The sequence below is a fragment of the Myotis myotis genome, unplaced genomic scaffold, assembly GCF_014108235.1.
Source record: "Myotis myotis isolate mMyoMyo1 unplaced genomic scaffold, mMyoMyo1.p scaffold_m19_p_11, whole genome shotgun sequence".
Taxonomy (NCBI): Eukaryota; Metazoa; Chordata; class Mammalia; order Chiroptera; family Vespertilionidae; genus Myotis; species Myotis myotis.
Genome location: NW_023416315.1, coordinates 38,143,879 through 38,215,967, shown reverse-complemented (window position 1 = coordinate 38,215,967; position 72,089 = coordinate 38,143,879). Strand labels below are relative to the sequence as shown.

At 40.3% G+C, this 72,089-nt stretch overlaps 2 protein-coding genes across 12 annotated transcripts; both read right to left on the bottom strand.

Moving 5' to 3' along the window:
- Positions 1-12,472: 12,472 nt before the first annotated feature.
- SAMD9 (sterile alpha motif domain containing 9) lies at positions 12,473-29,768 on the bottom strand. 5 transcript variants are annotated; one of them, XM_036328185.1, is made up of 4 exons: positions 29,576-29,768; positions 25,874-25,964; positions 15,123-18,338; positions 12,473-14,876 (listed from the first exon to the last, which is right to left on the bottom strand). In XM_036328185.1, exons 3-4 carry the CDS (start codon positions 18,328-18,330, stop codon positions 13,576-13,578), a joined length of 4,509 nt encoding a protein of 1,502 aa, XP_036184078.1. In that variant the 5' UTR covers positions 18,331-18,338; positions 25,874-25,964; positions 29,576-29,768; the 3' UTR covers positions 12,473-13,575. The 5 variants fall into 5 exon arrangements, with proteins under 5 accessions (XP_036184078.1, XP_036184079.1, XP_036184081.1 ...); XM_036328186.1 differs by having other exon boundaries at positions 12,473-14,873; XM_036328188.1 differs by having other exon boundaries at positions 12,473-15,275; positions 15,885-18,338.
- Positions 29,769-40,529: 10,761 nt separating this feature from the next.
- SAMD9L (sterile alpha motif domain containing 9 like) lies at positions 40,530-62,824 on the bottom strand. Of its 7 annotated transcripts, none has more exons than XM_036328179.1 (5): positions 62,544-62,824; positions 57,412-57,490; positions 53,796-53,926; positions 53,190-53,267; positions 40,530-45,608 (listed from the first exon to the last, which is right to left on the bottom strand). In XM_036328179.1, the coding sequence occupies exon 5, from the start codon at positions 45,585-45,587 to the stop codon at positions 40,821-40,823; it is 4,767 nt and encodes a 1,588-aa protein (XP_036184072.1). In that variant the 5' UTR covers positions 45,588-45,608; positions 53,190-53,267; positions 53,796-53,926; positions 57,412-57,490; positions 62,544-62,824; the 3' UTR covers positions 40,530-40,820. The 7 variants fall into 7 exon arrangements, 5 of the variants coding, with proteins under 5 accessions (XP_036184072.1, XP_036184075.1, XP_036184073.1 ...); XR_004970904.1 differs by lacking the exon at positions 62,544-62,824 and having other exon boundaries at positions 41,356-41,468; positions 45,522-45,608; positions 57,412-57,622; XM_036328182.1 differs by lacking the exon at positions 57,412-57,490.
- Positions 62,825-72,089: the final 9,265 nt, after the last annotated feature.

Here is a 72,089-nt window from a genome sequence, read left to right as displayed (position 1 = left end):
CAGAGGGATGTCTGATTGCCATTTAGGCCCAATCCCCCGGGGAGCGGGCCTAAGCCAGCAGGTGCTCATCCCCTGAGGGGTCCCAGACTGCGAGAGGGCACAGGCCGGGCTAAGGGACCCCCCCCCCCCCGCCAAGTGCACAAATTTTTGTGCACCGGGCCTCTAGTCTAGCATAAAATAGTCTGAAATTTCACTGTTTTCATTTTCTTCTTGAATTCACATTTCCATTCTAATCAACACTTTTATCCTAATGCTGTTTTTGACATTTGAAAATATTTTCTCAATCGCCCTATCATATTTTCCTAAAACTATAAATTTATTAATTTATTTTAAATATATTTTTATTGATTTTGGAGAATAAGATGAGGGAGGGAGAGGTAGAAACATCAATGATGAGAGAGAATCATTGATCGGCTGCCTCCTGTACGCCTCACACTAGGGATTGAGCCCACAACCCGAGCACGCGCCCTGACTGGGAATCGAACCATGGCCTCCTGGTTCATAGGTGGATACTCAACCACTGAGCCATGCCAGCTGGTCTAAATCAAAATTAAAAAAAATTTTCCATGACCAAAGACTCTGAATTTTAAAATTATTTTATTCTGAACTGAGTTATTAGCACTATTAGTAGTAGTACACAATTAGCCAAGGCAATATAATTACTTTGGTGAATAGTTATGTAACATAAACATAAAAGTTTTATTAGCAACATTTGCTAAAATATATTTGAGTGTTTTTTATAGTTTATATATACATGGGAAAATGATAGTTATTAATAGAAAGATATGAGTTAAGCATCAACTCTATTTCTGCTTTCTATTATTATAGCTGAAGCTGCTGAGAATCTTACTCACATTAAAAAGTGGTGGGGGTGGGGGTGAAGGCAGCATGAAGGGTGGTCGGACCTATCGCTGGTCTAAGCAGTGCAGCCTATGGCTTCCAGGGCTAACCCAGGTGAGGTGGAGCCCTATCGCCCTGAATGCCGGGATCCTCAGATTGACAAGGAATATTATCACAAGGGCAGAGCTGACTGAGGAGGAGAAGTCTGAGCAGGAGCGATGAAAACAAGCTCAGTATTTGAAGACCCTTTGATCAGTAACTTCACCAACGTGATGATGAAAGGAGGAAGCAAATTACTGGCTAGATCCCTCATGACGCAGGCTCTGAAAGCTGTGAAAAGGAAGCAGTTTGAGAGGAACAGGTAAACACTGAACGCAACACCTACTCCAACTTCCTCCAAGCACTGAAGATCTGTGAGCCTGGGGTGGGGCTGGTACCTATCCTCAAAGGTGGCCATTTTTTTCTTTTTTCTTTTTTAAATAAATATTTATTGTTCAGATTATTACATTTGTTCCTCTTTTTTCCCCCCATAACTCCCCTCCTCCCAGTTCCTGCCCCACCCTCCGCCCTCACTCCCCACCCACTGTCCTCATCCATAGGTGCACGATTTTTGTCCAGTCTCTTCCCGCATCTCCCACACCCCTTTCCCCCCCAAGAATAGTCAGTCCATTCCCTTTCTATGTCCCTGATTCTATTATAATCACCAGTTCATTCTGTTCATCAGATTATTTATTCACTTGATTCTTAGATTCACTTGTTGATAGATGCATATTTGTTGTTCATAATTTGTATCTTTACCTTTTTCTTCCTCTTGCTCTTCTTAAAGGATACCTTTCAGCATTTCATATAATCCTGGTTTGGTGGTGATGAACTCCTTTAGCTTTTCCTTATCTGTGAAGCTCTTTATCTGACCTTCAGTTCTGAATGATAGCTTTGCTGGATAAAGTAGTCTTGGTTGTAGGTTCTTGGTATTCATCACTTTGAATATTTCTTGCCACTCCCTTCTGGCCTGCAAAGTTTCTGTTAAGAAATCAGCTGACAGTCATATGGGTATTCCCTTGTAGGTAACTGAGTTTCTTTCTCTTGCTGCTTTTAAGATTCTCTCTTTGTCTTTTGCTCTTGGCATTTTAATTATGATGTGTCTTGGTGTGGTCCTCTTTGGATTCCTTTTGTTTGGGGTTCTCCACGCTTCTTGGACCTGTTAGTCCATTTCTTTCACCAGGTGGGGGAAGTTTTCTGTCATTATTTCTTCAAATAGGTTTTCAATATCTTGCTCTCTCTCATCTTCTGGCACCCCTATAATTCTGATGTTGGTACGCTTGAAGCTGTCCCAGAGGCTCCTTACACTATCCTCGCATTTTTGGATTCTTTTTTCATTCCGCCCCTCCAGTTGGGTGTTTTTTGCTTCCTCGCATTTCAAATCATTGACTTGATTCTTGCGCTCCTTTGGTCTGCTGTCGGGAGTCTGTATAATATTCGTTATTTCAGTCCGTGTATGCTTAATTTCTAGTTGGTTCCCCATCATAACATCGAGGGTCTCATTAGTTTTCTTGTAGATCTCATTAAGTTTATCGGCGGCTTCTAAACAGTTCTTGAGAGACCTTAAAAGTGTGGTTCTGAACTCTATATCTTCCATTGACAATTTTGTCCTGTTTCTTTGTCTCTGCATTTTGTTATGCTTCCTTGGTGCACCCCCTAGTGGTCTTTGTGCGCAGTCTTGTAGTTAAGCCTTGATTGTTGTAGCTAATACCAGGGAGGGTTTGACCTCCAGGCCAAGTGGCTGTGAGAATCAGCTGTGTCTGCAGTGAGAGAACTTCTGTCCTGTAGGGAGGTGCTAATCTGGCGTTTGCCTGAGGCTATCCAGCAAATGCCTCTGTGCAGGGCTTGGGCGGGGCGGGTCGCACAGGATCAACAGGGTGGGCCTGAGAGAGCAGTTATGGCGGCTCTCAGTCCTGTCCCCAGGGGCTCTGCCTCTCTGAGTCCCAGCAACTGCTGCAAACCTCGGAGAGAAAGCTGCACTCGCTCTGACTGAAGCCAGACAGTCCCGCTTCTCCCATTTGAGTCTGGGTCCCTAAAGACTCGCCCGTATCTGGAGCTCAGAGTCTGCGACTCCCTCCTGATTGAAAACGCCAACCGCGCCCTCCGCCGCCAGCCCGCTCCGCGCACTCCGCACCTCAGAATTTGACTTCAGCACTGCGCCTCCTCTGAGTGTCCGTATGCGTTTCTTTTTCCTCCTAGTTGTAGGACTTCCACTCAGCTAGCGTTCCTGTGGTTCTGGGTGATGTCCATTCCTTCTTTTAGTTTCACTTTTGAAGTAGTTGTTCAAGGCAGCAAACTCCGGCGTTAACCTATGCCGCCATCTTGGTTCTCCCCCATTTTTTTCCTTTTTTTTAAAAAAAATGTATTTTTGTTGATTTCAGAAAGGAAGGAAGAGGGAGAGAGATAGAAACATCAATGAGAATCATTGATTGGGGATCAAGCCCACAACTTGTGTCTGTGCCCTGACCGGAATTGAACCGTGTGCTCCTGATTCATAGGTTGATGGTTAACCACTGAGCCACTGCAGCCAGGCAAGGGTGGCCATTTCTACCAGGTCCCTGTGCCACTAGCCAACCAGAGGCATCGCTTTCTGGCCATGAAGTGAATGATTACTGAGTGCAGGGAGAAGCTCGGTAGATGCTGTTGCCAGAGAAGCTGTCCTTAGTTGCTGGAGGCATTCCACAGCCAGGGCCCTGAGGTCAAGAGGAAGCATGACAGGCTACAGGAGGCTGAGGCCAACCATGCCCTGGTCCACTACCGCTGGTGGTAGAGGAGGGCAGAGGCTCCAGGAGGAGCCCAGGGTTCTCTGCTGCAAGAAACAATGTGAGCCACTGTTAAATTGAAAAATACCTGCGGTTAAGGACATAGTTCCTGTATAAGGGCAGGGGAAGGCCTCACAGGAAGAATGAAGCAATAGGTTTTTTGCTTGTTAGTCCTTCCTTTGTGGGCTAGAAGTCACTCTCTCAGCCCTATCTTCTTGCAAAGAGGCAACACATGGACTTGGATTTCCCCCAAGAAACTCAGGGCCCATCCAGGCTTCTCTTCCCTCTGCGCAGGGGAGATCTTGGGGTGATATGAAAGGAAGCATTTTAGTATCAGAAAGGTTTATTAGAAAATTCTCACCCTGAACTGTGTAGCTGGTGATGCAGTACTATCACTCCGACTGGAGGATATTAAAAAAAAAAAAAAAGTGGATGGGATGGAATATTTTGCTAAAACTATATCAATTGTTTGAACTTATGTCATACTGAGAAAATAAGGCAATTATCTATCATAACCATTGATCTGTCATCTGACAACTCAATTAGGTCTGCCTTCAATTTTATTGAAAATGAAGATTTGGAAACAGCCTGACTTGGAAAATATTTTGTTTTACAGATATTATAGTCATTACTTTCTCACTTTCTGGGAAATATACCAAGAAGGCTTTAATGGAAAAAACGATTAGTTATATTTGTTGCCCTTTTACTTACAGGCATCTTGTTTAACCAAATATAACCAGAAAGTTTTGGGGGAAATGAATACGGTGTTAATTTCAATATAGCTTTACTAATATAATAATTTTTATAAAATGCAGTACTCTCATGTTTTAAAGATATTTTCATCAATATTGTAGAACTAAGATTTATCTTAATTCATTAACTGAAAATGGCAACCTGAAATTTATTTTGCAAAACTATTAGCCAAATTAAACTCTTAGAGAAAGGGTGACTTCATTTTTAAAAATTCAGATATGTGTTAATACAAATTTTAAGGTATATTCTAAAAACCAATGAGAAACAAAAGTGCCCTCTTCATTCAAAAATAAGTTTTTACACTGGGGCAAGTCACCATACTATAGATTAAAGTGGCCAGGGGCTTGTCTTTATATTAGTCAGGTTAGGTAATTTATGTGCTAGTAACAAACAATCACATTTCAGTGGCTTTAAAAAACTGGGTTTAATTATTTTATTCTACATTCCATCTTGGATTAGCTGGCCTCTACTGTACCTTGTCCCACTGTAGGACCCAGACAGATATAGCCGCCTCCACCTGAGGTGTTGTCAGTTATTGTAGCAAAAGTAAGAGAGTTCTGAAATGGTTTATTTTGGTAATTCAATGATCTGAGGATTGTAAAGTCGGCAGAGTATTTGTAAATGGGTTGAGGAAAAGCACAAAGTATATGAACCTTAGAGTGCATGGAGCAGGTGTTTTTTGTTTTGTTTGTTCTTAGGTATATCACTTTTAGGAAATAATAGATATGAAAATTAAAAGTCTAAAACTGATTTTATTTTCTATACCCTGGTATCCATTGCAATGCTTTCATATACCCTCAAAAAACAAATATTCTGGTTTGAAGATCAACAATTTAAAGGAATATAATCAAAAGTGGAATTGCTGGGTTAGAAAATGTACATCTTCAACTTTATAGAATATTGCTAAATAAATCATATTATATGTATAATATACATAAAGTATATTTTATATCATATATAATTGGTAAGGAAATATTGGCCTTGAACTATACTTTAGGCCAAATGGACATAACAGACATATACAGAATATTCTATCCAACAGCAGCAGAACACATTCCTTCTTATGTTTACATGGAACATTCTTGAGGATAGATCAATATGTTAGGCCACAAAATGAATCTTAGCAAATTTAAGAAGACTGATACTCATGCCAAGTATTGTTCCAACCACAGTGGTAAGAAACTAGAAATCAATAATAGGAGGGAAGTGGGAAAATTCACAAATATGTGGAAATTAAATAACACCCTCAAAGAAGGTCAAAGAAGAAATAAAAATATTTCTTGAGATAAATGAAAATGGAAATAATATACTAAAACTCATTATATGCAGCTAAAACAGTTCTAAGTGGGAAGTTTATAGTGATGAATGTCTATGTCAAGAAAAAAAGATATCAAATAATCTAACTTTATACCTGAGAACTAGAAAAAACTAAGCTCAACGTTAGTGGAAAGAAGGAAATAAAGGTTGGAGCAGAAATAAGCTAGAGATTGGAAGAACATTAGGAAAGATTAATGAAACTAAGAGCTTCTGCTTATTTTGAAAGATAAAGTTGACAAACCTTTAGCTAGATTAAGGAAAAAGAGGAAAACACAAATACTGGTAAATAAAGTCAGAAAGAGGAGACATTACAACTGATACCACAGAAATACAAAGGATCATAATGACTATCATACACACACACACACACACACACGAGTATTATTTAGCCATAAAAAAAGAAGGAAATTCTGCCCTTTGCTACATGGACAGACCTTGAAGACATTCTGCTAAATGAAAAAGTGAGACAGAGAAAGGCATAATACATGTTTTCCGTTATATGTGGAATCTAAAAAAGCCAAAGTTGGCCAGCTGGCATGGCTCAGTGGTTGAATGTCAATCTATGAACGAGGAGGTCACGGTTCGATTCCAGATCAGGTCATATGCCCGGGCTGCAGGTTTGATCCCCGGTGTGGGGCATGCAGGAGGCAGCTGATCAATGATTCTCTCTCATCATTGATGTTTCTATTTTTCTCTCCCTCTCTGAAATCAATAAAAATATATAAAAATAAAAAGGCCAAACTTATAGAAATAGAGAGCAGAATGGTGGTTGCCAGAGGCAGGGGGTAAAGGAAGTGGGGAGATGTTGGTAAAAGGGTATAAACTTCCAGTTCTAGGATGAATAAGGTCTGGGGATCTAATGTATGGCATGGTGACTACAGATAACAGTACCACATTATATACTTGAAAGTTAAGAGAGCAAATCTAAAATGTAATCACCACAAAAGTAAAAAGAATTAGATAAAGATTGACCTAGCAGGCAATTGGGATTTGAAAATTGCCAGAGGCATCCATGTTGACAGAGAAACAGATCATCAGAGCTTTTGAGTGGTTGTTCATAATAAGCAGGTCATTATGAGGCATAATTTGAAGTGCATTGGGCTGGAATAACTAGACTCTAAATCTCTAAACTGTTACCAGTTCTGTTTCTTCCATTACCTGAAATTCTACCATTAGAGGTTTCTTTTTTGAATCTTAGAGTTTGATTTGTCAGTGATTATTTAGTAAAGTGAATTAAACCAGTTGTTAAAAACTTTGTAATTGGTAGAATGAAAATTTTTTTCAAATAAGATTTTATATGGGATGATAGCATATAAATTAAAAAAATTAAAAATGTTCTGGATGAAATGGGTGCTAGAAAGTCCTACCCTTAGGCTGACTTCATTTTTGCTATATTTTTTCCTCCCATAGAACCTCCCAAAGACCCTCCACCAAAATTTTGGGTTTTGCAGGGCGAAGTTTAGAAAACAATCCACAAAATTACCATCAGCAATCAGTTAAGGCAGGGGTATAGGAGTGTCTGACCTAAGGAGAATGAAGGAGAAAAAGGACCATATGAAAATTTTTCCTGGTCCTTTTTTTTTTTTTTTTCATTTTGGTGAGCTCCAGGCTTCCTAGTACCAAGTGTGAGACTTTTTCTACAAAATTTTCATCCCTTCTGGAATTGGCTGAACTCCTTCCTTGTTAATCACATCCAGCTACTAGGCGATGCTTTAGGGCAAAGAACAGAATATACATGCATCAGTCAGATCCCAGAAGGAAACAGATGACACATGCAAATTCAGGTAATTTGAGGAAGATTATTAAAGGAAACATATAAAAGGTGTGAGTGGAGGGAAACCGTAAGCACTGTCCTGGAGTTAGTGGCAGCAGAGCTATTTCCCATGAGGCCTGAAGAAATGAAGACAAAGAGAGATTTTGGAAACCCAAAGGAAAGTGTTGTGAAGCAAGATCCTTAGAAGGAAGCAATTACCTTCACTCAGGAACTCAACCAGAAAGGGGGCTTTGCAAAGAGAAAGGGTAATAAATATCCTTACTGTTCTTACTGAGTCTCCTAATGGCCAACCGCAACTGGAAGCCAGAAGGCAAGAGGGGTCCTATTGATGTAGTCCATATAATGAGCAACTTGGGCAGAAAGGAGGGTGGAAAAGGGAAGAGAGTATAGTTACAGGGTATATGGCAGCTACCAGAACAATGAAAACCTTTGGAGGATAAAATCTACCAACCAGTTGTTTCCAGTGCTGGCTAATGCAAAATAATGTGCTAGATACAGAGTAGTAGAGAAAATGGTACTTCATTTTTCTAAAACCTTCAGCAATTAATTCAGATTAGACAGCTGATGTGACTTTGGGTATTGGACAATGGATTCCAGCTTCTACAACCCTACTATGACTTGAGCATTTTATTTTCTCTCTCCATTGTATCCATAGGGCCTAGCAACTACCAACTAATTCCACAGGCTTAGTAGTTACTATTTTTTCTTATAAATCTCAAATGCCAGATGTATTACATAGGTCAGTGCATCTCCTCCTACTGTACCCCATCCAGATTTACCACTGATGAAAATCTTATTAACTGCGGTGCTATGGCATGCCAGGGGCTATTAACAGTGAAGTTATTTCAAGTCATAGGTATTATTTATACATATGTTTTGTATATATAAGATATTATATATTATACATTTACACAGTATACATTTATTCTTTACTCAAGTTGACCTAAAACTTACAGACAGACTAAAAATGTAAATTTGAAAAATTCCATTACAGTTAAAGAAATCGCATTCATGGTTTTAAACCTTCCTACAAAGACAACTTTGTAAGCCAAATGGTTATATATATAATTTCAGGAATATGTACATGTGTAATACATATGAATAAAATTGTACATATTACATACATGAATTTACTTGTTTTCAAAGTTGGTATAAATTATTGATAGTATTCCTTTAACTTTTTTTTAATTAAAAAACTTTAGAGGGGAAGATTGTAGATTCACAAGCAGTTGTAAAGAATGATACAGACAGATCTAGTGTATCTTTTGGCTAGTTTCCCCCAATGGTAAAATATTGGAAAGCCAAGTATGAAACCACAAGTAGGATATTGACATTGATATAGTCAAGATACAGATAATTCTGTACCTGCAAGGATCACTTCTATTGCCCTTTTATAACGACACCTATTTTTCTCCCTACTTTCCCACACTGGAACTTAACTCCTGGCAACCAATAATCTGTTTTCTATTTATATAACATTCTTGAAATGACAAAATTATACAAACTGAACATTGAAATCAGGTGTTGATTCCTCACTTTATTCTTCTTTTAAAAAATTGTTTTAGCTATTCTACTTCCTTTGCCTTTCCATATAAATTTTACAATACTCTTGTCTGTATCTGCAAAGAATCTTGCAGAATTCTTGATAGAAATTGCACATTAAACTATATATTAAGCTGGGCAGATTGATACTGTATTGCATCTTCTAATTCATGAACATATGTCTCTCCATTTATTTAGATTTTTTATTTTTTAGCACTTTATAATTGTCAGCATAAGAGTTATAAATACATTTTGTTAGACTTACAATTCAATATTTTTTGAGTATACATGGTATTGATATTTTAGTGTTGTGCTCATTGCTCATATGTAGAAAGAAAATTGACTTTTGTATGTTTATTTTATTTTTTATAAATATATTTTATTGATTTTTTACAGAGAGGAAGGGAGAGGAATAGAGAGTTTAAAACATCGATGAGAGAGAAACATTGATCAGCTGCCTCCTGCACACCCCCTAATGGGGATGTGCCTGCAACCAAGGTACATGCCCTTGACTGGAATCGAACTTGGAACACTTCAGTCCACAGGCCAATGCTCTATCCACTAAGCCAAACCCTTTCAGGCTGTAAGTTTATATTTATAATCTTGCTGAACTCACTTATTAGTTCTAGGTGGATTTTTTTTTTTGTAGATGCCATTGGATTTTGTGCTTAGAAAATTATGTCATTTTAAATGAAAAGTTTTATTTCTTCTTTTCTGTTTGTTGTTATTTCCTTTTCTTGCTTTATTGCATTAGCTTGAACTTCCAGTACAATGTTGAATAAGAATATAAAGATCAGGTATCTTTACCTTGTTCTCAATCTTAGGAGAAAAGCACCTAGTCTTTTACCATTAGGTATGTTGCTAACTATAGGGTTGTTTTGTTTGTTTGTTTGTTTGTTTTTGTAGATGCTCCTTATTAAGTTGAGGAAGTCCTCCTTTATTCCTAGTGTCCTATGATACTTTATATCAAATGGATGTTGAGTATTGTCACATGATTTTTTTAATTAGTTGGCATAATCATGTGATTTTTCTACTTTAGCCTTAATATGGTAGTTAATTAATTTTTTGGTAGTTGATTAATTTTTGAGTATTCAGTCAGTTTTGTATCCCTGGTATAAATCCTACCTATACTTTTTAAAATAGTTCTCTTACTAAACTGTCATCAAATGACTCCTTTGGAATGTGCCATTTGCTTCGTGCCAGGACTTACACTTGTAAATCATCATCTTACCCGAAACACTAAAATATGGGCTTAAACTCTATTTCCTCCAACTAGGAAGAGATGATGATGAAATATCATTAAAGGGTAGATTCTGGATTTAAAACTGAACACTTCCCTTTTTCCACTAATGAAAGAAAATGCACTTTTTTACTTATGTGCAAAGTTTTCAGTGGAGATGTAGGACCATCATGCTATTAAGACTGCCTTAAATTTGGAAGCTTGGCTACAATATTTTAGTGGTGTGTATACATATATAAGTTTTAAAAATACAGAAAAGGCCCAGCTAGTGCAGCTCAGTAGTTGAGCATCGTCCCATGCATCAAGAGGTCACTGGTTCTATTCCGTCAGGGCACATGCTCCATGTTGTGGGCTCGATCCCAGTAGGGGATGTGCAGGAGGCAACTGATCAATGCTTCTCTCTCATTGATGTTTCTATCTCTCTCTCTCCCTCTCCCTTCCTCTCTCTCTAAAAAAACAATAAAAACATTTAAAAAATACAGGAAAAAACCAGAATAATAGTATACCTATTTTAACTGGCTCTGCGTTTTTTGCCGATAAAGTGAAAAAAATCTATAAATATTTAAATGCATATGAACTCTTCTCTAGTACGTTCTAAATTGTGCAACAGGCATACCATCAGAAAGGATAGAAAATAATATAAAAAATAACTGAGGAAATAATTTTTAAAGAGAAATCTGTTTAATAACTGATCTTCCCATTGGTATTACTTCCTAAACCACATTCCCATACCTTCTCACACTAGGCTCTACCTGAATAGAATATGCAACTTGGAAAGACCTCTAGAGGGGTTTTGCTCAATTGAGAACTGCTGGCCTAAGGAAGAGTAGATTATTAATGTTTAAATCTTACCTTCTAAATTTCTATTTTTCAAGACTAAATCCCATGGACCTAAGGAAAATATAAAGCTAAATGGGTAAAAAGAATTATGATAGATCAGTTAGCTTGTCCAATTTATCCAGCATCATTCAGTTTTATTTTTATTTGCAAAAGGAAAACCCACATACGTTTATTACTCTGCTGTTCTTGGCAGTGTTAGACCTGGATTATTATGTGAAAAAAATTATTGTGTTAAAAGGTTGTTAAGTTTTAACTTTGGTCCTAAAATGATAGAAACCAGATATCAAATTAGGTGATAAACTAAGATGCATATTTGCAAAATAGATGTTTAAGAACCAATTAGACAGCTGACCTACAAAAAGGATGTGAGAGTTGATAGCATAGCGCAGGAGTTGGCAAAATTTTTCTCTAAAGAGCCAGTTAGTAAAAATTTAGGTTTGTGGGATATATGATTTCTGTTGCAACTATTCAATTTTGTTGTTGCAGTGCAGAAGCAGCCATAGCCAATACTTAAATGAGTGTAGCTGTGTGCCAATAAAACTTTATTTAAAAGACAGGCTGGATTTGGTCTACAGGCTATAGTTAGCCAGCTGCTGGCATTCAGGAAGAGAGGCATTTATGAAGATGTTCTTTTGGCAGAAGTTCTCCCAAACACCATGAGAATCTCATCTCCAGCCTATAGAGCAGGGGGTGGGGAGTATGGGAGGAGACTTTAAGAGGTCTTTGTGAAGTGCCTGACCTGTGTCTTCCTGACGTTATGGGGCATATTGTTTCCAAGACAGGAAATTAGCTCTACTAACTACCAGTGGTAGAAGTAACATTCATGAGTGTTTCTTGTGCACCCAAGGGAAGGGGGGGGGGGAGAGAGAGAGAGAGAGAGAGAGAGAGAGAGAGAGAGAGAGAGAGAGAGAGACAAAGCACCTGTCTAAGCTGGTTTACTTTGAGTTCAACAGAATCACCTGGTAAGACACAAGGACTCCATCAGAGACAGTCTGTGTAGAGGAGGCTGAAACCTGGGGCAAAGTGGGAAGTGGCCCCAGAGAAAAATGTGACTGGACATTCTCATTTTTAAAATTGAGACTGTGTTTAACCAGATAATTTTTTTTTAACCATGAGTGAGCTGAGAAGTTAGCTGAAATTTCATTCAGGAGCAAGAGACTGTGCCCCCCCTCCCCAAACACACACACACCCCACTATTAAAAAATGGAATGGAATTGTGAAGGAAAAAACAAATTGCATTTTTTTGTTTTAGAAATTGTTTATAACATAAAATTTCAAGAGCACAGTCCAAAGAAGAGAAAAGAGATACAGAACTCCCATATGCATCATGCAGCAATTGTTAACTCAGGTCCCATCTTGTTGCAGTTATACTGTTTATCTACTTTCCTTTCACCATCTCCATACTTTACACATGGAATTACTTTGAAGCATATCCAACATCTGTATTTTCTTTCAATTGGAAGAAAGATACTGAATTGATCCAGATTCAGGTTCAATTATTTGGTGATGTGTGCACTCCATAATCTCATACGTCTGGCTCTTTCTCTGTTAATATTGATCAGGATTTAGGAAAGTCTGATTCATCTGCTATAAAGTTGTTTATCAGCTTTTTATCAGTTTTTGAAACCATTGGTGATTGTCTATGTCCATAATTTTATTGGAGGAAAATTGCATTTTGATTACCTCTCACTGGTTGTGCTTATTCAGTGCAAATCTTGCCAGTATGTTAGGATTCCCTGGATGGGAGACAAATTAGTCTTTTTTCACAAGAGACCTTTTTATTAATTAGCTTTGGAGTTCCAGTGTTTGTTTGTTTGGTTGGTTGGTTTGTGTGTGTGTATAGAGTTCTATAACTCACTCACCCCGGCCCCATTTTTGTTCAACTGCCTCCTACTACATGAAAAGACAGTCTAATTCTCCAGCCTGCTTTGGTAAAATCTGCTGACTTCTGTGGGTATGACCTTCAGAGAACTGGTTGCTCCTCTGCTTTGAAAGATCCTTGAGTGCCGATGTGCTTGGTAAGAACAAATGTTGCTCTTCAGCTTGAGAGGATTTCACCTTTTTAATGAAATGCTTCTCAATATTATAATGTATTGGAATCATAACTATTTTTTCTATTCTGAAAATTTTTTCCAGTTGAAAAGAAAGGAGGTACTCTACCTCAATCCATGCCTTGGTTGGGTAATTGGGGGAAGTGGTGGAGTTCTGTGGGGCTGATTTATTACATTCACTTCTCCTAATTCCATCCCTAGCTCCTTATCTTGTTCTTATCTTATCTTTGATAGTGTTATCCAAGCCAAGGAAGATAATTTGATACTGTCCACATTTCTCACTTTTTTTCTTTTTCACCACTGTCTGTATAGGACTCATAACATACTTAAGAGAAATTTGAAGTCTTGGGTCAAAAAAAAAAAAAAAAAAAGGTTGTACTGAGACCATATTCCTGCTGCAGGGAGAAGATCAAGCTCTTAAATAATCTCAATATCATAAGCAAGTGGGCCTCCAATGGAAAATCCCAGGTAAAAGGACACTTTTTCTATGCTTCTACCACTTCTTAGTTGACCCCAGAAAGCAGGTGTGATGGGTATTGTGATTCGTTCATTGATTCCATATTCTATGTATAAACAGTTATTTTCAGCTCGTCCCTTTAAACGAAGCAAAAGTTCTTGGACTTTTTTGTCCTTCCATACTTCTCCACTCTGCCACCAGATATTAATATCAAGTGTTTTTTCATAGCATTGATCAATTTTTCCTTTGTGGACAAGTCTGTTCATATTGTTACCTTTCCCAAGAAAGAAATATGCAATTGGTTGCTTCGTACGATACATATGTTTATACTGCCCCCTGAAAGAATTTTGTAGTGACCGAGCATGTTTTTCCATTTGTTTAGAATCTTGATCTAGTTTTTGGTTTTCTGGCCAGAATAAGAGGGAAGCTAAGAAATAAGGTTCTGACAATTGATAAGATGGTCCTATTTGTTGCAAGATTTCTCGAAGCTGATCTTTCAGTTTTTTAGTTGGCATCACAATTTTGGAGGTAGGTTTAATGCAGTAGAGAACGATATTGGCCAAGATGAAATTCTGTTTTTCCTTTTGCTGGATTCTGACAGCGCATTGTTCAAAGAGAAAAGTGTATTTTTTCACTATATCTTCCATGGTGTTAATAGCAATTTCTTGACTTTTGATAAGGTATTCCAAGAGCCCAGAAAACTTGTCTGCTTTTAAAACTTCTAGGCTTCTCCGATATAGCTCTACTCGAAGTGGCAAACTAAGCTGTGATCCAAGATCTCTGTTTTGTAATTCCTCAAAAGGACCAAATATCTCTGCATATTTCTTAAAATATCCAGCCACCTTTCTCCGAGTTTTGGACTGTTCATTTTGCTTAATGTTGCTTCTTGGTTTTAGAAGAACAAAATAGTCATCAAAAAAATCAAAGGACTTTTTCAAAGAAGATCGCAATTTAGTTAGATAGGGAATAAAATTCTTGAGGGCTAATTTAAATTCATTGTTTGGATCCCCAGGAATATCACTATTGCCTGATATAAAATTGATCATGTCTCTTTTAGATAGTTCATTTTTATTGTCAAAAAAAGGAATGAGCTGGAGAATCTGGATTGCATAGAGCCCAACTTCTATCTCCCCTTGATAACCAGCAATATTGTAAGTATCATACCTCCTCTTTGACTTCTGATTAAACCTTTCCATTGCCTCATCCTCTTTATATTCACTTTGCTGTTGAGATTCCTTGAATGCTTCTGAGGCATGAACTGCTAAATCCAAAAGTTCAGTTAGATCAGCAACGGAAATGTTTCTGTTTCTTTCATTATTCTCTGTCCACCATCTTATTTTACTTTTGTAGACTTGACCCAGTGTATCTGAGATATAAGAATTGTTAGGTTCTATGTTTTTTGCTTGATTTGCCCAATGAAGGGCACTGATAAAGTCCCTCTCTTTAATGTAGAAATGTCTTGCCAAGGCTTGGCAAATGAATGCATTTGGGTTGAACCGATGAATACCTTCCAGCAATACTTTTTCAACTGCTTTGTTCCCTTCATCTTCATGTAATGCTTCAATGAATGGGGAAAACCAAGTCCCTGTTTCACCTTCATGTTCAATTCGCTGTCTTGTGAGCAGCAGTGTTTGCATATCCTGGAAAAATTTGCTTCTTCCTATACCAGTATCATAGAAGACATTTTCTGTTAGCATATCCCACATAATTTGACTTTTATCCAAATCATAGCTTATCTTCAATTCTTCCAGTGAGCGAATAGCAATCAAAGGGTGTATAATGCGCACTCCACAGTATTTTCCACATTCCACGACCTCTGTTTTTATCAGAATTGTAGAGTAGGTGCCCATCTTATCTTCAAGTTTTTCTGTTCCCCAGTAAGCCTTCTTGGGTGTGATTCCTAAAAACTTTTCACACTGTGAAAGTGAAATGGTGGTATCAGGTACATATGAATTAAGAAGAGCCAGAAAAGAAAAGAGCTTTGCCTCCTTGGTGGAAATATTTTGTCCTTTCAGGATATTCCTGACCACATTTTCTATGTACTTTTTATCAAAATTGGTTTTCATGATCATGAAGGAATAAAAATCTTCAAAGTTTTTATGTTGCTCTTCAATTTCTTTCAATTTAAGCTCAAATGCTCTCTGTTCTTTGGAAGATAGTTGTTGTATTAGGGCGATACTGTCTGACATCTTTGCACATTTTTCAGGATTCTGTGATCTTACACAATTTAGGATGATCACTAGAGGTTTCTCATATCTAATGTACTTACTAGCTATAGCTGTTTGAATAGAGGCCTGCAGAAGATAGATATCACCTTGTTCTTCAAAATCATCAACAAGGAGCAGTACAGGTAAATATTCCTGATGGTTTGCTGTCCCATAGGTGATTAAATTAGTCACTTGTTTTCCAATTTCAGAAAAATCCACTGTCTTGTTCTTCAACACAGCACATCTGAACTTCTTCCTTAGTTCCCAGAGAATATGCATAGCCAAGGTAGTCCCACCACAGCCTGGATGATGATACAGATGAATAATTTTGGAACATGTTGACTTTGAAGAATCTGCACAGCTGTGAATCATTCTTTCAAGTTTTTCATATTTATCCCTTTTGACAAAAGGTGAAGAATAATTTTCAGAAGAAAAATAGAAGTTCCACCATGATACTTTACCACCTCTATAGAAGTCTTCCTCTTTTAAAGCCTTGAATTCAAGAAATTTATTTTTGTCATTTTCTAAGAGTGTTCCTTTACATTCATTTTCACAGAGAATTTCCAGAGCAGTCATGATATCTTCTTCCATTTCCAGAAGGACAGTAGATGAACCAATAGATGGCAAAAATCTCTGTGAAGATTTAGTCACAGATTTTAGTTTAAGAATAGTACCATTGATCTCTTCAAGACTTAAAGAAGAAATACATTGGCTTGATAATTCATCTTGTCTTGTTAATCTTGCTTCAAGTAGATCTTTCCATCTCTGACATATGTGTGAGTGTACACAAACACACAATATATTTTCTATTCCTTTGAGATCTTGGTAGAAAGCACAAAAGGTCTCGATGAGGGGGTCTCTTGGGTCATCCACGGAGGAGAGTAAAAGAAATACCACCAAAAACTTCCCTCTTGGCATTACGTCTTCATGTGTAAGAAATGATATCAATTTCCTGACTTCAGATGCTTTTTCTTTTTGCCAGGAGCTTGGATCTAAGGGTTTGTATTTTTCACTGTCAAGGTCTAACCTGCCATTGCAGAAAATCCAGCTGGGTTGCTGGTAAAGATTTAGACTAGAAATCTTCTCATTTGGTGTGGTTTTCCCCTCTACATATAGACTTGGCAAGTGAAGGTTTACTATTCGGCTTTCTTTGTAAGCATTGGCTACCCCCTTGCTCACAGATTCAGGATCAAAATCCAGTACAGCAAACCATTTTATTTCCTTTAGAAAATCTAAGTGTTTTATTTGATTAGGATGGCATTTGTTTGTTACAAGAATGTACCATTCATAGTATGAATTATCTAACAAATCCTTATTTCCTGTCAACAATTCAATAAGCTTTGGACCCTCACTGTTTTTATTATTTGTTTTTCTTCTGCATTTTTCTTCTGCTTCTTTTCTATGTTCTGCCAATGCTTCTAAACCTAATTGAAATATTTTGAAATCTACCTTATTTTTCATGATGTCTTTAGAGCTGGCCCCATCTCGCACAAACACTGAGAAATGTTTTCTTTGTTCCCATACTTTGTTGTTGCAGTTCTGCATTTTAATCTGGAAATAATCATGTCCACATTCAGAGTATTTTGGAATGACATCCACTTCAATAACAAATCTGTCAGACGGAGTACTGTTTGGCAGTAAAACTTCTACAAACCTTGGCTCTCGAATGCACTTCTTTGCTTTTTGGACGTGATGGTCTTCAAAATATTGGTGGATCATCAGATTGAAGTGGTCAATGAGGGCTTCTTTGGTGACATTGGTGACATTCACACCAACAATTTTTCCATGGGGCTTGTCTTTGACTCCAAAATGAATGGTGCCATTGGTCCGTGAATTCATACAAGCTGAAGCAAATCGGAAAACTTCATTGCTAAATTTCATTTTAACATCCTCCTCTGTGGCATTTTTTGTATTTGTGAACTCTTTGAATTCATGTATTGGATCAATGAGATTGAGTGGTCCTGTTTCAGGCTGTAGACAAAAATCCAATTTGTAACGATATGGGTCACTGAATTCATCAAAAGGGTATGATACACATGTAAGTTCTATGGATGGCTGCTTTTCCTTTGTATCATCTATTTCACCTCCTATGAACTCACTTTTTAGTGACTTAGAAACTGTACTCATTGTAGAGGCATTAGCCATATCTGATTTCTCTTTACCCTTTTGTTCTTGCTTTGAAATTTCCTCATTTTCCTCTTGCATCAAAGTTTGTGTTTTAGGCACCTTTTTACTGCCTTTTTTCTTCTGACATGTCTGAATAGGATCTTCAGAGGATGCTTTCTGCAATTTTTTGAATAGTTGTTCTATTTGGATAGCTGGTCCATGTGTTATGCCCATTTCGATGAGATGATTTTTAGTTAGAAACTTCAGGACTGCTCCATTCACATCTTGTGCGGTCAAGATTTGCCTGTGTTTTTGGTCAATTTTATGACTATCTAACCACCGATTTACATCATCTTTTGTCCAGTCATCTGTATTTTCTGGCAGGTTTAGTTGTGCGGCCATTCTGATATCTGTATATAGAAAAAATATATAATTAATATTTTTATAAATACATTTAAAAATAATCAACCAATTTTTTAGTAGGTAATATGTATGTCTTATGCAGCTTTAAAAGTTCAAAGAATGTGCATGCTATGTAGTTATCCTCCTGAGAGGAAATTGGTGTTACCAGTTTCTTCTGTATCCTACCAGAAAAATGCTACCAAATACAAGCTCTTCCCTCCACCGCCCCCTGCCCCGCAGACAGCATAGTATACACAATTCTTGTCACCTTGCTTTATTCACTAACTGTATGTTGGGGGCATTTCCAGACAGTATATAGAGAGACATTTCATCCTCATTAATGCTTGTTTGCTATAATGTGAGTTAGTGGTATTATTTTAAAATACTCAATTCTGCTATAGAAAATAAGAGAAACTAAATAGAGAAGTATTTGTGAAATAAGGAGGAGATATGAAACTAAGTATAGAAGCAAGTAGTTGTGAAACATGTTATGATAGGTGTAGATAAAGTATATAGAACATATGAGTGTTAAACATAGGAAGAGATAGAGGGGCCAAATAGATATTAGTATTATTAAGACACAGTTGAAGCACTTGGTATTGTTAAGGTCTTAAATGGGTCTTAATTGGGTGACACCTTCTTTATATTTTGGGTCCTCTACTCAAGAAACAGAAATAAAATCCAGAATAGCTATGAGGCTGATTAATGAGCTATGGCGGTAGTCAGGCATACATGTCCCTCTGCATCTCTCTGTACTTGATTAGAGCAAGTGCATGTCATTGACTCATTATATTTTCTATATGTTGATCCCCCTTGGACAGTCCTCAACTCTGGTTCTCAAAATTACATAGTCGGTGGAGAATGCTGATGCAGCAGAGGAGAGAAGATATGATCATGCATAACTGGGATAATAAGAACCTTCTACTTTCTTGTAACTTATCCAAAGTATGTTATCCTATATCTTCTCCCTGCTTTTTGTTGTGTATTTAAATTGATTTAATAAGCCATGTGCCTTAAGCATTTTAATTTGGTGTGGGAGCCTTTCTGTTCCATGACTTCTGGGATAGCTTGCTGGGTAGAGAAAAAAATTAAATTAATTTTTCACATAATAATTGATAATAGCTTATTCCTGGGCAGTAACAAATGGCATTACTATTTGGTCTGCACATTGGAAGATGAGTATCTGGAATATTCATTGCCATCTGAGTTACAGAAATATAGCACTAGCTAGAAAACATAAAATCCAAATAGCTTTAAGTACAACACATAATGGCTCCAAAATGTGAGCCATTTTGATGAATCCATCATGGAAGAAATCAAATTAACAAAGGAGATTAGCTTTGGGAATTATGGCAAATAGGTTATATAGGCCCACTTCTATGAAATAATGCACAGGAATATTGCCTCCAAATGTAGATATAAATTCAAGACTAGGATTTACCTTCCCTTTGAGACATAAAGATGCTGGAGTTAAAGCTATTATTTTTGGTTAGTAATTTCTGTATGCATAGAAAGTGAATAATATCTTATGCCCTGGCCGGTATGGCTCAGTTGGTTTAGTGTTGTCCCATGTACTAAAAGGTCACTGGTTTACTTCCTATCAGGACACATGCCCAGCTTGCGGGTTTGGTCCCTGGTTAGTGTGCGTACGGGAGGCAATCAGTCAATGACTCTTACGTTGATGTTTCCTCTCTCTTCCTCTCCCTTCCACTCTCTCTAAAAAATCAGTAAAAGTAAAAAGCTCACATATCTCACAGCTACAGTAATACAAAATAGTCAAAATAGGCAATTTGGTGGGAATTTTACTCCCTTACAACACTATGACAATGAGAAACCTAGAAGATTTAACGCCCTCTTAAAAAATGTGAATTAGATGAAGTTTCCTTCAGCAGTTTAGCCTATATAGATTAAGAAGTTCAAATTTTAAGTTATCTGGGAAAAGAAAAATGAGTGGAGAGGGAAATTGCTTTTGGTATACTAATCTTCAAAGTAAGCCCCTTTTGTTGGGCTACATCAAATTTAAGACTGTGCATCAAAGGACACAATTAACAAAATGAAAAGGCAAGCTATGGAATGGGAGGAAATATTTGTAAATCATGTAACTGATGTGATAATATCCAGAATATAGTGAAAACTATAACTCAACAATGACAACAAAACAAATAATCCAATTAAAAAATGAACAGTGGACTTGCATATGAAAAGAAGTTCAACATCACTAATCATTAGAGAAAAGCAAACCAAAATTACAATAATATATCATTTCACAACCATTATCATAATTGCTAAAAAAAAAAAAAGACTCTGAAAATAACAAGTATGGTGGGGATGTGAAGAAATTGGAAGGAACTCTTGTGTACCATTGTGGGGAATGTATAATGCAACCAACATGGCCTACCCTAAAAGGATGGTTAAAGCAAGTTATCTAAACAGAAAGAAAATGATTAGAGAAGGAACCTTGGAATATTAGGAAGGAAATAAGAACATGGTAAGCAAAAATATTAGTAAGTATGATAGAGTTTCTCCTAGTTGATTTTCTAAATTGTTTGTTGAAGCACTGTCTGACATGGTTCTAAATGTATATAGTGGAAATAGTTAAGATAATTAAAAGTGGATAGGATAAAGGGATATATAGGAACTAATATTTCTTCACTTTACTCAAACTAGTAAAATAGTACCACTACACTGTCATAAATTATCCTACCTAATAAAGAGAGAATATGCTAATTGACCACCAAGCCATCACAAAAATGGCACTGCCCACAGCCAATAAGGAGGGAATATGGTAATTGGTTGCATCACCCTCAAAGATGGTGACACCCACAGCCAATAAGGAGGGAATATGCTAATTGACTGCCATGCCCTCAAAGATGGCAGTGCCCACAACCACAAGATGGCGGCACCCAGTCCCCTCAGCCCCGCTGGGATGCCTGCTTCTGGAGTCCCCCAGTCCCGACCCAAGGCACAGGCAAACCTTGGATGGCGGCTGCCCAGCCACCCAGGGCCGCCCAAGGCTCAGGTAACCAGGGCCTGCCAAGGCTTGCGCTGCCAGCAGTGGCAGCAGCAGAGGTGTGATGGGGTGTCGCCTTCCCCTGATCACCAGGTCACCTCCCACCCCTGAGGGCTCCCGGACTGTGAGAGGGGGCAGGCCAGGCTGAGGGACCCTCCCTCCAGTGCATGAATTTTCATGCACCGGGGCTCTAGTACATATATATATAATGCAATATCTAGAGCAACCACTAGGAAAAACTATACAAAGTTATATACTTAAAAAGACTGTAGATAAAGGTGGAATTGTCAGAGAATTTCAAATAACACACAGGAAGTCAGGAAAATAAGGTAGAGATATGAAAATTAGAGAATAAAAAGAAACAAAAAAGTAGACAAAATTATTAACATATAAATAATGACATTAAATATAAGTAGCCTAAATACAGAAATTAAAAGGCAGAATTGGTATACTGATTAAAAACATGACCCAAGATATCCTGTCTATAAGATACTCGAAATAAAACAATATAGATAGGTTGAAAGTAAAAGTATGGGCAAAATATATAATACAAACATTAATCAATAAACTCAGGAATAGCTATATTAAGGCCAGATAAAATAGATTTCAGAGCAAAGAATATTACCCAGAGTAATATTATGTACTGATAAACAGGTTTATCCAACAAGACTCCAGAGCAATCCTACAGTGTTTGCACCAAACAAGTAAGTTGCAAAACATTTGAAGCACTGATAGAACTTTTGGTTTTAGGCAAATCCACAATTATAGTTGGATATTTCAACATCATTTAATAGTTGATAGAACAACTAGACAGGACATTAGTGAGAATGGAGAAGAATTCAACACCATTGACCAACAGGTTTTAAATCACAGACCACTCCATCCAACAACAGCAGAATACCAGTCTTTTTAAGTGTCCAAGATAGACCATATCCAAAGTTCAACAAATTAAAAACAAAAATTGAAGTCATATAAAATGTGTATGGTGGAATCTTATAAACTGATAATGAAAGAAAAGGAAAATTACTAAACACTAAAGCCATACATTCCTAAATAATTCATGACCAAAGAAAAGTAAAAGAAAGACATTGCAGTGAATGGAAATGAATATACAACATATCAAAGTTTGAGGGACATAGTTAAAGCAGTGTTAAAAGGAACAACAATAAATGCATATATTAGAAAGAAGAAAAGTCTCAAAACAATCTAAGCCAAGCATGTCAAACTCATGGCCCACGGGCCACATGCTGCCCACAACGAATATTTTTGTGGCACAGTCAATATAATGGTATGTAAAAAACATTTTAATAAAAATTTCATAACTAATTTTTACAATATCCTGTTATCATAATTATTAATAATGAACTACAATGTTCGCTAATGACTGATTACTATAATCGTGTTGAATTCATTTCCCTTACGCACCTTACACATAGGTGCGCCATTTCTCTCCACTAATACTAGTAGCGAATATTTTAGCAGCCGATTGCCACATCATTACTCTTGTACTAACTTATTTGGTGTGTGCAATAGGACATATTTCGCTTTCGGAGAACAAGAAACATAGGTTTATTTGCGTTATGCTTATTAATTTGTGCAGTTATTCAGTGTCTGGTAAGTTAATGTTCAAGAAAAAATAATTTTTATTAAAATTTTCTATTATTTTATGTTAACGATTACTCATTTCAGCCCTTTGTATTCAGCGTGTCTATCAAAATAAACCTACATTTGTATGAAAATTGAAGCTTTTGTGGGTGTTTTTTTTTTTTTTTTTTTGTGGCCCACATAAATTTAAACCTTGTTTATTTGGCCCGTGTTAGCCTTTTAGTTTGACATGCTTGATCTAAGCTCTTAACCCAGAAACCTAGACAGCTTTGAAAAAGAAGAGCAAAATAAAATATAGGCAAATAAAAGAAAGGAAATAATAAAGAATAAAAATAAATTGAAGACAAATATAATGGAGAAAGTCAGTGATGTAAAGATCTGCTTACTTGAAAAGATCATAAAATTGACAAATCTCTAGCAAGACTGAAAAAGAATAAAAAAGAGAAGACACGTTTACCAGTATCAGAAATGAAACAGTGGATATCATTTTAAAACTTTCAGATATCAAAAGGACAATAATGGAGTACTATGAACAATTTGACAACTCAAATGAAATGGACCAATTCCTCAAAAAACACAAACTTCTACAACTCACTCAATATTAAATAGATCATTTGTATAGTCCCAGAACTTCAAAGAAAACTGGATTTTTAAAATATCTTTTTATTGCCCTAGCCGGTTTGGTTCAGTGGATAGAGCATGGGCCGTGGGACTGAAGGGTCCCAGGTTTGACTCTCGTCAAGGGCACATAGCTCAGTTGCAGGTTCCCTGGCCCTGGTTGGGGTGTGTGCAGGAGACAAACAATTGATGTGTCTCTCTCACATCGATGTTTCTCTCTGTCTCTCCCTCTCCCTTCTATTCTGTAAAATCAATGGAAAAATAGTGAGGATTAACCCCCAAAAATGTTTTTATTGATTTTAGAGAGAGAAGAAGAGGGAAGGAGAGAGGGAGAGAAAGAAGCGGGGGGGAGGGGGGGGAGAAGCGGGGGGGGGGGGGAGAGCACGCCTCTGGCTGTGTCCTGCATATCCCCCTCACCGGAGATTGAACCTATAACCCCGGGCATGTGCCCTGACCAGGAATTAAACCAGCAACTTTCTGATGCACAGGATGATGCTCAATCAATTGAGCCATACCAGCTAGGCAGAGAACTGGATTTTCTAACTTAAAAAAATCTCCCCTCAAATCTCCAGGCCCAGACAGATTCACTGGAGAATACTACCAGACATTTAAGGAATTAACACTAAATCTACACAATGTCTTCTAAAAAAAACTGTAAAGGTGGTAAAACTCACCAGTTCATTTTATGAAGCTGGCATTACCCTGATAGCAAAGCCCTTGCAGACCTAGCTTGCAGGTGGGCTCCCATGGACCCAGGTTCTGCCCCACCTAAGGGCCAGACCAGTTCCTACAGAAGTAGGCTCTGTGTTTGCCCCAGGGCTGGGCTAGGCCCCATGGATCCAGACTCTAGATTAGTACCATAGAGTGAGGCTCCCAGTCTGCCCTAGCCTCCAAAGCTGGTTTTTATGGAACCATGCACATGGTCTGGCCCCAGGACCAGGCTGAATAATAATAATGATGATAATAATAATAATAATAATAATAATAATAATAATAATAATAAAGTGTTGGCAAAGATAAGAGGAAAAGGGAACCCTTGTACACTGTTGGTGGAAATGTAAATTGGTATAGCCCTTATGGAAATGAGTATGGAGATTTTCCCCAGAATTAAAAATAGAACTATATATGATTCAACTATTCCACTTCTGGGTATATATCAGAAGGAAATATACTGCACTCACATGTTTATTGTAGCATTTTCACAACAGCCAAGATAAAAAGACAACCTGAGTGCCTGTCGAAAGACCAATAGATAAAGAATATATTGTGTATATACACACAATGGAATATTTTCGGCCACCAGAAGGAAGGAAATCCTGCCATTGGTGACAACGTGGATGAAACTTGAGGATATTATACTAAGTGAAATAAGCCAGAAAGAGAAAGACAGTTACTGTATTTCTCATTTATATGTGAAATCTAATAAAAAAGTCAAACTTGTAGAAAAAGGGATAACAAGGTGTTGAAGAGGAAAGGGATGGGAAGATGTTTGCAAAACTACAAATTTGCAGTTATGTGGAGATGTCTAGAGAGCTAATGTATAAGCATGATGAATATACTTAATAGTACTGTTTTGAATGCTGGAAATATGCTAAGAGAGTAAATTTCAGGTACACTCATCACAAAAATGAATGATATCTGTGTGAGGAGATGATATGTTAATTAGCCTGACTATAGTAATCATGTCACTATACATCTATAATAATAAAAGCATAATATGCTAATTAGACTGGACATTCTTCCAGACATCCTTCTGGACAACCTTCTGGATGAAGCCGGGGCTGCGAGGGAAGCCCGGGTCCCGGGTGCCAGAGGGAAGTCAGTGCAGGCAGCCGGGGGAAGGAAGGCCTACTCTTGCATGAATTTCTTGCATTGCAATTCTAGTATGTACATAAAATCATTATGTTTTATACCTTAAATATATACAATTTTTATTTTAAAGTGCTGCATTAAAAAATTTTAAGATACAGTGTCAATAATACTTGGAGAGGATATTTATAGTCTAAATGCTTTTATAAAACTAGAAAAAAGCAAACGCTAAATGTCAATTTAATAAGTTCAGAGAAGAACAACAGAATAAAGCAGAACTAAATGAAAGCAAGAAAAAATAAAGAGCAGAAATTTATAAAATGTAAACAGTTACAACAGAGAGAATCAAGAAAGCCCAAAAGTTGTTCTTGATAAAGAGTAATAAAATTGACACCCTGTGGAAAGAGTGATCAAAAAAAAAAATGAGATAGCACAAATATCAGATGCTGTAAATTTGAAGACTGAAGTGAACTGAACAAATTTCTTGAAAAATATATTTACCAAAACCGACTGAAGAAGAAATGGAAGGAGTCCCACTTCCCAGTGTGATGTAGTAGATTCCAGCGGGACACCAGCACTCCCACTATAACAACTAGGAAAAGAGAAGTCAGATAAATTACAAAACATATTTTTGAAGTTATCACAGAGTTGTAGATGGACTTCATGACAAAGGCTGGTTGAATCAGAATTCCAGAGAGGGAAGATCCCTTCTCACGTAAGCTTTGGGGCATTTGCTCATTCTAGGCTGAGGTTGAGGACTAGACCTGGCATGTTCGGAGGAAGAGAAACCAATGGGGCTTCTCATGGTCACATGGGTGGATGTGATGAATTGGAATCTAAAACTGCCCCAGAATCTTTAACCATCATGGAAATGCAAAGTAAAACTACAATGAGATAATACTGTATACCTAGCATAATGGCTAAAAGTAATGCCTGGCAATACCAAATAGTGGTGGTGAGGTAGAGTCAGTGGAATGCTCATATATTTCTGGTGGAAATATAAATTGTTTTAGCCACTTTGGGAAACTATTTGGCAGTTTTAATAAAGTTAAATGTGCCAGTAATGATAGAAAACATAATGTAAGGTACCATTTCTATGAAGTTTTAGAACAGGCAAATTAATCTATTATAGTAGAATTCAGTGGGTACCTTCTGGCAGGGCAGTATTTTCTGGGGAGTGGCACAAAAAATACTTTGTGAAATGAATAAAGGAAACTTTATTCAACATGGAGCTGGGAAGCCATGGAGGGAGACCTCTCCTCTTCCCTGCTTGTTTCAGTAACAGCAACTGCTTTTCACTCTTTGCCAATAAGAAACTGCCACAACCTTGTACGCTCCCTCCAACCCCCACCGATGCACTCCTGTTAAAACAACCCTACCCAATATCCTCCAAAAATCCCCTCCCAAACTGACCTCCCTTTTGTTATTTTGTACTTAGCTATGGTCCACCATAGTTTGCAAATCCAAAATTGCAATTCCTCTGCTATTCCCAAATAAACTAATTTGCTGCTCGATAACCTTTTTGTTTATTTTTTTAAGATTGATAATTTTATATCTTGGTTTGGTTAGTGGTTATACTGATGAATACACAAAAATTGCATAGAGCTGTACCCTTAAGATCTGTTCATTTCATAGAAATTATACATCGTGAAAAGCCAATGATGCCTCCAAAATGCATGGTAAAATAAACAGATGAATAAAATAAAAAAGATACTTGCATAGAAAAAGATAATGGTATGTTACCAATCAAGGATAATGATTAACTCAACTCTGGGCACATGAGGTCTGAAAGTTACATTAGAGATTTATTATTGCAGCCTTAATCACGGGATCAGCTTTTCGTTTTACATGCCACTGTTGATTCATACTGGTTTTATAGTTGTCTAAAATCTGATCCTACTGTCCTTTAGGAACTCTGCTATGTGAGTCATTTTCATATGTCCATCTAAATATCATTTACCCCACCCTGTAAATCAATGTACAGCTTACTTCTGTTGTACCCACACTATTGTCATACCTAAAGCAGTTGTGTTCAGGCTCCTGATTCCTCATACCTGGAGTTCTCCTGCCCCATCTCCTGCCCCATTCTATCAGCATACTTCTCCAGGAGTCTCCCTCATTTCCAGTAACAGTTTTATAAACTCAGCCTTTATCTCCTAGGTGATACCTCAAAAATCAGATTATGAGACTGAGTGTTGAATTAGATGGATTATTTTATTCATGCATGAGCTGTATACCATGTACACATGAAACATAAAGCCAGGTGAATGAGGTGCCAGGACTGAATGTTTGGTTGGGAATGTGAGCAAATAAAAAAGGAATGGCTTTTGACTATTTTCCCAAAAATAAAATTTATTGGGATGACATTGGTTAGTAACATATAAGTTTCAAGTATACAGTTCTATAATACATCATCTGTATATTGTATTGTGTACTCACCACCCGAAGTCCAGTCTCCTTTTGTCACCATATATTTGACCCCCTTTACGCTCTTTCTCCTCCTCCATTCCCATTTCCCTTTGATAACACCATTCTGTTGTCTATGTCTATGATTTTTAAGTCATGATTAAACAGCTTGAAGTTTCACACGGCTTCCTCTAAAGCCTTTATGAAGGTCTTTCAATAATGTACTTTAAATAAATTGTTGAAGATGTTGGGAGGATATTAACTAGAGCAGTGATTTTCAACCGGTGTGTCCCAAGAAATTTCAAAACATGCAATACCTGACTATTTAGTCAGGGGCACTAACCTCTTTTCCCTTAGTTTGTCAAATAAAAAAATGACAATAGTCAACACAACAATGTTATGTCTGGAATCAAAATTATACCTATTTTTTGTCAGAGTGGCAAAAATATATATGTTGGTGTGCCACAGAATGTTAATAATTAATTCATGTGTGCCATGAGATGAAAAAGGTTGAAAATTGCTGCACTAGAAGAATGATTGCTAACTTCTGTGTTTTCCACATTTACACTACTTTTCAGAGGTATTTCACATATTAATGATTCCTTTATATCCTCTCTTATTCCAATTTTTTTTTTATAGATATTTCAGAAACTTATACAGGATCACACATATGTGAAAACCCTGGGTAGAGAAATCGGTGGCTGAGGGCGGGGGGTGGTGAGTGGGGGGGAGTCCTAGCCGGTTTGGCTCAGTGGATAGAGCCTATGGACTAAAGGGTCCCGGGTTTGATTCCAGTCAAAGTCAAAGGCACATGCCTGTGTTGCAGGCTTGATCCCCAGTAGGAGGTGTGCAGGAGGCAGCCAGTCAATGATTCTCTCTCATCATTGATGTTTCTCTCTCTCTCTCTCTCTCTCTCTCTCTCTCTCTCTCTCTCTCTCTCTCTCTCTCTCTCTCTCTCTGTCTCTCCCTCTCCCTTCCTCTCTGAAATCAATTTTTAAAAAAACTGGGGGAAGACTAATCAGAGAAGATAGCAGGTAGAAAAAAATGAAGCCATGGAGTAAAGTTGTTGTCTAAAATAACTTTTCAGTTCTATATACTTTACTAGAAGTGGCCTGAAATTTTGGTTCTGAGCTTCTCAGCAACCACTATAAAAAAGGGAACAATTTGTTACATGATTAAACCCACATACATTTATTTGTTAACTGTAGGGTTTGTCAGCTTGTCTAAAGAGAGTTGAATTTCAGGCCTTGATTTAGAAATGTAACCCCACAGCCCCTTGTTCCTTGCTTTGGAAGAAATCAGACATAAGAACCTAGGACATTTAACAGGAATGTATAGCTGCCATAATTTCAAGGACTTCCTGTAGCAGTCTCTGTTCTGTCTCTCCGAATCTGTCATCTGACACTAAATATCTGAGAATCTATCCTGCAGTTTTATTTTCTGGCAGCTGCCTACTTCTTAGAGTAGATGGTAGAAAGTATCTTTGATTAATGTAAAGCATATCTTTAAATTTTCATTAAATATTCTTTCTGAAGATGCTAATGCCTTGGAGAATTTCATCAATAAAGGTGCCTTTAGTTAACAACTGCACCTTTTATGGAATGTTATGACTCATTTTTCAACTAATATAAAGCCAACTCCCATCACTGAAATGAAGTTTAGAATGTCTAGGCTTAAATATTATTTTTTATTTTGGGGTATATTACAATATTCTAATTGAAAAGTAGATTTCTTCCTATTCAGTAAAATGCTTCTATAGATAGTAATAATGATAGTGATAATAGATACTGTACTTACCCAGATTGCTTTGCAAATTTCTTCTACATAAATGGGAGGAAAACCATGGATTTCAGTGCAGAAAACATGTAATGTCTGTGTTTTCTTCCTCCTACAATGTCAGAAAAAGACATTTTCTTCCTTGGAGTTTTCATGAACGTTTATTTATACTCTGCTTTTACCTCAGTCTGAGCTCTAACTGGCTCAGAAACAACAGGGTGTGTCTCAGAAACGGGTGTGTCGAAACTGGCAGATACAGGAAAGGAAGCCCGTCATCTGCTGCCTTTCAGTTTCATTTTCCTAGAGCTAAGTTTATTTTGCTCTGTAAAATGCTTTTGCTTTTTTTTCCCCAGCTATTACTCTGCCACCTTCTGGTCTGTTTGATTAAAACCCAAAGGTTTCAAATCTGTTCTTTGCTTGAGAGTTCTGAGGACTGCTGAGAGCCCTGTTATCCTGGCTATAGATAAACTCTGGGACAGTCTGAGTGGATCCTCTGGGAATACTGGTTTTCATTGTTGTTAGGAGCCTTGTGGAGCTCCCGGTAGGAAACAGCTTAGGTTGGTCTTTCCCTGGCCTTCCAGAGAGGGCTAACCATCCATATGTTTTCCTAAAGTGTAAAGGAATGGCTTTCAGAGACTTTTGAGCCCTCTATAAATGCTAAGGGCCTCTGAATTAGTTCTGTAGGCAGACCAGTGTCAGGGTCCCCCACTCCCATGGCCACTTTGCAGGAATTTATCCTTTTAAGGTCAGTCTCAGGGTAAAGAACTGCCTGAGCCACAGAAACAACGAACATTTAAAAAATTTAACAGCAGGTGCTAATACGTATTGTGTATACTCAATTAGCTTTTGGTTTACACATCCTACTATTGATTCACATAGGTTTTTATATGGATTTTAAACATTTATTGGGCACTTACTATGTACCATGCATTGTTACCTTACTCACTCTTTGTAAAAATCCTCTGAGGTAGATGCTATTTTACAGCTGAAGAAAGTGAGGCACAGAGATTATATTTATACTAGAGGCCCGGTGCACAAAAATTTGTGCACTCGGGGGGGGGGGGAAGGGGGGTCCCTCAGCCTGGCCTGTGCCCTCTCGCAGTCTGGGACCCCTAGGGAGATAACGACCTGCTGGCTTAGGCCTGCTCCCGGGTGGCAGAGGGCAGGCCCAATCCCTAGATGCAGCCCCTGGTTGGGCTCAGAGCAGGGCTGATTGGGGAGTTGGGGCGCCGCCCCTGTCATGCACAGAGCAGGGCGGTTCGGGAAGTTGTGATGCCAACTTCAGTCACACTCAGGGTAGGGCCGATTGGGGGGTTGGGGCACCGCGCCCTGCCACACTCAAGGCAGGGTCGATGGGGAGGTTGTGGCGCCACCCCCTGTCACGCACAGAGCAGGGCCAATCAGGGGGTTGGGGCGCTGCCCCCTGTCACTCACAGAGCAGGGCCCATCAGTGGGTTGGGGAGCTCCCCCCTATCACGCACAGAGCAGGGCCGATCAGGGGGTTGAGTAGCTCCCCCCTGTCACTCACAGCGTAGGGCCGATACGGGAGTTGGGGCACCGCCCCTGTCACACACAGAGCAGGGTGGATCAGGGGGTTGGAGCGCCACACCCTGTCACACTCAGAGCAGGGCCGATGGGGAGGTTATGGCTCTACTCCGTCACACACAGAGCAGGGCCCGTGGGGGCGGTTGGGGCGCCGCCCTCTATCACCCACAGAGCAGGGCTGATCAGGGGGTTGGGGCGCTGCCACTGTCACACTCAGGGTAGGGCCGATGGGGAGGTTATGGCTTTACCCCGTCACACACAGAGCAGGGCCCGTGGAGGAGGGGGGGGGGTTGGGGCGCCGCACCCTGTCACACACAGAGCAGGGCCGATCAGGGGTTGTGGCGATGTACCCTGTCACACACAGAGCCGCAGGGCGATCAGGGGGTTGGGGAGCTCCCCCCTATCAGGCACAGAGCAGGGCCGATCAGGGGGTTGGGGTGCCTTCCCCTTTCACAAACAGAGCAGGGCAGATAGGGAGGTTGTGGCCCCGCCCCCTGTCACACACAGAGCCACAGGGAGATCAGGGGGTTTGGGCGCTGCCCCCTGTCACGCTGATCCCGGTGCCGGGAGGCATATTACCCTTTTACTATGTAGGATAGAGGCCTGGTGCACGGGTTGGGGCCGGCTGGTTTGCCCTGAAGGGTGTCCTGGATCAGGGTGGGGGTCCCCACTGGGGTGCCTGGCCAGTCTGAGTGAGGGGCTGAGGGCTGTTTTCAGGCTGGTAGGTGACTGAAGCTCCCAACCGCTCCTCTTTTTCTTTTTTTTTTATTCTGGGCCAGCTTTAGCTTTGAGGCTTGGCTCCAGCTCTTAGGCCTCAGTTGCTGAAAGCAGGTATCTGGTTTGTTTGGGTTCTATAATCGAAACACTGTTTCAACTCCAGCTCTGAGATCCCGGCTGGCTGAAAGCTGGTTTCTGGGGTTTTGCTTAGCTTCTATATTTGTAACAATGTTTCAAACTGCAAGCTCAGAGGCCGGCAGCGGCAGGTGGGGAACGTTGGTTTCCTCCATCACTGAAGCAAGCAAGCCTCATCTTCACTTCAAGCTGCCTGGCTGCCGGCTGCCATCTTGGCTGGCAGTTAATTTGCAATTCGCCCTGTTTAGCCAATGGGAAGGGTAGTGGAGGTACGGCTAATTACCACGTTTCTCTTTTATTAGATAGGACTAGGGGCCCAGTGCACGAATTAGTGCACCTTGAAAGGAACTGTGGCCCGCGAGGCTGTGGTAAGCACAGGGGCGGGCAGGTCTTGGCCCATCCTTCACCACCCTGCCTGGCCCCTCCCACTGCAGCCCCTGGTCCCCTGTCTGCTGGCAGTCCCACTCCTGCTACCGCCACTCCCATGCACTGACAGCGCCGCTCGCACCCGCTGATGGTGCAGAGTGATGGGGGCCGGTGCCATCAGCGGGTGTGAGCGGCAGCTGCTGTCCTTATTGCCCCTCAGGAGCAGGGGGCAGTAGAGAAGTCTTTAGGGGCAATCAGGGCTGGCAGTTGCTGCTTGCACTCGCTGATGGCACCGAGTGATCTGAACCGGCACCAGCAGCGGGTGTATTGGTGGCTCCAGCGCCGGCTGTGAGTGCAAGCAAGGCCAGCACTGGCAGCAGGTGTGTGCGCCAGGCGGGACCATGGCACATGGGAGCAAAGAATTTTCAGTAACCACCAGAGGCTTGCCACAATAACAGTGACCAGCGCCCCGCCTTGGTCTGGCGCCCCTGCTCATTTGCTTCACCATCCCTCCATGGCCAATGCCTGCCATGTTCTGCACATGCCCCCTGGTGGTCAGTGCACACCATAGCTACCAATTGTTTGGTTGTTTGGTCTATTTGCATATTAGCCTTTTATTATATAGGATATGTATATAAACATTTATAGATACATGTATATATACACACACTTATTTCCATGTTTATTTATATCCTCTTGGTTCTGTTTCTCTGGAGAACCCTAAATAATGGGCACAAGTAGTTTGACAATCTAGAATACACCACATCCCAATCTAGATATAAAACATTTCTGTATGGCATGTCCCTCCCCAGTCACTCCTAATGTCCTCCAGAGGAAGCCACTCTTCTGATTTTTTTTCCACCAGAGATTAGTTGTACATGCTCCAGGTGTTCATACACATGGAATAATCCTATCTAATAAAAGAGAATCATGGTAATTAGCTCCTACCACCACCACTGTACTGGCAGCCATCAGCCTGGCTGAGCTCCTTTCAAGGCTACAAAGTTTCAATTATAGAAGGTAAATAAATCCCAGAATAAAAGAAAAAAAAGGAGAGGCTGGGAGCTTCTGTCACCGGGGGGCTTGGCCAGACTGAAAATGGCCCTCAGACCCTCTCCCAGGCTGGCCAGGCACCCCAGTGGGGACCCCCCAACCCTAAAGGGGGTGTGGCCAGCCTGAAAACAGCCATCATCCCCTCACTCAGGCTGGCCAAACCTCCATGGGGTGAGGGTTCCCACTGGGGGGGGGGGGGGGCTTGACCAACCTGCAAACAGCCATCAACCGCTCACCCAGGCTGGCCAGGCACCCCAGTGGGGACCCCCACCCTGAAGGGGATGTGGCCAGTCTGAAAACAACCCTCAGCGCCCTCACCCAGGCTGGCCAGGCACCCAAGTGGGACCCTCACCCTAATCCGGGACACCCTTCAGGGCAAACCAGCTGGCCCCCACCCATGCACCAGGCCTCTATCCTATATAATAAAAGGGTAATATGCAAACTGACCCTAACAGCAGAAAGACTGGGAATGACTGATCACTATGACACACACTGAACACCAGGGAGCAGACGCTCAATGCAGGAGCTGCCCCCTGGTGGTCAGTGCACTCCCACAGGGGGAGCTCTGCTCAGCCACAAGCCAGGCTGATGGCTGCCAGTACAGCGGTGGTGGTAGGAGCCTCTCCCGCCTCCTCAGTAGCGCTAAGGATGTCTGACTGCAGCTTAGGCCTGCTCCCCGCTGGCAAGTTGACATCCCCCGAGGGCTCCCGGGCTGCCAGAGGGATGTCTGACTGCCAGCTTAGGCCCAATTCCCCAGGGAGCGGGCCTAAACCAGCAGGTGGTCATCCCCCAAGGGATCCCAGACTGTGAGAGGGCACAGGCCAGGCTGAGGGACTCCCCCAAGTGCACCAATTTTTGTGCACCAGGCCTCCAGTGTACTATATACTCCTCTGTGACTGGATTCTTTTATTCAACATAATGTAATTGAGTTTGGCCCTAGTGTTGCATGTATCAGTAGTTTGTTCTTTTCTTATTGTCAAACTAGAGGCCCGATGAATGAAATTCATGCAAGGGGTTCAGCCCCTGCCACCGCGGCCTTGGGCCCCTGCCGTAGGAAGGACATCCTGTCTAATTAGCATATTACGCTTTTATTATTATAGATGTATAGATGTATTCTGTTTTGTCAATATAGCACAATTTATTTATCCAGTTTCCTTTAAATAGGCATCCCATTCCAGTTATTTCAGTTTTTGGTAGTCATGAATAAAGCCTCTATGATTATTTTTGCACGAGTATTTTTGTGGACATGTGTCTTCATTTCTCTTTGGTAAAAGCCTTGACATGGAATTGCTTGAACAAATAGGTTTGTGTTTAACTTTATAAACAACTGTCAAGGCTTTGTCAAAACTTGTACCAGAAGCAGTACTCTTTAAGGTATGGTAAGTCTGTGTGTCAGCCACTGTATAAGTCAAAATGAAATAAGGAACTCATGTCATCTCTCCTGCTAGTGCAGGAATAAAGAAATAATGGTATTCAGCACATCAGTATCATGCGTCTGAGGCTGCCAGGCACCACGATTTTACTCCCATCTCCATCTGTGAGTAACAGGTGATTTAGTATCATTGGTACCCATAATACCTGCTGATGCTATAATATCATGTATGTTCTCACCGTCTTAGGAGTGGTCAGATGTGGCACCCATTGGCAAATGTTTATGTTTTTGCAATATCTGTAATGAGCATATTTTCAGAACTGCCAAGATGAGCCAGCAAAACAAATCTGCTTTACACACATTGCGTGAGCAGTTAGAAACTTAATATAGTTGGTTGAAATAACAAGGATAAAGTTTCGTCATGAGGATAACATATAGATATTGTATCCTACCAGGCAGATCTTGCTCCTTTGCAAACAATTGAGATACCTTTTAAATAATAGCAGACCACATGGATATTTACTGTTAACTCTAGCTATTACTGATTTTTCTTTCTGGATGAACCCATGTATCATATACCATGACTCACTTTGAATATTTTTCATGTTTCTAAGACTGTAAGAACAAGTTGAATCTTTTTATGGCTATTTATACTCAATACACATCTTCAGTTTTTGAACACATGAAGCTCCTTGAAGAGCTGATCCCTTCAGGAACTGGCTTGTGCCCTGTGAGCGTCAGATACAACATTGTCAGCTGTCTACCCTGGAAGGGCCAACCTTCCCACAGGGACTAGGCATGCTTGGACAAGAGTCTCTATTTCACATAATGTTTTTTAAAAAAAGAATGGTTAGACTTAGAACATGTAGTTATTCAACTTTAAGCAGGCCATTGACCTTTGACTTCTCTTTAAGAATTTCTTCCTATTGTTACATTTCTCTTAGCTAAGAGTCTATTTGTTAACTTTAAGTACTATTCATATGTTTATAAATCCCACATTGGGTGTGTATTTCATATCATAGGTATTTCCAAACTAATATACCAGTTATCCCTTCAGACGAATACCAAGTTTAATATAAGTTTAATTTTCTCTAATCCAGTCTCTTTGTTTATTTCATTATATGTTTTGAGGAAATATTGAAAGCATTGTTAATATGGGAAAATACAGTGATTGTTCTACAAGGGATTTAGTGATATAAACAGTCTATTTTTTCACCCCCGATAAGATATTTACTAGTAAACATGGTTGGCTTTTACTGAGCACTATTGGCTTCATAGTGCTCAGTAGAAGCCAACCACGTTTAAAGATACTCTGCCTTTTAGATCACTCATGCATATTTGATACTCAGGAATAATATTTTCTCAAATAAGAATGAAAAAATAAACATTTCAAATTGTTTGAAAAAACATCCTGGGTATAATTTTTTTTTAGGTTATACTTAATTTGGACATGAGTATGAACTAAAAGAACTACGGGTATGTTTTGTTATGTTTTTTTTTTTTATCTAACTGTTCTGTTCTCTCTTACCAATGTGATAATTAGTTTTTTAACTATTGAAGAAATATTGTTTTTAATTAAAAGCATATAAATTGATGAATGCAATATACCTATATATGAGGATGAGTGTTGGAAAATGGATAAACAATATAGTGTGAGAAAACTAAGGTTGTGTTGTTAGGGGAAGGGGCTTGAATTAGAGTATCAGTGACTAAGTCCCTTTAACCAAAGACTGAAATGGAGCAACACAGTGTTTAAGTTCAAGAAAAGTTGGTAAAATACACCCTTCTTAGATCAATAAACCAATATTGATTTGGTGTTTTATAAAAGTAAATTGCCTTTAATTCTAAACAAAATGTGGTCTGTACAATGAAAATTTATGTGACAATAAAAAGGAATGAAGAATTGACACATGATACTACATGGATGGATCTTGAAAACATTATGCAAAGTGAAAAAAGCCATTCACAAAAGACCACATATGGTATGACTCCAGTTATATGAAATGTCCAGAATAGGCAAATCCATAGAGACATAGAGTTCTTGCCAGGGTTTAGGGAAAAGGGTGAATGGTGATTGAGTGCTGTGGGTGCATGGGGTGCTTTTGTGCTGTGAGTGCTTTTGGGGTGATGAGAGTGTTCTAAAATTGATTGTGCTGATGGTGCTAATGATATACTAACAGACATTGAATTGTGTACTTAATTTTTTTTTTTTAATTCTCACGTGAGGATATTTTTTTCCATTGATGTTCAGATAGAATGGAAGGGAGGGAGGAGCGGGGGGAGAGAGAAAAAAAAAAATCGACAGCATGACAGAGGAACATTGATTGGTTGCCTCCTAACATGTGCCCCAACTGGGGGCAGGGATTCAACCCTCAACCAAGGTAAATGCCCTTAACCAGGAATCAAACCCGCCAGGGCTGAATTATGTACTTTAAATGGGAGAATTTTATGGTATGTGAGTTATCTCAATAAAGATGTTAAATTTGCTTCCTAGTAAGAGCCTTCTGAGTGGCAGACATGTAAGGCATGCTATCTAGTTTACTTCTCATCAGATGCTTGCAAACCAAGTTTATTTTCCTCATCTTGCAAATGAGAGAACCAGAGTTCTAACTTACCTATGTATACTGGCTGGATGAATGACTCACAGTTTGGCTTGCATTTCTAAGTATGAACTTTTCCCACTGGCTGTCTTGGTTTACTCTGTTTCCAAATTATAAGGCCTACTGGGGCAACCATTTGTTGCCCTGTTATCAGTTGTGAGTTAATTTACCTATGTGAGTAGAGCTGATGATTTATGGAGTAGGTGGAGCCCTGAGAAAGCTGCAGATAACCTGAGGGTACTGTCCTCATGAGTAAGGAGTAGAGGCAAGAAGTGGTAGAATTAACATGCAGTATCACAAATACTTAGTCCAACAATTTCTTTTTATACTTTGTTTTCCCCAATGGCAATTCAAAGAAAGAGAGAGGAAGAGAGTAGAGAGTAGAGAGTAGAGAGAGAGAGAGAGAGAAAGGTGAGGAAGTTTGAAGAAAAGAATCAGTGCCCAGCCAGGTGTGTGGCACAGCAGTTGAGCATTGACCCAGGAACCAGGAGATCACTGGTTTGATTCCCCTCAGGGCATATGCCCAGGTTGCGGTTGTGGGCTTGATCCCTACTAAGGGGCGTGCAGGAGGCAGCAGATCAGTGATTCTCTCTCATCATTGATGTTTCTATCTCTCTCCTCCCTTTCTCTCTGAAACCAATAAAAATAAATTTTTTTAAAAAGAAAAAATCAGTTAAAATTGTTTTTATTTTTAATGGACTTTCTTGAGCAGAAATTGGACCCCATTATTTTTGAAATACAGATGATAGGAATAGGATAAACTGGAATTTAAGACTAAAATTTCCTGTATATAGAATACAAATTCACCTTTGAAGACAGACTAAGCATTTGTTTTGGGGAAAGCATTTCAGTGGGCTCTTTGATTCTACAAGAGTAAAGAATCTCTTCTGAAAAGGGGAGTTGAACTTCTCTGCACTTCTCTCCACAATAATGTAATACCGTGTCCTCATTGTGGGTGGGATGACATCTCTGCATTTTATATTTCTTTTCAGAAAAAACCCCCACATAATTCTTTCAGGGGACCTTAGAGGGTCTATAGCCTAATATCCCAGTCAAGGGTTGGTGTTTAGGGGTTGTCTCATCTGGGAGAATTGAGCTAGGGCTACCCTACAACATGGTTATTGAAAGAGTTGATGAGGAGAGGGAACCCCCTTGAAAAACCTTGTATAGAAGCTGGGCCTATAAACTCTGAGGGTAGTAGTCAAGGATGACAGGAATATATAACAGGTTTTATCTTTCTATTATAACTTTTTTCCGCTAATGTCAAGCCTTTAGTTAAGTATGATTAACCACTGTAGCCCAGTCTTAACTGAGTTATGAAGGATGAAGGGACTGGCCTGTGAGCACTTTAGGGTGGGTAGCCACATGGAAGAGCCTGCTACCAAATGGGCAGGTGGGCTGCAGAAGAGGGAAGCAGCAATTTGGAGCAGGTTCAGCAGTAGATGTGGCTTCTAACAACAGAGACCTATTCGTGGAGAATCTGAGTATTCCCCAGAGATTCATAGAAACTGGTGAAAAGAACCCTGATAGGAAATAGACATCTTGAGGACAAGAGGAATTGGGTTTAAAGTCTGTAATTTCTAAGTTATATTATCCTAATATATAAAAAGCCAGGTGCCGTCACAACCTAAACGACCGGAGGAATCACCAAACAGCAGGCCAGGGAGCTGAGGAAGCAGGAGCTGTGGGCCCCGGTTGCCCACGGTGCGGCAGCAGGAGAGAGCTGTGGGCCCAAACGATCAAACGACCAACCAGTCCGGCTCTCATGGCGTGGCAGGGTGGGGCCATGGAGGCTGAGGAGCCTCACGGGGTGGGGGCTGTTAGCGCGGATCTTCCCGGGGCAGCTGAGGCGGAGGAGCATCATGGGACGTGGGCGGCTGAGGACGAGGAGCCTTGCTGGGCGGGGGCTGAGTGTGGAGCTTTGCTGGGTGGGGTGGCTGAGGCTGAAGAGCCTCGCGGGGCGGGGCTGTGAGCATGGAGGTCCACAGGGCAGGGGCCATGGAGGTGAGGAGCAATGCTGGGCGGCAGACATGGCCCTGATTGCAGCTAGGCCTAGGGACCCTAACCGCGCATGATTTAATCGTGCACTGGGCCTCTAGTAGGGAGATATAAAGTAATGGGTAAATAAGTATATATTTGTTAAGTATTCAGTTTCATCTATATTATCATGTGTTTCACTTCATAGGCAATAGATATCTCTTAAAATCTGAGCCTCTAAGTTGTTTGTGGCTGTTCTCGTTGGTGTTAAGTCCAAGAACAAGCTTCTGAGATGGCATTCCCAGCACTGGAAAGCTGAGAGCACATATTGCCATGAGGAAGTTACCTAATCAGGCAGGGGTTACAGTGGTCAGGGAAGACTTCTTGGTGGTTGGTTACTTGAACTGAGTGTGATGGAGAAATTAGAATAGCCATATTCTGAAAATGTTGGGTGAAAATAAGGACTTGACAGAGAAAACAGCATTCATATAGCACAGGTTGAGAAGTAAAGAGGGTAGTAAAAGAAAAAATAAGCCAGGGAGTTGGGATCTAAAGAACAGGTGGAACTAAGACTGTGTTGACAGGAGGCAAGAATGGGGAAACAGTTTTATCTGTACCAAATGGGAGCAAGATGGATGGAGTTCAAGTTTGTGGCTACTTGGTTGCCTTCTCTTATCCCCCTCCCATAGCAATGAATTGAGAGAAGGGCAAGGAGTATAAGGAATTGCGTGTGTGTGTGTGTGTGTGTGTGTGTGTGTGTGTGTGTAGGGGTAGATGGGGGATGGGAACAGAATGTTTACCTTGCACATACGTTTTTATTGATACCAAGATGAGGAAGTGGCACTCTGGTGTGGATCTCTGTTTTTTAGTTCAGTAAACTAAGGAGGGGCTTTCTCTTCCATATTCATCTAATTTAAATTTCTGCTTTCACAGTGAAGGAATAATTCATAATTCAGAAAATTCATAAGCGTGATAGAATTTAAACAGATTTTATTGACGTACAACCAGTAATGATGTCACCAGTGGATATCAATGGAAACTTCTTAGTTAAATATGTTAGTCTGAAAGTGCATATTTAAAACATTGAACAATTGACTCTACAGCAGTGGTTCTCAACCTTCTGGACCTTTAAATACAGTTCCTCATGTTGTGACCCAACCATAAAATTATTTTCGTGGCTACTTCATAACTGTAATGTTGCTGCTGTTATTAATTGTAATGTAAATATCTGCTATGCAGGATGGTCTTAGGTGACCCCTGGGAAAGGGTCGTTCGACCGCCAGAGGGGTCGCGACCCACAGGTTGAGAACCGCTGCTCTACAGTGTGCCAAGCTCTGTGTGCAGACATGTTTAATGCCCTACAAAGACTTTTAATTTACGGGGGGACGAAAGCAAAACCTATAATCAGAGGTAAGCTGATAATGCCATTAAAATGCCATGGGGATAGAGGGACTAAGATCAGAGCGAATATGAATAAACATATTTGAGCTAATATATCTTCCTAAATAACTTCTATGTCATATGCTAGAGGGCCTTCAATGGAAAACCCTAGGTAGAAAGACACTCTTTCTATGTTGCCACCACTTCTGAGTGGACCTGAATAAACAGATGTCATTGGTATTTTTATTTTTTTCTCTGTTCCATATTCAATAGAGATTTTCTTGCCTTCAGCCAGACCAGTGAGACGGCGCAGAAGGTCTTTGACTTCCTTTTTTTTCCACACATCTCCACTCTGCCAGAAGGAATTTATATTTTGTACTTTACTGAAGTACTGCTCTATCTCGGCCTTATGCACAAGACTGTTGAGACCTCTCTTTTTCCCTAGGTAGAAAAGTGTGCTTGGCTGCTTGGACCTGCACATGCTCCTGTACTGTCTCCTGAAGGATCTATATAAGGATGAAACATACCTTTCCATTAACTTGGAATCTTCATCTAGCTCTTCATTTTCTGGCCAGAACAGGAGGCAGGCCAAGAAATAAGGGTCTGGGTATGGGTGACTTAGTTCTACGAATTGTAACACTTCTCTGAGATGTTTTTTAAGTACGGTAAGTGGCTGAATAAACTTGGAATTGGGTTTTAGACAATTGAGAATAATGTTGGCCAAAATGAAATTTTGTTTCTCCTTTGCCAGCCGTTTGTTTGAATTTTCCTGAAAGAGAAAAGTATATTTGTTCACTATACTTTCCATAATGATTGCAGCCTCTTTGTGATTTGGATTAAGATATTCTAGAAGTCCAGAAAACCTGTCTGCTTTCAAAGCTTCTAAATCTCTCCTGCAATTCTCCTCTTGGAGTAACTGACTCTCTTTGCTTTGTAATGGACCCACATCCACATGGCAGAAATGTTCCCTATATTTACTGAAACAACGACTGATTTTCTTGCTTAATAAGATCTCCGCTATTTCTTTTTGGATATTCCTTGTTTTCAAAAGACCCATATAATCAGTAAAAAAGTCAAAGCACTTTTTCATATCCGGTTGTAAATTTTGTAAGTAGGAAGTGAACTTAGTTAAAGCCAAATAATATTCATTTTTTGGTTTTGTAGGAATATTCCTCTTTCCTGATAAAATTTCTGCCATAATTTTTTTAGATGATTCATTTTCTTTATGGAAACAGGGAGTGAGCTGAAGAATCTGAATAGTGTAAAGACCAACTTCTATTTCACCCAAGAAACCGGCTGTATTATACATGTCATATTTTCTTTTGGACTTCTGTAGTGACCAGGTCTCTGTTTCATAGTCTTTCCTATCAGTTTGCTCTTGGGATTTTTTGAAAGCTCTTGATGCATTTTCTGCAGCTTCTAGAAAATGTGTTAGATCATTTACAGTGATATCCCTACAGTTTTTGTTTGCATCCAACCACCATTTGATTTTACTTTTGTAGACCTGACCAAGTGTATCTGAGATATAGGAATTTTTAGGTGCTCTCTTTTTGGCCATATTTGCCCAGTCCAGAGCAGTGTCAAAGTTCTTCTCTTTAATATAGAAATGTCTTGCTAAGGCCTGACAAATAAATGCATTTTGTGGGAATCGAAGAGTTCCTTCAGTCAAGACCCTTTCAACTTCATCATTCTGTAAAGCTTCAATTAATGGAGAAAACAAAGTGTCTGTTTCATCTCCATACTCTTTGCGCTGTCTTGTAAGCAGAAGAGTTTGTACATCGTGTTGAAATTTGTCTCTTCCTATTCCAGAATCATAGAACAAATTCTCTTTTAATATCTTCAATGCAATTTGACATTTATCCAAGTGATAACTTCTTTCCAGTTCTTCTAGACAGCAACTGGCAATCAGAGGGTGAATGATGCGCACGCCTGCACATCCCCCATATTCTGCCACTTCTGTGTTGATTAGAAGTGTGGAATAGGTTCCCATCTTGTCTTCTAGGCTTTCAGGTTTCCAGGGTGTACTAGTGCCTGTGATTCCCAAAAATATTTCACACTGTGACACTGAAATTGTAAAGTCAGTAACATAAGAGTTGAGTAGAGCCAGGAAAGAAATGAGTTGAGCTTCCTTGCTGTCAGTATTCTGTCCTTTCTGTCCTTTTAGGATATTCTTGACTACATTTTCTATATATGTTTCATCAAAATTTTCTTTCATGATCATGAAGGAATAAAAATTTTCACAGTTCTTGTGTTGCTTTTCAATTTCCTCCAGTTTGGCTTCAAAAGCTCTTCGTTCCTTGGAAGAAAGTTGGTATTTTAGTGCAATACTATCTGCTAATTTTGCACTTTCATCAGGATTCTGGGATCTCATACAGTTTAAGATAATTACCAATGTTTTTTCATATCTCAAACCCTTCTCTACTAAAATGGAATGGATGGTATTCTGTAGAATGTAGACATTTTCCTGTTCTTCAAAATCATCTACTAGGAGAAGTACAGGAATGTAATCCTGATGGCTAGTTGCCTTATAGGTAATCAACTTGGTTACTTGTTCTCCAGTTTCTTCAAAGTCAGTTGCTTTGTTTTTTAACACAGCACACCTGAAGTTTTTCTTTAGGTCCCACAGAACATTCATAGCCAATGTAGTGCCCCCACAGCCTGGATGATGATAAAGATTGATAATTTTTACAAATATTGGTTTAGGAGACTCTGCACAACACTGTATTAGACCTTTAAGGTCTTCATAATTGTCTCTTTTGACAAAGGGTAAAGAATAGTTTTCAGAAGAAAAATAGAAGTTCCACCAGGATACTTTGCCACCTCGATAAAAGTGCTCTTCTTTTGTTTTCTTAAATTCTTGGAATTTAGATTCATTTTTCTCGATATCTGTGTCTTTACACTCATTTTCACAGAGAATTTCCAGTGCAGTCAAGACATCCTCTTCCTTTTTCTCTAGGATAACCGAAGATGATCCATGGGAGGGCAAAAACCTTCTTGATGACTGAGTGACTGGTTTTAGTTTAAGGATAGTACTGTTTATCAATTCTAAATTTAAAGTGGAAATACTATGGCTTGTTAATTCATCTGTTATTGTCAGTCTTGCTCGTAGTAGATCTTTCCAACGTTGATAAATCTGTGAGTCTACACAGATACACAGTATACTTTCCATTCCTTTCAGAGCTTGGTAGAAAGCACAGAAGGTTTCAATGAGTGGATCTCCTGGGCTTTCCACCAGAGAGAGTAATAGAAACACTACCAAAAATTTCCCTCTTATCATTAAATTTTCATCTGTGAGAAATAAAATCAGTTTCCGGACTTCAGAAGCTCTTTCTCTCTGCCATAAATGTGGTTCTAGAGGCTTATACCTCTCATCTTTCAAGTCTGATCTGCCATTGCAGAAGATCCAGCTGGGCTGATCGAAAAGATTCAGGCTAGAAATTGCCTCTCTTGTAGTAGTCTTTTCCTCATACTGATTTGGAAAGTGAAGGTTTGCTACCCGGCTTCTTTTGTAAGCTTTGGCCACCCCCTTGCTCTCAGATTCAGGATCAAACTCCAAAACAGCAAACAATTTAATTTCCTTTAGAAAATCTAAGTTCTTTGTTTGGTTTGGATGGCATTTATTTGTTACAAGAATGTACCAATTGTAGTATGAATTATCCAGTGACTCTCGGTTTCCTATGAGAAGTTTAACCAGCTTTTGTCCTTCACTCTCTTTCTTATTTGCCTTCCTTTCATATTCTTCTTCAGCCTCTTTTCTCGATACTGCTAGTGACTTGACTTTTTTGGTAAATGCTTTGAATTCCTTATCCCGTTGCTTGACATTGGCCAAGATATCCTTAGAGCTAGCTCCATCTCTCACAAACAGTGAAGCATCTTGGTTTTGTTTCCATATTTCAGCTTTACAGTTTTGCATCTTAATGTAGAAATATTTTTCTTTACATACAGAGTGTTTTGGAATGACATCTACTTCAATGACAAATCTGTCAGATGGTGTGTTGTTCTGCAGAAGGACTTCCACGAACCTTGGCTCCCGAATGCACTTCTTGGCTTCATTGATCTCACTTTCTTCAAAATACTGTTTGATCATTATATTAAAGTGGTCAATGAAGGCATCTTTACTGGTGACTTCCATACCAACAATTTCTCCATGGGGTTTGTCCAAGATTCCAAAATGGATGGTGCCATTGGTGCGTGAATTCATACAAGCCGATGCAAATCGGAAGACTTCATTGCTAAATTTCATTTTAATGTCCTTTTCTGTGGCTGTGTCTGTATTTGTGAGGGCTTTGAACTCATGTATTGGGTCTATGAGATTGAGTGGTCCTGTTTCAGGTTGTATAAGAAGATAATGTTCTATGTAACGATGGCTGCTGTGGAACTGATCAAAAGGATATGGCATACAAGTCAACTGCTCAGCTTTTAGCTTTTTCTTTTTTTTGTCTTTAGTGGTCACTACTTCATTTAATGCATTTTCTTTTATAAGAACAGATTCTTGTTCTTTGGTATCTCTGATCTCGCTAAGATTATGATCAGTATTGGATGGCATTGACTGTTCTTCTTCTTTTTGTGTCTGTTGTGGCTTTTTTTGGTGTTGTTTTTTGGAGGTTTTTATATGCTCTAATTGTCCAGAATCCTGATTGTGATTTTCAGGGAAAATATTATTCAATCTGTCATACATGCGTTTTATCAAAAGTGCTGGACCCCGTGGTAGCCCCATGTCTCTAAGGTCTTTTTCAGTTAATTCCTGCAGGACTAATCCTGTCACTTCTTCATTGAACAGAATTTGCCCGTATTTCTCATCGATCTTAAGGTCTTCTGTTACCCATTGTTTCACATGCTCTTTGTTCCAGTCTTTGGTCATTTCAGGTAGATTTACTTGTTCACTCATATCACAGCTGGAACTTTCTTCCTTGGAAAAAGTAATACAATAAGTATTTTAGTATGATACTTTATCATCGAAGTCAGTCGATTATATATATAATACTGTTCAAGGTTGAGTCTTAAAACTGCTTGGTACTTATTTTAACTGTTTTATAGTTCCAATTAGCACCCCCTTGTTTCCTATATGATTATGATTGTGATTATGACATAAGCAGTAGCTGCTAATTAGGGCAACACACCCCTTTATCCTTATAATAATTTTCCCTTTTAAGTTTAACTTGGTGAAAGTTGCTTGTTTTCATAACTCAAAACCAGAATCTTAAGTAATAAAGAAATTAGTTCACATAGTTGAATATTGCAAATAAACTTTAAAATACAAAACTGGATAAGTGAATGTGGGTTGGAAAATAGAAAACTACATCCACAGATAGGAAGCTGGCCATTTTTGTTACACGGTAATAAGGCAATTGGTTAACTTATCACTTGTCTTTTGGAACTCAAACTGTTAGGCCGACAAGGCTAGAGCTTTGGGGGATGTGATAGCAAAATGTTAGATAACTGATTTGGTTGGCTAAGTCTTGTGGCCCTCAGAGGTACTATAGAGTTAGCTATAGTTCACACTGGCCTGGCCGGCCTGAAATTAGATAAGGAAAATAGTATGCATTTTTAACTTTGTTAAAACCATTTTAGCCTAAACTATTGATATGAGAGTAATGAAGGTCCTACAATCATGTACTTGGTTGAATTGCAAGTTTTGAATATCCTGAAACACTTGAGATCAGGGGTTCTCAACCTTGGCTCACTGGTACTCCACATTCTGAAATTGATTTAATTGGTTGAGGGAGTGGAGTTTAGGATTAGTACTTTTTAAAAATTGTCCGGAATATTCTATCGTACAGATAAGGTTGAGAGCAGTTCTCACAGTGTAGTCTCTAGATCAGCAGCATCAGCATCACGTGGAAGCTTGCTAGAAATGTAAATTTCCAGACCCCAACCCAGTCCTACTGACTCAGAATGAAAAAGATGAATCAATAATTTTGTTTAAGGGAAAATAGAAAAGTAAAGGTATTATAAGGATAAGTAAACTAAAAGCATTAAGGATCAAACAAAACATTATATTATAAAGAGAGCAAATACAAAGCATATACACTTTTCATATATCCACAGAATATGTATAAAACCATCATGTACATTCATAAAGATGAAAGGCTTTACCCAAAGCATAACATAGAAAGATTAGAAAGGATATTTATCAGACAGAACTGTTTTAGTCTGCCTTTCACAACAGTCTTCACTCTAACAGACTCAGAGCCCAGGAGCTAGAGAGAAGGAAGAACCTTGGAGAAGAGAGACTTAAAATTTTATTTGTTTATGCAAACTGCCATCAGTTAAACTGGAGGTGAGACCAGGCAGGGGTGCTAATCAGTAATGGATGTGGGGTATTCCAGAGAGGAGCTGACCTGTGCCTTGCCCATTCATCTGGGAATCTGGGATTGACAACCTCACAGTGTCATTAGGTTCCTGTGGCATGACAGTCAGAAACTGAGACAGGCTCAAGGAGTGTCAGTAACAGAATGAATAACCCTGGACAGCTTGCCCCCCTCCCTGTAATGCTAGATGATTGCAGGAGAGGACCGTATAACAATGGCAAAGAGTTGAAAATTGGATGAGAAAGAAAAATAATATTAGGTATGTCTTCAGGGATCTCTCTGGTGGGAGAAAAAGATTTGCAGCCTTCTGAAACAAAGAATGAGTGGACCACTGAGGTAGGAATTATTTGACTTCATGGCATGGGGGTGAACACTACTGAGGAACAGTGAAATGAGTTATTTCTTAAAGGATGTCAACACAGAACAAAGACAGATTGTGGCTGATAAATGGATGTCCCCTCTTAGCTGATGCCTCACTAATTTTTGTGTAAAACTGCCTCTCAGCACTAACACTACCAAGAATGTCAAATCTAGGTGGAGAGGGTGGATAAAGGAGAAACAGTCTTAAGTTTCACTTTTTCAACATGATATAATAGAGATAATGAAAGATTTTTTGAAGTCCCTTAGATAGAAGGCAGAATAAAAAATATGACTTCCATGTTATTTTAAACTTCAGTCTTAAAATATTTCAGGCTTTGAGAGTTTGGTGAGTATTTACTTTTTATACATTTTAATGTATTTTGACCTCCATTCTGTAGACAGCTGAAGGGAAGAGACACTCATGCCCTCAGACACTATTCCTGTCATAATTTTTGGTGGCTCAATAGATACGTAGATGATCACTTCAATACATTGGCCTTGCACCCTCTTGACTGCCTCTCGTCTAATGATCTTGACCTCCATCCATCTCCACTCTCATGGGTCACACTATTGGCCTTATCATAATTGTTACGAGTTAAATTGTGACCTCCTAAAATTCCTGTGTTGAATTATTAGCCTCAGTACTACAGAATGTGAGCTTGTTTGGAGATAGGGGTGGTTGCAGATGTCACTAGTTAACATGAGGTCATTAGAGTGGGCCCAATTCAACATGACTGGTATCTTTATAAGAAGGGAAAATATGGTCACAGAGACACATATATAGGGATGACATCATGTGAAGATGAAGGCAGAGATCAGGGTGTTGCCTCTATAAGGCAAGGAATGCCAGAGATTGACAACAGACTACCAGAAGCTAAGGGAGATGCATAGAGCACATTCTTCCCCACAGCCCTCAGAAGGAACCAACCAATTCCTTGATCTTGTAGACATCCAGCCTCCAAAACTGTGAGACAATACATTTTTGTTGTAGAAGCCACTCAGTTTGTGGTACTTAGTTACAGCGGCCCTAGGAAACTAATAGAATCACCAATAGCTACAAGCCTTCCATCATCTCAGATGCAAACATTTCACCATCATCTCCTGCCCCTAAGATTCACTATGTTTAGTGCTCAAACTCTATATTTCTTTAAATGTTTCTTTTTTTTAATATATATATATATTTTTTTTAATATATTTTATTATTTTTTACAGAGAGGAAAGGAGAGAGAAAGAGAGTTAGAAACATCGATGGGAGAGAAACTTCGATCAGCTGCCTCCTGCACACCCCCTACTGGGGATGTGCCCGCAACCCAGGTACATGCCCTTGATCGGAATCGAACCTGCGACCCTTTAGTCTGCAGGCCGATGCTCTATCCACTGAGCCAAACCGGTTTTGGCTCAAACTCTATATTTCTTTAATACCAAGACCTTTAATCACTGATACTATTACTTTCTCACTTTCCTCACCCCTTGTCATGTCCTCACCACCTCTTATTCACTCTGTTTTCAATACAGCAGCCAACATGATCCTGTTTAAATTTAAGTGTAATCACATAACTCTGATCAAGACCCTCCAATGATTTCTCATCTCACTCGGAGTCAAAGCCAAAGCCCTTAGGTAAACTCCTACATGACATGCTCATTCCACTTTTTTAAACCCTCCTCACCTCCACTCACCTTGCTCACTCCACTCCAGCCATTCAGGTTGTCTTGCTGCTCCCCAAACATGTCAGGCATGCTGCTGCATCAGGTCTTTGAAGTAGCTATTCCTTCTGCTGGGAATGCTTTCTCTAGACCAGTGGTTCTCAACCTTCTGGCCCTTTAAATACAGTTCCTCATGTTGTGACCCAACCATAAAATTATTTTCATTGCTACTTCATAACTGTAATGTTGCTACTGTTATGAATCGTAATGTAAATATCTGATATACAGGATGGTCTTAGGCGACCCCTGTGAAAGGGTCGTTCGACTGCCAAAGGGGTCACGACCCACAGGTTGAGAACCACTGCTCTAGATACATAGCTCACACTCTTACTTGAGCCCTTTATTCAAATTCAGTGCAGTCTTTCTTAGCTACCCTTTTGAAATTTCAGTCCTTCCTCTAGTGCTTTCCGTCACCCTTCCCTGCTTCATTTTTTTTAAAAAAGAATTTACATACTGTATTTAATGATCTTCTCATTCTCTGTCTCTGTCTCATTCTCTGAATATAACACCCAGGAGAGAAGACATTTTTGCCTTTTGTTCAGTGGTGAATCCCCTAGTGCCTGACATAAAGTAAGTGCTCAGTAAATACTTGTTGAATGAAGAAATTAAGATTTTTAGAGTAGTGGAATGCTTGAACTATATTTTTGTAAACCCATGAATCAGCGTTGCCTATAAAACAAAGGACTTGGGAAATTTCCTTTTTTCTACCTTTACTCATTTCACCCATCCCCATCCCCTGCCTTTGCAATCACCAATCTATTCTCTGTATCTATGAATTTGTCTTTTTTTTTTTCAATTCAACATATAAATGATATCATACAGTATTTATTCTCTTGTGTCTTACTTATTTCACTTAGCATGTTTTCAAGGTCTATCCATGTTGTCACCAATTGCAAGATTTCTTTCTTTCTCATGGTTGAATTGTATGTATCAACCACATTTTTTTAATCCATTCATCCCTCAGTGGACACTTAGGTTGTTTCTGTAAATAATGCTGCAGTGAACATAGGGGTGCAGCTATCTTTTTGAGACTGTGTTTTAATTTTCTTTGGATAAATACCCAGAAGTGGAATCGCTGGGTCATATGGTAATTCTTTCTATTTTTGAGAAACCTCCTTAATGTTTTTTATTGGTGGCTGTACCAATTTGCATTCCCACCAACAGGGCCTAAGAGCTCCCTTTTCTCTATATTTTCACCAACACTTGTTATTTCTTGCCTTTTGTATAATAGCCAGTCTAACAGGTGTGAGGTGATATCTCATTCTGGTTTTTAAATTTTTTCATTTTATCATTAGATCAGAACCAAATCCAGCTTCCAAGTCAGATGGTCATAATGAGTGAGAAAGGAGTTTTCATTTTTTAAAAAGAAAAGTTGGTAGACATATGTTCTTCATCCACAGGCTCATTACAGCAACCTGAGCCTCGGTTTCCTAGCACCTCTTAGGTTTTTTGCTGTCTCATTTACAGTCCCTGAAGGAGCATGTTTCTCATACAGGATTTTCTATCCTAGGTCCATATGAGCCAGACTTCCAGGGGCCTCTGCTGTGTTAACTGCTCTTGTTACTCTGGGCAAATGGACTCTCCTCTGGAGTAGGCCTTATCATGCTCCACAGACTTACTGTGTTCACATCTGAGGCAGTATCTTATCTTATCCAGGGCACTCCAGCATTCTACAAGAAGCAGCACATGAAGGGGTTCCTGCTTATCAGCCACTGCATGCCCAGAGACGACAGTGTGTGTTTGTGTGTGTGTGTGTGTGTGTGTGTGTGTGTGTGTGAGAGAGAGAGAGAGAGAGAGAGAGAGAGAGAGAGAGAGAGAGAGAGAGAGAGAGATGTGCCGGGAGCCAGTCCACCCTTGCTGCTTGATGCAGTCACTGCAGGGAAGAAACATCTACACAGCTTATGTTTCAAGGGACCTGGAGTATATGACATATGTTTGCTCCCCCTCTTAAGCACTATGTGTTTTAACCAGGACCACCTCCCCGAGAAAGGTTGTTTCCCCAGGTTAGGGGTTAACAGGACTAAGGAAGAGAATAAATCAGTAAATCCCCCTAGTGTTAAAGAAATGCCATGTACTACTTATGAAGAACTTGGACTAAGACTGTTGGCAATAAATTTGGGACTTGTTGGGCCCACATCCTCAGGGGTCTGCCCACCAGGGAAAGCACCAAAGCCTATACCCCTGGAGACCCTCTGACACAGGGCAGTCCCAGGGAAGGCAAGCAGCGAGGCTGGGAGGACATAACCTTTACTGGGTAGGATAAACTCCTTCAGTCACTTCCTTGTAGCTTATCAGTAGAGCAATAGAATAGTGACCTTGGAATAGCCCTTATAATGGAACACAGAGATTAACCTAGACAAAATTAAAATCAACAGAACTAGATAGAGACAGGATTATGGAAATGAAACTAGGAACTGTAGAAGGTTTCCTGAAACATACCATGATGTAATTATAGAGGCATGCTTATGGGATCAAATAGTATAAATATAGATGTAATAGAACAATAAAGAGAGAACCCAACCATACTGATCAACTGAACGCTGTCTCCGTGTCATTCCTTCTTCGCCAACTCCGTCCACACCTTTGGGAACCCCTGGACCTGCTGGGGCTGGCCCCCAACAGATATGGAGCGGGGGGGGGGGGGGGCGCGCGGAGGTTAGGGAGATGGAAGCACCTGTCTCAAATAGGGTGAATAATATCTGTCCTATCCAAACTGGTCTTTTTAACTTATCTTACAGACCCCCCCCCAATTGTTTAAAGATGAAGACCCTTTATAACATAAAAAAATTGCTCAGCTGCCCCCCACCCCCACCCCTTGACAGGAGCTGAGAATGTACATAATGATTTGAAGCTATTATATATTTGGTAATGCTTTCACATGAATTTGTCACTCTGTCAATTTTGAGCATCTTATATGGTCTAAGATCCATATTTGGCTGGAGCCATGTATTTAATTCAGGGTGAAAATAATTTGGGCAAAAAGGTTTTAATAATGCTTTGACATAATTCCTTGGCATATTCAGTGTTTTCAACCTAGTTTAGGGTGATGACTTGTTAATCTATATATATAAAAGGCTAAGTGACCGACCATCCCTCTGTCTGACCAACCTACTGACCGACCGTACATATGATGCCCACTGGCAATTTAAAAATAAACATTGACTTGCACATGCATGATACATATATAGCTCTTGCTGGTGCCAATTGCACATGTGTTTTAATTTTATAATACTATATTATATATACTATTTTGATATGTAATTCTTTGCAGGAACATAATTCCCCCACGAATCTTTCTTCTAATTAATTTCTTTTCAATGTGCATGAATCCATGCACCGGGCCACTAATATTTATATAAAACTTTAGTATACTTCACTGTCCTGAGGCTTACAAAGTCCTTTTGTGAACATTATTTGATTGGATTTATATCCTCAAGTGTTGACATGTTTTTTAAACAAGAGGGGCCTTTATATTTGTCAAGAAGCTACTCAGTGTAAATAAAGGGGGAGCAGCCTGGCCAGCATGGCTCAGTGATTGAGCATTGACTTATGAACCAGGAGGTCATGGTTCCATTCCCAGTCAGGGCACATGCCTGGGTTGCAGGCTTGATCCCCAGTGTGGGGTTGATGATTCTTTCTCATCATTGATGTTTCTCTCTCTCCCTCTCCCTTTCTCTCTGAAATCAATACAAATATATTTTAAAAATAAAATAAAGGGAGGGGGAAGTTGTGATCAGGAAAATAAATTCATGATTTAAATGTGTCTCCTTTCAACCAACCTGTTTTCCCATTCATGGTGCAGGGGAATTGTCCCAGAGCAGAAAGCTGTCTTGGTTATAGTTTTTGTTCTGCTTTTTCAAAAGGGTGAAGGTGTTGTTCTGGTTGGAGCTGGGGAGAAGACCTCCACCTTATCTCCTTTATTCTGTTTTGGGAATATTTTGAACCCCAGAGTTCTCCTTGTGTGTACTTAATTTCAGGATCTATTTCCCAAGGACTTATATTTTCTCTTGGGCGAGGAGTGGGGTGGGGCAGGTGATCAGGAAGGATCAAACCAGCAGGGCAAGCACTTGTGCCCAGCCCTGTCTCTAAGAGGCTGGGCCCTAGAATGTTCTTACCTCCAGGAAGAAATTCTTGCAATCTTGGTTGGTCTCCAGCAGGCCCACGCCCTGCTCTGATGTTCTTCAGAAATGAAACTGCAAAGCAAGTTCATTTTACAAAGTGCACTCTAAAATTATGTGTTTCTATGCATAGTCTCTGTACAAGCTAGTTATGAAGGAAATCCTTAAGTAAAATAATTAAACTTTGGAGGATTTAATCTTTAACTAGATGTAAACTTTTTTATATCATCTTGAATTATATAGGACAGAGTTTGGCATAGCTGCTCTTGGCTACAATTTTCTACTCCATTCCTGATCTTCTGATCTATATTTTACTTAGCTCTTAGAGTCTCATCACCAGAGCCTTCCACCTCCAGAAACACTCTACACTCTCTTTGTGGGAATGTTTCAATTTAAAAAAATCCTGCAGTCAGTGTAAGATACATCTAGCAACATGTATATGAAAGCGGTGAGCTTTCTCATCCTTTCAGAATTGTTTTGTTAGAAACAGCTTATGTACACTTGAAAGTATATTCATTTTCATAGTCCTGATTAGTTTTTAGAATTAGTTTTAAAATATAGCCTTTAAAGAAAGTTGATGAAATATATCTTTAAAGCCCATACCAGGGCTTCACTGAAAACTTCCACTTTTTATATCGGTAACTTGAAATAAGTCTTCATGAGGTTCTTTGATCCAGAGCTGTTAGATTAGTTGCCTTTTTTTGAGTTTGCAAGAGTCATGTTCCGGAAAGCACCTACAAGGAAGTAGAGATGTAGTCAGAACAAACCTAGTCCTGAGACATATTTGTTGAGAATCTGTTACATCAAAAAAAAATTAACGACTCAGCAAATTAAAATGCAAGTGATTGGACTGTTGCTTAGGAATTCTTTATGGGACATCTTTTCCTCTAAACTTTCTACTTTGAAATTTTTCAAACATACATAAGATTGGAAAGAATAGTGAAAGGAACATCCTTCATCTAGCACATCTCTTCTATATTAAATATTTTTAATAAAATCAATAAGCAATCACAAAAATGTTGCGGGCATTCTTTCTTTCTTTCTCTTCTTCTACATTCTACGTTCAATGTGGAGCAAATCCTATAAGCTGTATCTTCAAAACCTGCCCAGCATCTGACTGCTGACCACCACTTGACTGCTGCCACCCAGTCCAAGCCCCCATCTTCTCTTCCTGGGTTAGAGGAGTTGCACCCTCACTAGTTTCTCTCTTGCTTTTATTGATCCCTTTGGGGACAGCTCAAACTAGCCACCGGAGCGAGTCTGTTCAAATGTAAATAACAGACCAACATTCTGTTCAATCCCTCCCAATGGCTTTGCATTTGACTCAGAGTGAAGCCGAGCTCATTATGAACAGGTGCCTTACATAACCTGGCATCCTGTTACTCTTTCTTTCTTTTATTTCTCTCTATATATCTGGTCCAGCCCCCTGATTTCCTTGTTGCTTAAGACAGCAGTGCCTGCTCCTGCTTTGGGAACCTCACTTGTTTCCTCCCCCTAGAATGTCCTTAGACACTTGCACAGCTCACGACCACCACGCATCCCTTAGGTTTTTTTTTATCAGATGGCACCTTCTCACTGAGGCAATGCTTGGCCAGCCTACAGAAAACTGTAAATCATCTTCCAACATTTCCTCTTCCTCTTTCGGCTTTAAAAAGATCTACTTAGCACTAATCACAAGCAAATATTCCACATGTTTTTAACTATTTTCTGTCCCGCTCGTTATTCTGTGAGCTTTATGAGAACAAGAGCTTTTGTACATCTTGTTCACTACTTTACAGTGCCTAGCACATAGTAAGCTTCTTAACTAAAATTTGTTGAGTGAATAATATAGTTTATTAGAGTAGTTAAAAATAATAAATATTTGGAAACCCCTAGGTTGCAATGTCTGTAAGTCAAAGGACTAGGGCACTTATTTCATTTGGCTTAAATTCCAGACAAAAATCTGAAGAAATCTCTTCTGTGCTACCCCTTAGGCCAGAACTAACTCTAACTTCAATCACCTGGTAACACAGAATGAAAAGGAAGTTTTATCAAAAGGAAAGGAACATTAATAAACATTTCTCCTGCAGTCCTTGTCGTGTCCGTATCAGTTTTCTGTTAAGTCACTACATGAGGCCATGCATGACTCATACCTGTTTTCCCCAGAAGAGGCCCCTTCCGACTCTAGGTGCCCTGTGTCACAGCCTCAGCACCTCTGTTGTTTTCATCTGCTGCCCCTGCTCCGGGAACTGATCTTGGGGAGGGCTTTCCCCTTTCCGCAGGACTCCCTTAGAGTCCCCTTTCAGTGATTTACCCATCTACCCTCTCTCTGAATATCCTAAAAATTGAGAGGGCAGAGTCCAGATTTTCTCTGTGGGTTAGCCAGTGATTATTACAATATTCAACTGGGACTCAAATGAAGCAGCACATCAGGAAATTTCCACTGTAGTCCATCCCTTTTTCTTATAGCTCTTTGGCTTGTACACAGCTAGTGGTTCATTGTGTGCTGCATCTAATGTAGGGGATGCTACAAGGGGAACTTGGTGCCATCTGATAGGTGACAGTGTCATTTCACTTCCTGTTAATCAGATTCTGCTAATAGATACCAGGGAGATAGAAATCCTCTTCTCACTGAAACCGGTTTGGCTCAGTGGATAGAGCGTCAGCCTGCGGACTGAAAGGTCCCAGGTTCGATTCCGGTCAAGGGCATGTACCTGGGTTGCGGGCACATCCCTAGTGGGAAATGTGCAGGAGGCGGCTGATCGATATTTCTCTCTCATCGATGTTTCTGACTCTATCTCTCTCCCTTCCTCTCTGTGAAAAATCAATAAAAAATATATTTTAAAAAAAAATCCTCTTCTCTAATAAGGTCACTGACATTTATTCCTCCAAATCTGGAGCTTTCTTTCTGTTACAATGAAAAAATCTCAATATAATATACTCAACTCTTTAATAATGGCCTTGGACTGATAATAATGTCAAAAGTTTCTCAACTTCCTTCCCCCCCACATGGTAACAGTTGTGAACATATAATAATTTGAAGCTATTATATTTAATAATGTTTTTCCAATAATTTGCCAACTTTAAGAGAATCTGCATATATAGTGTTGGACCTAAGTAAAAATAAAAATTACTATGACTGGTGTGGAAAAATATTGCCCATGACTTGACGTAACTCATGGTTTTCCAGGAGCCCTCAGCCTCCTGCTTTGAAACAATCATGAACATAAATCTTAGTAGTAGGAGGAGTAACATTAATTACTGGCAAAGCAGAAACAGGATGCCATTCTCGAGTGGTTAGTTGTCTCTCTTTAGTATTACAGGATAAGTACCAAGTTAGCAGAGCTCTTAGGGACAAGTGCTGGTACCCACCCACCCTCACCTCAGGGGGGTCCTCAGTAGCTCCCAGATAGCTATGCGCTGAGGAGTTCTGCTCTGCAGGACTCTGGGTTGGTAGGGGAAGGACACTTGGGAGGCCTGGCTCTCTCCCAGGACTGCAGAGAAACTGCCGCAAACAAGTTAAGTTTCATTTCCCGAAGTTGTTTTCAAGTTAGTTTTTAACCAGATTCCTGCATGAGATGGATTTGAAGGAAACACTTCGATAGAAAAATAGCCTCTGCAGCGTATCGAATATAAAACTTAAGAACATTTAAGTTACTGAAGACAGAATTTTGCATTATTTCATGTGACCCCTGGTTGCTTTACATTCTTTTATGCTCAAATTCCTGAACTTCATTACATTGTTTCTCCAATTCTTCTTTCCCACTCCCTGCACAACCAGGAACACACTCATCACCTGAAGTACACTTAAAAAGTTAGCCTCAGCCCTGGCTGGTGTGACTCAGTGATTAGAACATTAGAACATAGAAGGATTATGGGCTCAATTCTGGGTCAAAGACACATACCCGGGTTGCAGGTTCAATCCCTATCCCTGCTAGGGCTCATTCAGGAGGCAACCAATCCACGTCTGTCTGTTGGTCTCTCTTTCTCCCTCTCTCTTTTTCTCCCTCCCCCCCCCCCTTCCACTCTCTCTAAAAATCAATGGAAGAATATCTTCCTGTGAGAATTAACAATTAAATATATTGATGTGTATTTTGTCCACTCATATTTACAATCAATTTCAGTATTTTTAGAAGTATAAACACATGTGTTTATATAAAAAGTACAGCTGGAGTTTTTTTTTTTAAAAAAAAACCTGTCCCTTCATAAGCATAAAATAAAGTTTGAATCAACAACTTACCAGGATTTTCCTGAAAACTTCCTTTTTATATAAGAAACAGTTGCTTTCAACCTTTGTTTTCTTATTCCTCTTCTGATGACTAGGAGACATATAATTGTGAGGATCTTTTAAAAACAACAACAACAACGAAATTAAGCCCAAGATGTGACGTTTTCTGGTCTCCCAGTGCTGTGCCTCTTTCTGAGGGCATGACAGTTGCAGGGCGGGAGCAGAATAAGGAAGGGAGCAAAAGAGGAAACAGGACTGCCGGCGGCAGTTTCAGTTTTGCTTGAGAACGTATTTGTTTGGGTTTTGAAGGATATTAAATATTTTAAAATGACATGGCAAAAATTCTCAATAAATTGGAACAATTGCTTAGAAACTATTCACCAGACAGAATTTTAAGTCATAAGAATAAGTAACAGGCTCAGTGGGGGTGGTGGGTGGGGGAAGCTGCAGAAAAAAGAAAACAGAAATACCAAGAGAAAATTCAAATCTCAGTATAATCTGAGTATCTGTTATGGGCTGAATTGTGTTCCTCAAAACTCATATTGAAGTCCTAATCCTTTGTACCTCAGCATATGATTGTATTTGGAGATAGGGTCTTTAATTTAGGTAAAGTGAGCTTATTAGGTTGGATCCTAATCCAATATTGAAACAGGAATGTTAGGGGAAAGTTAGGACAGGTTTAGGAAATTTTAGAAATTTTGGAAATTAGGGGGACCATGAAGGAAGCACAGAGCTGCAGAGCAGCAGATGGTATACTTCCATAGAATGGGAGAGCTGGGAACAGCAAAAGGTCTGTATTTACAAAATAAAGAGAAGGAGCCCTTTCATCCAGAAGGAGAAGAAGAAAGCCCAAAGGTAATCGGAAAACAATAAGGACTGGGGGTGGGGTGGGGAACACCTCACACGTCCCAGGTGAGGTTCGACCTATGAACCCAGGAGTTACTATAGTAACCAGTCTAAGGGAATAGTGACCAATATTTAAAAAAAAGAAGTGGCTCTCACCCAGACTCCACTTAACGTCATCTGGGGAATTTTCAAAGAAGCACATGCATAGGACCTCTAGTAGACAGGCATATATCTCTAGGAAAAGGACCAAGCATCACTGATTTATTTATTTATGTTTTAATCCTCACTGGAGAACATTCTTTCCATTGATTTTTAGAGAGTGGAAGAGAGGGAGGGAAGCTGATGGCATGGGAGGAGAGAGAGAGAGAGATAAACAGAGAAACATCCATATAAGAGGGGACATCAAGGCACCAGGATCTGCAGCCTTCATAAGCCATAGGGAAGAGGAACTCAGCAGGACTCTTCCCCCCTCCCTATTTGGGAGTCTATTCTGTGGGACCCTTTCCCTCTCCCCATGTGGGAGTCTGTACTTGTTCTTCAATAAATCTCCACTTTTGCTATACCACTTTCTGTCCGTAGATTCATTCTTCAATTCTGACGGACAAAGAATCCAGGTTCCAGTCCAAAAATTCCGTTATCAATATGATTGGTGTCCTTGTAAGAAGAGATTAGGACACACAGGCAGAAAGACCAGGTGAGGACACAGGAGTGATATCTAATCTGTAAGCCAAGGAGAGAGACTTCCGAAGAAACAACCCTGCCTCACCTTCATCTCAGACTTCTGGCCTCTAGATATGTGAGGAAATAGTACATTTCTGATTTTTAACCCACCTAGTCTGTGGCTCATTAGCCCTAGCATACTAATATAGTGCCCCTAAAGTCTTCTGTGTGTGCTGAATCACCATTTATTTCATTATCTTTTGAAAAGTAAAAAATTATTTTTTCCATCCTATCTAATAAAAGAGAAACATGGTAATTAGCATACGACCGCTACCCTTCACATTGGCTAATCAGGGCAATATGCAAGTTAACTGCCAGCCAAAATGGCGGCCGGCAGCCAGGCAGCTGGAAGCGAACATGAGGCTTGCTTGCTTCAGTGATGGAGGACTCCAACATTCCCCTCCTGCCTTGCGGCCTCTGAGCTTGCAGTTTGATACATTGTAACAAATATAGAAGCTAAACAAAACCCCAGAAACCAGCTTTCAGCCAGCCGGGACTCAGAGCTGGAGTTATACATTGTTTCGATAATAGAACCCAAATAAACCAGATACCTGCTTTCAGCAGCAGAGGCCTCAGAGCTGGAGCCAGAGCTAAAGCTGGCCCAGAATAAAAAAAAAAAAGAAAAAAGGAGCAGTTGGGAGCTTCAGTCACCCACCAGCCTGAAAACAGCCCTCAGCCCCTTACCCAGACTGGCCAGGCACCCCAGTGGGGACCCCTACCCTGAAGGGTGTGTGACCAGCTGCAAACAGCCATCATCCCCTCACCCAGGCTGGCCAGGCACCCCAGTGGGGACCCCCACCCTGATCCAGGACACCCTTCAGGGCAAACCAGCCGGCCCCCACCCATGCACCAGGCCTCTATTCTATATAGTAAAAGGGTAATATGCCTCCTAGCACCAGGATCAGCGGAGCCGCAAGGCCTCCCGGCACCGGGATTAGCATGACAGGGGGCAGCGCCCAAACCCCTGATCGCCCTGCAGCTCTGTGTGTGACAGGGGGCGGGGCCACAACCTCCCTATCCGCCCTGCTCTGTTCGTGACACGAGAAGGCCCCCCAACCCCCTGATCAGCCCTGCTCTGTGCCTGATAGGGAGGAGCTCCCCAACCCCCTGATCGCCCTGCGGCTCTGTGTGTGACAGGCTGCGGCGCCCCAACCCCCTGATCGGCCCTGCTCTGTGTGTGACAGGGTGTGGCACCCCAACCCGCCCACCCTACGGGCCCTGCTGTGTGTGTGACGGGGTAGAGCCATAACCTCCCATCGGCCCTGCCCTGAGTGTGACAGTGGTGGTGCCCCAACCCCCTGATCGGCCCTGCTCTGTGGGTGATAGAGGGCGGCGCCCCAACTCCCCTATCGGCCCTGCTCTGTGCGTGACGGGGGAGCTCCCCAACCCCCTGATGGGCCCTGCTCTGTGCGTGACAGGGTATGGAGCCCCAACCCCCCTGATGGACCCTGCTCTGTGCATGACAGGGGGCAGCGCTCCAACCCTCTGATTGGTCCTGCTCTGTGCTTGACAGGGTGGCGCCGCAACCTCCCCATCGACCTTGCCTTGAGTGTGACAGGGCGCGGTGCCCCAACTCCCCAATCGGCCCTACCCTGAGCGTGACTGAGGTTGGCATCACAACCTCCCTATCCGCCCTGCTCTGTGCATGACAGGGGCGGCGCCCCAACTCCCCAGTCAGCCCTACTCTGAGCCCGACCAGGGGCTGCACCTAGGGATTGGGCCTGCCCTCTGCCACCCTGGAGCAGGCCTAAGCCAGCAGGTCGTTATCTCCCGAGGGGTCCCAGACTGCGAGAGGGCACAGGACGGCTGAGGGACCCCCCTCCGCCCCGAGTGCACAAATTTTTGTGCACCGGGCCTCTAGTTATGAATATAAGAGTTCATTCAAACTTAAGATATACAGAATATACAAAGAAGGGGGAAGAAAACTAGAGTATCCAAGCACAATCTCCATTTTCCATTATTTAGTTTCTTTCATTTTTTCTATACATACCTTTACAAATATATAAATTTAATATTTAGAAACTTTAACAGATCCTGAAGCTTACCATATAACTTCAAATAGGCAATGTATACTGCCCAGGAATCTACAGTTCTTTATTAAGTTTTGTCTCCCTCTCTGAATAAGTATATTCATAATTCTTTGCTTCCCACCCCTCTAACATTTTGACCACCATCACTCTCACCTGATGACATTTCTTTCTACCTAAAGGACAAAATTGAAACCCTCAAATGGGCTTTCTCACATGCTCCATTCTCCAGGTCTTCAAACTCACCTGCACCCCTACATTCCACTCCTAATTTGTCCCTAATAAGAAGTGACTCTCGCCCTGGCTGGTATTTCTCAGTGGTTAGAGCGTCAGCCAGGCACCAAAGGGCAGGTACCTGGTTGCAAGTTCACTCCCCGCTTTTGGTTGGGCACCTGCAGTAGGCAAGGAGTTGATGTGTCTCTCTTACATCCATGTTTCTCTCTCTCCCTCCCGTCTTCCCTCTCTTCCACTCTCTCTCTCTGAAAACAATGTGAAAAAATATATATCCTCAGGTGAGATTTTTTAAAAAAAAGAAAGAAAAAGAAGTGGCTCTCAACCCAGACTCCACTTATCATCTGGGGAATTTTCAAAGAAGCACATGCATAGGACCTCTAGTAGACAGGCATATATCTCTAGGAAAAGGACCAAGCATCAGTGATTTATTTATTTATGTTTTAATCCTCACCAGAGAACATTCTTTCCATTGATTTTTAGAGTGGAAGAGAGGGTGGGAAGCAGGTGGGGGTGGGGGTGGGGGGGTGGGAGAGAGAGAGAGAGAGAGAGAGAGAGAGAGAGAGAGAGAGAGAGAGAAAGAGAGAGAGAAACATCCATGTAAGAGAGGCACATTGATTGGTTACCTCCTGCACGTGCTTTGACAGGGCCAGGGATGGAAGGAAACTGCAACACAAGTACATGCCCTTCACCAGGAATCTAACCCCTGACGCTTCAGTCCTGAGGCTTGCACTCTAACCACTGAGCTACACCAGCCAGGGCAAGCATCATTAATTTTTAAAATATCTCTAAGCATTGCCAATGTATAACCAGGGCAAGAACATTTGGAATAAAATAAATGAACTCTCTTCCTCTTCTCCTTTCTTACCTTCCTTTTCCTTTTCTTCCATTTTTCAAACAACTCAGTCCTAAAAACCACTATATGGTAGGTATCTGGTGGAAGGGAGGGGGAGTCTAAGTGGCCCAGAACAGGGCCCACGATGGTGGCTCTTCAGAGGGGTGGTCTCAGGTGGGGAGTCAGAAGCTGGACAGTGTGAAAATAGTATCCACCTTGCAGGGGTGACCAGTGTGGAGAATCAGAGCCTGAGGAGGTTAGGAGGGGGAAACCTGGTATGGGGTGTCAGAGCTCAACACCATGTGCAAGGTGTCTGTTCCACTTCTATGGGAATGTATGCACAGGTGACCCAGTGCGCCTCATTTGGATATACCAATACAGACGTCAAAGGGTACTTTATTATTTAGGCTGAGTTTAAACCAAAACTAAGAAGAGAGGAGACACAGGAGACAAACAGAGTGTAAGAATCACACAGGTTTATTTACCAGAGAGCTGGTGGGTTTCAGTCCTTGGCAGGCCACCCAGAGACACTCGCTGACAGACACACGGAGGTCATCAGATACACAGCTGCAGGTGCTCAGTCTCTTGACATGAAGAGAGGCCTCTAACAATCTGGGCTCAGGGCAGAGCAGGAGTGGCATAAGTTCCAGGGGTAAGGACGACGTCTCGTCTGTGGAGGGCAGACAGGTGTCTGGCTGCTGGTGTGAGGTCCTTCTTTTATACCCGATGGATGGGCTTCAGTGTCTCATATCAGTGTGCTCCGGTGGTGCGTTCTGGACTTATCGGGATACACATGCAGGGGGTTACAAGGTACTTATCAGGAGTGTTCACACAGGGAGCTACAAAGTACTTATCAGGGTCACACACACAAGTTAAGTTTCACTTCTAAGTAAAGTTAAAATTCACTCTAATACAAAATGGAGCTTGCTTATGCTAACCTACACTAATACAAAATGGAGTTTGCTTATGCTAACTTATACTAACTAAACTTATTACTATAACAGTGTCTACATGGAGGGCTGGCCTGGTGTGGGATATCAGAGTCCAGGCAGAATAAGAAGGTGTCCCTCTGGGAGAGTAGTCTGAAATGAAGAGTGTCAATACAAAAATTGTACTGGACAAAGTTAAAGAGGCCAGGAAAACTTTATTCAAGACAATGGCAATAGCAGGGGAGGGAGACTGAACTCAACTGAAGAAAGCAAAAGGTATGAAGGTTTTTAAGCTATGGGGTGAGCTAATGGAAAAATACCGAACTACAGGGGAAAGTTTGGTCAATGGGCTGTGTGGAGCACATTGAGTAACTACTGAGTTTGCAAATGTTTTTCTCTGTGTGTAGGCCCTCTGGGTTTGCTAGTTGGCACCCATCTAAGTTAGGCTTCCACTTTCCCACAGAGACTGGGAGGCAGGGGTGCTATCTTTTTTTGATGTCTACATTTCAAAGACATGGTTCCCTGGTGCTTGAGAAAGACAATCCTGAGTTGTAAAACTGGCAAGAGGCTGGGAGAATATTTACATACATTTTAAAGAGGCAGAGAAAGAATTTGCAATTACAGATTTTCTAAAGAAACGGGAGGCATTTGGGAGACACTGCAACCATGCCTATGGCTAGGAAGAAGACTGTACAAAGTTTAGTCAAGATGAGGGGATCAGTAAGGCCATCAGAGCTGGAGGAGGAGAGGGTGGCATCTGCATCCGGCAGGGAATGGCAGCATTGAGGTGGGAGACTGATTACATAGGAATTAATCAAGTAAGGAATTATATTTAAAACTGATTTTTTTTTTTTGTAATCCTCACCTGAGGATATTTTTCCATTGATTTTTTAGAGAGAGGGAAAGACAGAGAGAAATATGGATGTGAGAGAAACACATCGATTGGTTGTGTGCCCCAACCAGGGCCCGAGCCAGGAAGGAGCCTGCAACCAAGGTCCTGCCCTTGACCAGAATTGATCTCGGGACACTTCAGCCCACAGGCCAATGCTCTCTCCACTGAGCCAAACCAGGTAGGGCTAAAGCTGATTTCTTTATTAGAGAAGTGGGTTATAAATATGGAAAGAGAGTAACTTATGGTATGCTACTACAATTGGAGATATCAGTGTGAACTCATGGTTTTCAAAGTAGGTAACTTCCAGATAAAAGGCTAAGAAGCTACATGTCCAACCCTCAGGGTAATGACTTCAAGTAGTAACACCCGGCTTCCTCTCCCTAGCAATGACTAGCCTTAGGTGGAAACACTTTAACACCGTAACCAAATGTCTGTGAAGCGTTTTCCCATGCCTCATCTCATTTGATCCTCATAGAAGTCCTGGAGTAGGTAGATAGGAGACTTGGTGGAATCCTATTTTCTTTTCATTAGCCAGAAAACAGAGATTTAGAAAGCTTAGGAACTTGACCCACCTGAAAAGAAGTAAGAAATGGTGGACCTTGATAATGACTTCAGGTTTTCTCACTGCACACAATGCTACAGTTAAATATTTTACCCTGTGTTCTCCCAGCGTGATCTACAATAATAATGTACTTCGTGTTGATATTTACTGCTGTGTTGCTGACAATTACCTGAAAGAGAAGTTGGGGTGCTTCACTGGACTGGTAAAAGTTTAGCTACATCAGAAGCAGGTCTAATTAAACAAGTTTGTTCTATATCTATAAAAGGCTAAGTTGACTCGCCCATGCACGATACATATAAAGCTCTCACTGGCACCAATCGCACATGTGTGTTTCGATCTGTCATTGTCGATCTTGAATTTGGTTGTTTTTGTTGACATTCTGAAGCTGAAAGAAAGTGGTGGCATTGCACGGAAGTAACAGTAGCAATTAAATATGATCGTAATAGTGATCCAGGTAGATATAATTATCTTCATGTAAGTGAAGTTGCCGTCATATTCAGAAACAAAGATGGGGACCTCCTTTTGAAAGGGACTTGCTCATTCACTGTAAACCAGATCCCAATAATCTGAATGCCACTAAAATGAAACAAATCAGTATCCTGTTTCCTACATTAGGTGTAATGACGTATCCTATTCTTTTCCCACATGGTGAAAAAGGCTTGGAACAGATATTGCATTAATACTCAGAGATGACAGTGTAATCGACAATACTAGATTCAAAGGATAATGCCAAAAAGGAAAATTTTCCCATTGAATTTCTTAAAAGGATTACTCCTTCGGAAATGCCATGTCATAAATTAGAATTGAAGGTGTTATAATGTATATCAGCAAACTTAACAGAAGATGCCTTAGTGAGCCAATTTGGAATCTTTTATTAAGCTAGCGGGCTCAGAGGAATATTGCTTCTCAAATTCTGAGCAAACTATGGAGGAAGTTTTACCTCTTTATATCTTTCCAGCCCTTTTTCTCCCAAATAAGTTTTTTTCTGGACCTTCTGCAGACTTTACAAAGAGCTCTGTGTAAGTTATTTTTGCAGGCAGCTTGTAACCTTGAGCACATAACTAACAAACACCTGGCATGAGAATATGGGAGTATTATCAGTATCAGTCCCTCACGTTAGATGGCTAGCCTGCAAGGTCAGATAGCTAAGTTTATCTTCTCTTTTATTCAAGCAAGCTAAAAAGCAAAGTTATTTTACAGAATAAAGGACCATCTAAAATAACAGAGTTGAGCCCTAGCTGGTTTGGCTCAGTGAGTAGAGTATCAGCCTGCAGATTGAAGGATCCCGGGTTTGATTCCAGCCAAGGGCACATGCCTGGGTTGTGGGCTTGATCCCCAGAAGGGGGCAAGCAGAAGGCAGCTGATCAATGACTCTTTCATCATTGATGTTTCTATCTCTCTCTTCCTCTCCCTTATTCTCTAAAATCAATAAAAATATGTTGTTTAAAATAACAGAGTTGACTTACAGAACAAGGGACTATCTAAAAATAGCAGAGAATTTCAAACAGCAGTTTCAAACAGCAGTTTAGCAAAGTAGGGATTATTATGCTTCAAAAGTAGGTGCAATCATCATGCTACTGAGAAATCTTAATAGTAAATGGGGTCTTTGTAATACTACTAGATTTATTATTAAAAGATTGTGACCTAACATAATCGAAGCTGAAGTATTAACAGGATCTGCGGAGGAGAGATTGTTCTGATTTCAAGAATTGAGCCCTAACCAGTTTGGCTCAGTGGATAGAGTGTCTGCCTGCAGACTCAAGGGTCCCAGGTTCAATTCCAGTCAAGGACATGTACCTTGGTTGTGGGAACATCCCCAGTAGGGGGTGTGTGCAGGAGGCAGCTTGTCGATGTTTCTCTCTCATCGATGTTTCTAACTCTCTATCCCTCTCCCTTCCTCTCTGTAAAAAATCAGTAAAATATATCTTTTTTAAAAAAGAATTGATTTGTTCCCATCTGACACTGGCCTCAGTGTTAGAATAAGTTTAATCAATTTATCAGTCATTGTTTTTATCAATGTTTTTATATCATGTTTTTGTTGTTTTATATCATATTTTTGTTGTTTTATATCATATCTTTGTTGTTATATCATGTTATTATTGTTATGTTGTTATTGTTTATTAGTCAATTTATATATTATTTTCTTATGTATTTTACTAATTTTCTTTCATCTCTGACACTTGTATTATAAAGAAAGGGCAAATAGTGATATTAAATATTTCTTCTAATTCATTTCCTTTCAGTGTGCACTGGGCCACTAGTAGAAATAGAGATCTAATTGTGTTCCTAGGAATAAAATGCATAGGCAGTCAAAAACCATGGTAAGTATGACAAGTATAACCAAACTTACATAATTAAAAAGATCAAGAGCTGGAGAGCCGATGTCAGTCACACCTTAGAAAATTATGTTCCCTCAGCTATTTTGGAGATCTAACTCTATTTAGAGATCTAGAGCCCTTTCTCTTGATGAAGGCCCTGCAATATCATAGCAGGTAAATATGATATGGTTCACATAATATCTTTATTCATATCATCGGTATGGTTCCTATAAAAGTAGATGAGTCAAGCATACAGGGGTGGACTACCATAAACTTAACTAAGTGGTAGTCCCAACTGTAGCTGCTCTGCCGGATACAGTATCTTGACTGCAACTGACCAACACAACCTCTGGGACTTGATATGCAGCTACTGGTTAGTGTATTCCTTTTGATCTCTATCACTAACAATAATAAAAACAGTTTGCTTTTTATAGTGGGAGGAGAGCATTACAGATGTATTTGCTCCAGGGCTACAGTAAGTCTTTTAATGTAGTCTGCAAGGACCTGGATCATGTTTATATGCCACAGAACATCATACTTGTCCACTGTGTTGGATGACATCATGCTAATTGGACTTAGTGTACAGGAAATGGCAAGCACTCTGAATTCCTTAGTAAGACAAACACACCAGAGAGTAGAAGATACACCACACCAATTCAGGGGTCTGTCACATCAGTGACATTTTTAGGGATCTCATGTCCTATGGAGTCTAGAGGAAGAAGTAGCTCTGCAGAAGATCCAATCTGTGGTGCATGCTGTTCTGCTATTCAAGCCATATGGCCCGGCAGATCCCAGGTATTCATCATGGAGTCCCTAGAAAGGCATGAGATGAGAGACACATGGCAGATTCCCCAAGATTCTGGAGCGATGATAGGATTTTTGTGGCAAACAACTACTTGATGTTAGAAAAGAGCATTAGAAGACACTGACTGCGTCACCATGGGTATCAAGTGATTATGTGACTAGAGTTTCACATTGACATCTATACACTATCAGATTTGTGAATCATAAAGTCAAGTCGGTGAGACAGGTGGAATGCTGCATTCAGATCATAGCTGAGCAAGTCCAGAGGTCACAAGCAATTACAGAAAGAGGTGACTCAGAATGCCACATCATTTGTCTCATATACAGTCCTTATGGCATTATGGTGATTCCTCATGGCTAACAGAACAGGTAGAAAATAAGGTTTGGTTCACAGATGGGTCAACTCAATATATTGATGCTAACCAAAAATGGACTATTGCCCATCACAGCCACACTCAAAAGTAACCTTGATAAAAAAAAATAGTGAAGGGAAATCTTTCCAGTGAACAGAGTTATAAGCAGTGCAGTTGGTCATTCATTTGTATGAAGGGGGAAATTACCTAAAGTATGGATATATGTGGACCCCTAAGTAGTGACAAATGGCTAAGCTGGCTGCTCAGGGGCCTAGAAAAAGCAAAATGGAATCTTGGAAACAAGGGAGTTTGAGGAAGAGGAATATGGAAAGATCTTTGGGAGTTACTGTAAACTCTATAGACCTTTTTACCTTATGTTGTGCCCACCAGAGAACATCTACTGAAGAGAAGGCACTGAACAACCAACCTGTCTACCAAACGGGTAAATCAGCATGTAGCTGTCAACCACTCTGTTCTCAGCCACCTTAGTGCTTGCACAATAGGCACTTGGATGGAGTAGCCGTATGATAGGTTTGGAGGCTATTCATGTACCCAGTAGTATAGAATTCCTCTCACAAAGCAGGATCTAGCTCCTGCTCCACCTACCCATAGCATAGACTAATGCTGAGCCCTCAGTATGACACCATCTTTCAGGGATACTAGCAGGCACTTAGTGGTAGGTTTCCTATATCAGACCCCTTCCACCCGGGACTAATTTCTCTTTACTGGAGGTGACAGCCACTCTGCATATGTGTTTGTCTTCCTACCTGGAGTGCCTCTGGAGTGAATTGCATCTGAGTGGTTATGGAATCAGTGATTTCCTGTCATGGGATTCCACACAAAAATGCATCAGACTCAAGAGATCCATTTTAAGGCAAAGAAGATTTATTGTTCTGGAAAGATCTGAAAAGTCCTCAAAAATATACCGGTCTTGTTATCTTGGCTAAAAGTTGTTTAATCTCTCTTTGTCTCAGTTTCATAAGGTGAGAGTGACAGGGATCTTGTTAACAGCATATTAAGATGAGAATATGTGTGAAAAAGCCCTTTAGATACCATCAGGTATAATGTTAGGAATGAATTCTGGATGTGGAGCTGTGGTTTGTAGGTATAGGTTGTGAGAGAAGAGGTGTTACATGTTATAGGATTTCCCATCTGTTAGGGCAGTGATGGTGAACCTTTTGAGCTTGGTGTGTCAGCATTTTGAAAAACCCTAACTTAACTCTGGTGCCATGCCACATATAGAAATTTTTTGATATTTGCAACCATAGTAAAACAAAGATTTATATTTTTGGTATTTATTTTATATATTTAGATGCCATTTAACAAAGAAAAATCAACCAAAAAAATGAGTTCGCGTGTTAGAGGTTCGCCATCACTGTGTTAGGGGAAAGAATGTGCTTGCAGCAGCTCCTATATCCTGAGACCCTGGGGTTTGGTTTCTTCCAGTGTTTGGGAGCAGATGCCAGATGGAGGTAGCTTATTGCTTTCATTTCTCAGGCAACTTCCATGTATAGTTATCTGTGCCGAGCCAGCTCAGCCAAGGGTTCACAAGCCTGAGTGAAGGCGGCCAATGGATGAAGAAATGACAGACAAAGAGAATAAGCTGGGTGTAGGTGGATCTTACGGTGCCTGGCTGAAGCCACAGAGAGAGATCCAGAGGCAAGCTGAGCCTTTATTTATAGCCAGAGGTAAACAAGGTAGTGGTCACCATAGTTACAATGTTCTTGTGAGTTTCACCTGTTTTGGCAGCACTTGCTACATCTCCCTCAGCCCATTAGCTTTCCAGATAAGATCTAGGGAGTGTCATAAGGCCAAGCCTAATTATGCTAAGAGGACTGTGCACTTTAAGCTGTGACTTGTTTGTGGCTTTGCCAACAGGTCAGTCCGAGGCTTAACCCTATAGCCGCGCCCTACAGTTATCATTCCAAGTGGGCGTGCCCCTTTGGTTTACCCTGAACACCAGGACTCTCCAGTTTCCTTCAAAAGAACTATCTTGGAAGCTGTCTCTTTCTGTTATAAATGTAAACTTTCCTAGAGATTCGAGCATTTTGGAGCTTGAAATTGATTGGCTAAGTCATGTGCTCCAGAGAATCAGTTCATAGATAAAGTTCTGTCTCACTCAGGGTGCATAGCATGTGGGACTCCTAGGAGATCTGAGGTATTTCTTCCAAAGAACAGAGTATGTGAGCACCAGACAGAGGCTTCTGAGTGACCATATTTCTCAGTTTACCAGCTCTTTAAATATTCATACATGGCATCATTTTCCCCAAATTATCCTTGAACATACTGAGCAGAAAAGTGTTTGTTTAGGCATGTATTAAACTTTTCATGTGAGCTTCTGTGCATGTTTTATTCAAATGGCAGAGGACAACTATGCAGAAACAAATAACTAAAACCAAAAATTATCTGCCATATATGTATTTCTTATATTATCCCAGTCATGATCTGTGGAGAAAAGAGGATTCATTGTCCCCATTTTCCCTAGGGCTCAGTCTTTCTGTGTGTGTCTCTGTCTCTTCACATGGGCTTCTTTTTAAAAGGACAGCAGTCATATTGGATTAGAGGCCCACCCTACTCCAGTATGACCTTATCTCAACCAAATACATCTGCATTGACTGTGTTTCCCAATAAGGTCACATTTCTTTCTCTCTCTCTTTTTTTGTTTTGTTAATCTTTACCTAAGGATATTTTTTCCATTGAGTTTTTAGAGAGTGGGAGGCAGGGAGAAACAGGGAGGGTGAAGGGAGAGGGGGAGGGAAGGATAGAGAGAATCATCAATTGGTTGCCTCCCTCATGCACCCCAACAAGGGCCAGGGATCGAACCTGCAACCCAGACACCTGTGCTTGACCAGGAATCGAACCTAGGACCCTTCGGTGTGCAGGCCAACACTCTAAGCACTAAGCAATCCTGACCAGGGCCAAGGTCACATTTCCAAGTAGTATGCATCGCTAGTGGTTAGGACTTCAACATATGATTTTTTTTTTTGGGGGGGGGGTTATAATTCAACCCATAATACAATTATTTTACTGACATTATAAAGATAGAGGAATACCACAAACAACTCTTAAGCTCACAAATTTGGAATCTTTTGTGAAGGAGACCACTTTTTTATAAGACGTAAACTGTTAAAACTTACAAAAGGAGAAATAGATATTCTGAATAGGTTTATATTTGTAATATATTACTTTAATAATTAATAACTTTCCAATAAAGAAAGCGCAAGTTCTCGATGGTTTCACTGGTGATTTCTACCAGACATTTAAAAAGAAACAAGACTAGTTATATACAGTCTCTAGTACAGCAGTTCTTAATCTGTGGGTGTCGACCCCTTTGGTGGTCGAATGACCCTTTCACAGGGGTCGCCTAAGACCATCCTGCATATCAGATATTTACATTACGATTCATAACAGTAGCAACATTACAGTTATGAAGTAGCAACAAAAATAATTTTATGGTTGGGTCACAACATGAGGAACTGTATTTAAAGGGCCAGAAGGTTGAGAACCACTGCTCTAGTAGAAAATAGATGCCAAGGGGATGCACTCTAATGTGGTGGCTGACCAGCAGCCCCTGAGTGATAGATGAACAGATTACACTGACACAGTTTCATTGTGGGGGAGAAGGCTAAGGGACAGCCTGGCTGATAGCAGCCAGGCAGCCTCAATTGCCTGCCTGGTTAGGCTCTTATTGGAATTTTTATCTTTAGATACAATCAGTAGGGTGAGTAATCTTGGGAGAACATGTGTTTACATTGTCCTCTAGGCAAGGGCATCTAGGGATTAAGCATAAGGATTCCAGTAAACACCCTAGGGTCTGCACATGCACAGACTTGTTTGGAAAGGTCAAGGAATAATTAGGGGTACCACCTTCGACAGTCCCCTAAGTCTTCCCTAAGTGAGAATTCTGATAAACAGAGCAGGCAGCCTTCCACACACTTCCCTTTTCTCAGAATGTCCTTACAAACTTTCCAACCAAGTCTTTTGTGCTCCCCATCATCCTAATTTATTCTATGAGACTAGCATTACCCTATTACCAAAACCAGACAAAAACATCATAAGAAAGGAAAACTCAGACCAACATCTTTCAATAACATAAATGCAAAATTCCTCAAAAAGACAAATGGAATCCAACAGTGTTTGAAAAGAACAATACATCACAAACAGGGATTTATT

Excerpts from the sequence above, each read along its gene's own strand:
- SAMD9 (XM_036328183.1), bottom strand. The coding sequence starts at position 18,330 with ATGGCCGCACAACTAAACCTGCCAGAAAATACAGATGACTGGACAAAA.
- SAMD9L (XM_036328179.1), bottom strand. The coding sequence starts at position 45,587 with ATGAGTGAACAAGTAAATCTACCTGAAATGACCAAAGACTGGAACAAA.